We start from the raw sequence: 52354 nt of genomic DNA, 5'->3' as shown, positions 1-52354 counted from the left end.
TTCAATATGAGGACAAGAATTGGACCGATTCAATTAATTACAATAGAACAATTACACAACAAAAGAGAAAGAAAGAAGGTATTTGTTGGCAATAGATGGGTTTTTACTAAATAAAAATTATGATTTGTTAGTTATTTACGTCGGCCCCGCTAGCCTTTATTGGGACACCAACACAGCTTGTATGCGCTGCTAGACCTAGTTGGCTTCAATTCCCATTTTGTTTTGCCATTCTAGGTAGGCGCTCTGCTGACGCACGACGATGCAGATAGGTAAACCTCGTGCACATTCCTAGTGTAAAATCAATAGCCATCTATTGATTCGTTTGCCATTGGGATGCCCGGTTACAACGCGTCAGGTACGTCTATGCGGTCGTGATTCTCAAGTCCTTATACAGTTGTCGAGACCATGCATCTTCGCCAGGGCTGCCACATCACGATGCCGGACACAACCGATAGACTCGGGCGTTAGGCTGCCAATTAGAGTACTACCTCCGTTTCAGTTTACAAGTCTTACGCGTTTACCTAGGTTGCCAATTTTATCACCCTAATATAAACTATATAACACAAAAATTATACCGTTTGAAAATAGAACATCTGAAGTTTATATTGGTATATTTTTTGTAATATATGACTTGTATTAGGTTGGTCAAATTGACGGCCTAGGGGTACGCGCACGCCCTGTAAACTGAGAGAGAGATAGTAATAGTACTATTGAATTTATTATCCATCCGGAGTAGATCATCAAAGTTTGACCCAAAATATAAAAAGTATAAGACTACCAAAATATGATCCATATGCTATAGAAAGTAATAGTACTATTGAATTTGTGTTCAAAAGAGGATACCAACGGTGACATATAGTATATATATTTTATCAGTAAAATTTATGGTGAAACCTTGACCCTAGTAGAATTTTTTCGGGCCGAGATTAGTTTCTTTTAGCTTATGAATAACTATATTTTAAATGAAAATTTGGAGAACCACAGTAAACACACATAAGCTTTCAATATTTGACTTTGAATTATGGTTTTCATTTTGTTTTCAAAATACCTGGCTCCAAGGAGACAGTAGCCAAAAACTCGCAGTGACGTATAAACGTGTTTCCCTTTCTTATACAGCGACAAGTTGGCATCAGTTTTTTTTCCATTTATTTTATTTATGGGAACACACTTCACTTGATGAGGCCGAAACAACACGCGCTCACGGCTGAGAGCAGTGATTAGAGGTGAAAGTAATGCAGTGCCAATTGTTAAGAGCAACGGCAGCAGCGCAGTCAACTACTCCCTTCGTTCCTAAATATTTGTCTTTTTAGAGATTTCAACAAATGACTACATACGAAGCAAAAGGAGTGAATTTACACTATAAAATATGTCTATATACATCCGTATGTAGTAGTCCATTTAAAATCTTTAAAAAAATAAATATTTAGGAACGAAGGAAGTATACATTTGCGCTGACGTTCATACGATGTAGGCAAGTGCAATCACTATCATACTGATGGAATCATGGAAAGGTGAGGAAACTTCTCGTGGCTTCTTCCCGTCGCCGGACGCTAATACGCCACGAGCAGGAAGCCTTCCAGGAAAGACGTTCAGGTCGTTATCTACGCTAAGCCACAAAAAGGTTCTAATACTTTTACCACAAAAGAGGTGATCTACTAACTCGTTGACCATTTTATCTTGTACTCACTCTGTTCGGAATTAGTTATCGGAGAAATGAATGTACCCTAGACATATTTTATTTTCAGATACATTCATTTTTATTCATTTTTACGACAAGTAATCTCGAATGGAAGGAGTAAAATTTATTGGAATTATACATGGTCTAAGTAATATCACAACTTGTTTTAAACAACAGTACTCCCATTGCAAAAAATATGTCTACGGTCTACCTGAATTCAAACTTTCTGAAATGAATGATCTACAGAGATCTTGTCGTAATGCTCTTTGAAATTCAATTTTTCTGAAGTACACATTGTTCAAACCAGAAAGGCTAGGACACACAAGTTTGCGTCATCGCTTCCATGCTGATTGATCGCAATCAGCACCAAACTGCTCGGCCAAAAGAAAGCACCAAACTGCTGGAGCCTTGATGAGAACACGGCCAGATACGCTGTATCTTGTTCCCAAGGGATGCGCTTCTCTTCGGAGGAGCCGATGACGGAGATGGTGACGAGAGGAAACGGGAACGGGAAAATAGTCCGATCACACAATGTCGATACCGTAGGAAAAAGAACGCCCGGCGCGGGATGCCACCGCCCACCGGCACCTATAAATACAATCTTCATCCACATGTTGAGCCACACACATACATCGCTAAGCACTAAAATCTACTGTTTCTTGCTTCTGGACTCCAGAAGCAAAAACAGTAGATTTTAGCGATTCCTTTGGCATAGCATCCTATTGGCGCTACAAAATCTGCATCCAGTTCACACAAGATGGTAGCGAGCAAGATGATGGTGGCGAAGGAGGCGATCCCACTGCTGACGCCGCACAAGATGGGGCGGTTCGAGCTCTCACACCGGGTGGTGCTCGCGCCGCTCACGCGCTGCAGCTCCTATGCCAACGTGCCACAGCCGCACGCCGCGGCGTACTACTCGCAGCGGGCCACCAGGGGCGGCCTCCTCATCGCCGAGGCCACCGGCGTCTCCGCCACCGCGCAGGGGTACCCGGAGACACCCGGCATCTGGACGCAGCAGCAGGTCGACGCCGTCCACCGCAAGGGCGCTCTCTTCTTCTGTCAGCTTTGGCACGTCGGGAGGGTCTCCACCAACGGTACATTCCTTTCCTAAGAAATTCATGCTATTTTGTGTTGCTAAACTATATGATCCCCATGATCCAGTAATAGTCACTAATACTTAATCTCGCTCTCTGTTTATATATGGACAAAGAGTCTGGTATGGGCAGGCGCCGATCTCCAGCACTGACAAGCAGATAACGCCTGATGCCGAGTCTGGTATGGTCTACTCCAAACCCCGACAGCTTCAAACGGACGAGATACCACTGATCGTTGATGACTTCAGACGCGCTGCCAGAAACACAATCGAGGCGGGGTTCGATGGCGTGGAGATCCACGGGGCACACGGGTACCTATTGGAGCAGTTCATGAAAGACAACTCTAACGACCGCACCGACGAGTATGGTGGCAGCCTTGAGAACCGATGCCGCTTTGCATTGGAGGTAATCGATGCTATCGTCTATGAGATTGGTGCGGATCGTGTAGGCATCATGTTGTCTCCATTCGTGGACTACATGGACTGCTTCGACTCCGACCCACATACACTCGGGATGTACATGGTACAACAACTTAACAAGCATCAAGGATTTGTCTATTGCCATATGGTAGAGCCGCGGATGGCCATTGTGGATGGCCACAAGCAGATGCCCCACGGGCTCCTGCCCTTCAGGAAAGCATTCAAGGGCACTTTCATTGCCGCTGGAGGGTATGATCGGGAGGAAGGCAACAAAGTGGTGGCCGACGGCTATGCTGATCTCGTTGGTTACGGGAGGATCTTTCTGGCTAATCCAGATTTGCCTATGAGATTCGAGCTCGACTCACCATTGAACAAGTACGACCGCAACACTTTCTACACGCATGATCCTGTCATTGGCTACACAGATTATCCTTTCCTTGAAGGCTCGAATGCCGAGTAGTTGACCCACTCGACTTCAATAGTGATGTGCTTGATTTTATACAATATGTAATGATTTATTCAATGTGTGTATGCACGGGGCATGCGCATTGTATCATTTCCATAAATAATTTACTTTTATTCTCCCATGAAATGCCAATATGTCAAGATATTATTTTTCCCATCAATAGTGATATCACTGGCTTCAACAACCTGTAAGACAAGTTCTATTCCAATGATACCCAAAACAGCGGTGCGTCCTTACCGGTTGGTTTCGTTTTGATGAGGAGGGACTTCCCTATCCAGCCTATTCCAATAGCGGCTTCAGCAGCTGCAAGGGCTATAACAAAGTTTGCGAAAATATCTCTTCTTAATTGGCAACTATCAAATAGATCAGAAAATGTTATGAGATTTTCATTATTTGAATTCAGTATAAGTTCAAGACATATTAGAGTTTTAACTGTGTTTCGGCTTGTGATCAATCCATAGATACCAATCAAAAATAAATACACTAAAAAAAGTACATGCTCAAGCATCATTAACTATCTCCTTATCAATCTTGATTCATTTCAATATGAGGGCAAGAATTGAACCAATTCAATTAATTACAATGGAACAATTACACAATAAAAGAGAAAAGAAAGAAGGTATTTGTTGGCAGTAGATGTGTTTTACTAAATCAAAAATTGTGATTCGTTAGTGATTTATGTCTGCCCCGCTAGCCTTTATTGCGACACCAACACAGCTTGTACGCGCTGCTAGATCTAGTTGGCCTCGATTCCCTTTTTGTCCTGCCATTCCAGGTAGGCGCTCTGCTGAAGCACGATGATGCAGGTAGGTAAACCTTGCTCACATTCCTAGTTTGAAAACAATAGCCATCTATTGATTCGTTTGCCATTGGGATGCCCGGTTACAATGCGTCGGGTACACGATTCTCGAGTCCTTGTACAGTCGTCCAGACCATGCGTCTCTGTCTGGGCTGCCCACATCATGACGCCGGACACAACAGGTAGACTTGCCCGTGAGGCTGCCAATTAGAGTAGTAGTACTATTGAACCTATTATGCATCCCGAGTAGATCATCAAAGTTTGACCAAAAATATAGAAAGTATACGACTACCAAAATACGATTCATATGCTATAGAAAGTAATAGTACTATTGAATTTGTGTTCAAAAGAGAATACCAACTGTGACATACAATATATATTTTATCAGTAAAATTTATGGTGAAAGTTTGACCCTAGTAGATGTTTTTGGGCTAAGATTTGTTTCTTTCAGCTTACAAATAACTATATTTTAAAATGAAAATTTAGAGGACCATAGTGAACACATATAAGCTTTCAATATTTGTTTTGAAACTTTGAATTATGGTTTTCAAAATTTTTAAATACCGGGCTCCAAGGAGACGGTAGCCAAAAACTCGCAGTGATGTATAAACGTGTTTCTTTTTGTTCGACAAGTCTGCATCAAGTTTGTTTTTGTTCATTTATTTTAAAGAACAAACGCTGGCTGAGAGGAGTGGTTAGAGGAGTAGCATCTAGCATGCGGCAGCAGCGCAGTCAACTCCACGTTTCCGCTGACGTTCGCACGATGTAGACAAGTGCGACAACACTCAACTGATGGAATCATGAAAAGGTCAGGAAGCTTCTCCTGGCTTGTTCCCATCGCCAGACGCTAATGTGCCGCGAGCACCAAGCCTTCCAGGAAAGAAGTTCAGGTTGTTACCTATGCTAAGAGCATCTTTAGCCGTTGGGCCCTCAGGATGTCGAAAAAGCGCTGTTTAGGGTCGAATCGGCGTTTACTTTCAGCGTGGGGCGATTGCGTTTCCAGTCGTCGCTCCCAGGTCGCCTCCAAAATCGGCGCAAATTCGGCGATCTGATACGAATTTGGCACAAACTCGGCGATTTTTCATTCAAATTTGTACAAAAAATAAGAAAACAAACAAACTACGCCTAGCCCTACTACGCCGCGGCTGCCGCCCGCCTTCTACATGCCAAGGAGCCTGTAGAACTGGGTGTAGTCGCTGCCGCCGTCGTCGTTGTTGTCGTCGCCGCCCTGCGTCCCGCCGGAGCCGCCGCCGTCCCTACTGCACCCCTGACCAGGGTCGCCGACACGCGTCGGGTTGGACGGCCCAGGCGCGTCCTCCTCGTCGTTGTCGAGGACGACGACGCCGCGCTCCTCGCGTCCGCGGTGCCGTGCCTTGATCTCAGCGTAGGCCCGGCGCTGGCGCGCCACCTGCTCACGGACGTAGTCCGCCTTCACCCACTTGAGGGCGGTCTCGTCGGCGGCGGCCATTTCTGCGTGCTCCTTCTTGGGGAGCAACCCCGGCTCGGTCTTCGGCCGGACTAGGCGGAGGGAACGCGGGGAGGGGCGGTCGCCCTCGTTGATGACGAGGGCAGCGCTGCGGGTGCGGCGCCCAAGCGGCGTCTCCTGCGGCTCCGGCTTGATGGGCGGAGCGCTGGCGACCCGGAGGAGAGAGAACCGGAGCCCGACGATGAGGAGGTCACCGCCTCCATTAGCCGCGGCGTCCAGGAGCTGCCACGACGGCGAGAGAAGGACGGGCGCGCCTGGTACTCGAGACGCGGCGTGTTGCCGGTCTCGATGTGGTTGAGGACGACCTCGAGGGTGCGGCCGGGCACGCCCCACCATTCGTGCCGCCCGTCGGCGTTGAATCGGCCGCGGGGGATGGTGCCGTTGGCGGAGGCGGTCTGGTCTTTGCGGCGGCGGTCGAAGTACATCGTCCACAACGTGTGGCTGTCGATGGCGTACCTCGTCTCGTTTCGCTGCTCCTCCGACAGCGACGAACGGATGCAGGCGATCTCGGCCCGCCGTTCAACCCCGGTGGGCACCGGGGGTACCGGGACGCCGCCGACGCTCAACTTCCATGAGCCCGGCACCCGCATGTCTGGGGGTGTCGAATAGTCGGCCTCGTAGAGGAGGCGCGCCTCGTCCTCGTGGAGATGGCGGCGACCGAAGCCGTTCGCAGCCGCGGCGTCGCCGGGGTACCGCTCAGCCATTGCTCGTCGGCGGGGGAAGAGGGGGGAGAGTTGCTTCTGTGGTGAGACGAGGCGAGAGAGAAGGCGAGTTGTGGCGACTGTGGCATTCACCGGCGGGGAGGTCGGCATTTATAGCCGAAGCGGGGCGGTGAGAACCTCCATGCCGGGTGATGTGTGGCAGGAGCGGGCGGGACGCGCATTGCGGCGCCTTCACTGCGCCGCCTGTGAGGCATCAAGGCAGGCTGATCGGTGCGGCAGCGCGGCAGACTTGGCATTGATTCCCGCGGGAACCGAGGCGATGAGGACGACGAAGCGGCGTGTCGCTGACTCGGCGGGCCCATTCCCATTCACGCCAAAAATCGGTTTCCCTGGCGCCCCAGGCGACCCCTAGCGCGCCGGGTTCGGCCTGGGTCCAGCGGCGCGAGTTTCGGCCCAATCCAGTGAAAAATGGGCTCCTGGTACGCGACTGAGCCATTTTTTGGGTGCCGACGCTAAAAAATGATCTGGGTGCCTGTTGGGGGCGCGGCTGGAGATGCTCTAAGTTACAAAAGGGTTTAATTCTTCGGAAACACTAACGCCCACACGTGTGGGCGTTTGCATCCCGCCCACACGCGTGGATCCGCGTCCGTTTATGGGTGCACGAATCTTGGCATGTTTGTGGTGCCACGTAGGATCGGGCTGGTGTGTGGGCATTTACCCGGTCGCCCACACGTCTGTTTCACCACACGGAGGGGCCGGTGTGTTGGCGTTTAGCAGTTCGCCCACACACCAGTTTTCACTCACGCACAAGGGCTGGTGTGTGGGCGTTTGCCATCTCGCCCACACGCCCGTCTCCTCTCCCACACCCAAGCTGTCAGTTGCCATGCGTTTTGCAGTGTATATGGCAACTGCCCTAGTGTGCTTGCAAGCAGATGGCAACTCTCTTTTTTTTACCCGTACATATCAGTTGCCATATGTTTTGCAGGGTACACGGCAACTGCCCCTAGTGTGCTTGTAAGCATATGTCAACTCTCTCTTTTACCCGAACATGTTGTTTTGCCATGTCTCTTTGTAGCGCTACATGGAAACTGCTTAATGTTAGTAGGTGGCAACCTCTAAAGTTTTTAAATCATGGCAACTATAGTAAACCAGACCATACATGGCAACAGCTGCACTTGTCCAAAATGGCATCTGGCACTTCACCTGAGATGGCAACTGCAGTTGAGCAACCATGGCAACTGTAGTTGTCCGACATGGCAACTGTAGTTCAGCGACATGGCAACTGCAGGTAAACGGACATTGAAGAGGGTCCGGACCATGGCAACTGCAGGGACGCGTGGTGACTGCCACGCTGGGCGTGCGGGACCGTGAGGTTGGTGGCTGAGAGAGGTCGTGTGGGCGTTATGCATTTTGCCCACACGTAGACATGTGAAAGGAACCGCAAGGGAAAAAAAGAGGCGTGTGGGCGCTAGTTGTTTTGCCCACACGTAGGCGTGTGGGCTGGTCCTTTTAGGCACCACACAAAACGTGTGGGCAGACCCCTTAACGCCCACACGTGTGGCAGTTATCGTCGTCCTAATTCTTTTACCACAAAAGAGGTTATCTACTGAACTCGTTGACCACTATATCTTGGGAGTACATTTTTTTTGAGAATCACCGGGAGGGAGTTTTCCCACCTGAATATATTACTCAAAGTGGCCAGAATGCCAGAGTGGTGATCCAGTTTATAAGGAAAACCGGATCAAAAACCTTAACAAATTGACCCCGTTTATAAGGAAAACCGGGCCGAAAACCGTACAAGGCACAGCCTAGGTGGCGGATATAAGACCATCACCATGAGAGACACAAGTAGACGTGGGGTGTCGTCGAGAGATCACAATACCAGGACTTTGCAAACAGCCGAACGCATCGGCGGGCATACCGGCCTCGTGGCACAACTTAGGAGCATCCACAATCAACGAGTGTCATCCCAGACACGAACCTTGACTGGGGCTCCGTCACAGAAAAACGGAACGAATAGCAGTTTGAGAGGCATTTTGCGCCATCCTTGAGCAAAGATGAGTCGAGACAACACCAAGAGCACCAAGCTCGCCGCAACACAACGGTAACCATGAGAGGGTCTTGAGCAACCATTACCAACCTGAGCCGCACGAGAACACCACCACCGTAGACGAAGAGCTCCAATCAACCGAGACCATCCATGATGCCTCAAGGCTATTGGTGCAGCCGAAAGGCAACGAGCGACCGAGTCCACACCCGGACGAAGAGTCACACGCAGCCGAGACTACATCACAACAGCCGAAGAGTCACACCCCGAGTAAAATTTATTGGAATTACATGGTCTAATGTAATATCACAACTGGTTTTAACTTTAAACAACAGTACTCATTGTAAAAATATGTCTACCTGAGTTCAAACTTTCTCAAATGAATGATCTACAGAGATCTTGTCGTAATGCTCTGTGAAATTCAGTTTTTCTAAAGTACACATTGTACAACCAGAAAGGCTAGGACACACAAGTTTGCGTCATCGCTTCCATGCTGACCGATCGCAATCAGCACCAAACTGCTCGGCTCAAAAGAAAAGAAAAACACCAAAGTGCTGGAGCCTTGATGAGAACACGGCCAGATACACTGTATCTTGTTCCCACAGGATGCGCTCCTCTTCGGAGGAGAGGGTGACGAGAGGAAGAGGAAACGGGAACAGAGTCTGGTCAAACAATGTCGACACCGTAGGAAAAGACGCGCGGCGCGGGATGCCGCCGGCACCTATAACTATAAATACAATCTTCCTCCTCATGTTAAGCCACAGACATACAGAGCTTAGTTCAGAAACAAGAAACAGAGCAGGTTTTAGCGATTCCTTTGGAATAGCATCCTATTGGCGCTGCACTGCACAATCTGCATCCAGTTCACACAAGATGGTAGCGAGCAAGATGATGGTGGCGAAGGAGGCGATCCCACTGCTGACGCCGCACAAGATAGGGCGGTTCGAGCTCTCCCACCGGGTGGTGCTCGCGCCGCTCACGCGCTGCCGCTCCTACACCAACGTGCCGCAGCCGCACGCCGCGCTGTACTACTCGCAGCGGGCGACGGAGGGCGGCCTGCTCGTCGCGGAGGCCACTGGCGTCTCCGCCACCGCGCAGGGGTACCCGGAGACGCCCGGCGTCTGGACGCAGCAGCAGGTCGACGCCTGGAAGCCCATCGTCGACGCCGTCCACCGCAAGGGCGCTTTCTTCTTCTGTCAGCTTTCGCACGTCGGGAGGGTCTCCACGAATGGTACGTCCCTTTCCTAAGCAATTATAGGCATCGATGCTATTTTGTCTTGCTGAACTATATAATTCCCGTAATCGATTAATTGTTACAGTACTTATATCTTGCTCTCTGTTTATATTGAAACAAAACAGATTTCCAGCCAGATGGACAGGCGCCGATCTCCAGCACCGACAAACAGATAACACCCGATGCTGAGTCCGGCATGGTTTACTCCAAGCCCCGGCAGCTTCAAACAGAGGAGATACCATTGATCGTCGATGACTTCAGACGCGCTGCCCGGAATGCCATCGAGTCGGGGTTCGACGGTGTTGAGATCCACGGGGCACATGGGTACCTATTGGAGCAGTTCATGAAAGACAGCTCTAACGATCGCACCGACGAGTATGGTGGAAACCTCGAGAACCGGTGCCGTTTTGCAGTGGAGGTAATTGATGCTATTGTCCATGAGATTGGTGCCGATCGCGTAGGAATCAGGTTGTCTCCATTTGTGGATTACATGGATTGCTTCGACTCTGATCCACATGCACTCGGAATGTACATGGTGCAACAACTCAACAAACATCAAGGGTTTGTCTATTGCCATATGGTAGAGCCGCGGATGGCCATTGTGGATGGCCGCAGTCAGATACCCCATGGGCTCTTGCCCTTCAGGAAATCATTCAACGGCACTTTCATTGCCGCCGGAGGGTATGATCGAGAGGAAGGCAACAAAGTGGTGGCCGACGGCTATGCTGATCTCGTTGCTTATGGGAGGATCTTTTATCTTTCTGGCTAATCCAGATTTGCCTAAGAGATTCGAGCTCGACTCACCCTTGAACAAGTACGACCGCAACACTTTCTACACGCAAGATCCTGTCATTGGCTACACAGATTATCCTTTCCTTGAAGGATCGAATGGGGAGTAGTTCACCCAGTCGACTTGAATTAGTGATGTGTTTGATTTTATACAGTAGGTAATGATTTATTCAATGTGTGTATGCACGGGCATGCGCATTGTATCATTTCCATCAATAATTTACCTTTGTTCTCCCATGTAATGCCAATATGTCAAGATATTATTTTTTTCATCAACAGTGACATCACTGTCTTCAACAACCTGTAAGACAAATTATATTCCCACGGTACCCAAAAACGGTGGTGCGTCCTCACGGGTTGGTTTTGTTTTGATGAGGAGGGGACTTCCCTATCCGGCCTATTCCAATAGCGGCTTCAGCAGCCGCAAGGGCTATAACAAAGTTCGCAAAAATATCTCCTTTTAATTGGCAACTATCAAATAGATTAGAAAATGTTATGAGATTTTCATTAATTGAATTCAGTATAAGTTCAAGACATATTAGAGTTCTAACTATGTTTCGGCTTGTGATCAATCCATAGATACCAACCAAAAATAAATACACCCAAAAAAAGTATATGCTCAAACATCATTAACTAACTCCTTATCAATCTTGATTCATTTCAATATGAGGACAAGAATTGGACCGATTCAATTAATTACAATAGAACAATTACACAACAAAAGAGAAAGAAAGAAGGTATTTGTTGGCAATAGATGGGTTTTTACTAAATAAAAATTATGATTTGTTAGTTATTTACGTCGGCCCCGCTAGCCTTTATTGGGACACCAACACAGCTTGTATGCGCTGCTAGACCTAGTTGGCTTCAATTCCCATTTTGTTTTGCCATTCTAGGTAGGCGCTCTGCTGACGCACGACGATGCAGATAGGTAAACCTCGTGCACATTCCTAGTGTAAAATCAATAGCCATCTATTGATTCGTTTGCCATTGGGATGCCCGGTTACAACGCGTCAGGTACGTCTATGCGGTCGTGATTCTCAAGTCCTTATACAGTTGTCGAGACCATGCATCTTCGCCAGGGCTGCCACATCACGATGCCGGACACAACCGATAGACTCGGGCGTTAGGCTGCCAATTAGAGTACTACCTCCGTTTCAGTTTACAAGTCTTACGCGTTTACCTAGGTTGCCAATTTTATCACCCTAATATAAACTATATAACACAAAAATTATACCGTTTGAAAATAGAACATCTGAAGTTTATATTGGTATATTTTTTGTAATATATGACTTGTATTAGGTTGGTCAAATTGACGGCCTAGGGGTACGCGCACGCCCTGTAAACTGAGAGAGAGGTAGTAATAGTACTATTGAATTTATTATCCATCCGGAGTAGATCATCAAAGTTTGACCCAAAATATAAAAAGTATAAGACTACCAAAATATGATCCATATGCTATAGAAAGTAATAGTACTATTGAATTTGTGTTCAAAAGAGGATACCAACGGTGACATATAGTATATATATTTTATCAGTAAAATTTATGGTGAAACCTTGACCCTAGTAGAATTTTTTCGGGCCGAGATTAGTTTCTTTTAGCTTATGAATAACTATATTTTAAATGAAAATTTGGAGAATCACAGTAAACACACATAAGCTTTCAATATTTGACTTTGAATTATGGTTTTCATTTTGTTTTCAAAATACCTGGCTCCAAGGAGACAGTAGCCAAAAACTCGCAGTGACGTATAAACGTGTTTCCCTTTCTTATACAGCGACAAGTTGGCATCAGTTTTTTTTCCATTTATTTTATTTATGGGAACACACTTCACTTGATGAGGCCGAAACAACACGCGCTCACGGCTGAGAGCAGTGATTAGAGGTGAAAGTAATGCAGTGCCAATTGTTAAGAGCAACGGCAGCAGCGCAGTCAACTACTCCCTTCGTTCCTAAATATTTGTCTTTTTAGAGATTTCAACAAATGACTACATACGAAGCAAAAGGAGTGAATTTACACTATAAAATATGTCTATATACATCCGTATGTAGTAGTCCATTTAAAATCTTTAAAAAAATAAATATTTAGGAACGAAGGAAGTATACATTTGCGCTGACGTTCATACGATGTAGGCAAGTGCAATCACTATCATACTGATGGAATCATGGAAAGGTGAGGAAACTTCTCGTGGCTTCTTCCCGTCGCCGGACGCTAATACGCCACGAGCAGGAAGCCTTCCAGGAAAGACGTTCAGGTCGTTATCTACGCTAAGCCACAAAAAGGTTCTAATACTTTTACCACAAAAGAGGTGATCTACTAACTCGTTGACCATTTTATCTTGTACTCACTCTGTTCGGAATTAGTTATCGGAGAAATGAATGTACCCTAGACATATTTTATTTTCAGATACATTCATTTTTATTCATTTTTACGACAAGTAATCTCGAATGGAAGGAGTAAAATTTATTGGAATTATACATGGTCTAAGTAATATCACAACTTGTTTTAAACAACAGTACTCCCATTGCAAAAAATATGTCTACGGTCTACCTGAATTCAAACTTTCTGAAATGAATGATCTACAGAGATCTTGTCGTAATGCTCTTTGAAATTCAATTTTTCTGAAGTACACATTGTTCAAACCAGAAAGGCTAGGACACACAAGTTTGCGTCATCGCTTCCATGCTGATTGATCGCAATCAGCACCAAACTGCTCGGCCAAAAGAAAGCACCAAACTGCTGGAGCCTTGATGAGAACACGGCCAGATACGCTGTATCTTGTTCCCAAGGGATGCGCTTCTCTTCGGAGGAGCCGATGACGGAGATGGTGACGAGAGGAAACGGGAACGGGAAAATAGTCCGATCACACAATGTCGATACCGTAGGAAAAAGAACGCCCGGCGCGGGATGCCACCGCCCACCGGCACCTATAAATACAATCTTCATCCACATGTTGAGCCACACACATACAGCGCTAAGCACTAAAATCTACTGTTTCTTGCTTCTGGACTCCAGAAGCAAAAACAGTAGATTTTAGCGATTCCTTTGGCATAGCATCCTATTGGCGCTACAAAATCTGCATCCAGTTCACACAAGATGGTAGCGAGCAAGATGATGGTGGCGAAGGAGGTGATCCCACTGCTGACGCCGCACAAGATGGGGCGGTTCGAGCTCTCACACCGGGTGGTGCTCGCGCCGCTCACGCGCTGCAGCTCCTATGCCAACGTGCCACAGCCGCACGCCGCGGCGTACTACTCGCAGCGGGCCACCAGGGGCGGCCTCCTCATCGCCGAGGCCACCGGCGTCTCCGCCACCGCGCAGGGGTACCCGGAGACACCCGGCATCTGGACGCAGCAGCAGGTCGACGCCGTCCACCGCAAGGGCGCTCTCTTCTTCTGTCAGCTTTGGCACGTCGGGAGGGTCTCCACCAACGGTACATTCCTTTCCTAAGAAATTCATGCTATTTTGTGTTGCTAAACTATATGATCCCCATGATCCAGTAATAGTCACTAATACTTAATCTCGCTCTCTGTTTATATATGGACAAAGAGTCTGGTATGGGCAGGCGCCGATCTCCAGCACTGACAAGCAGATAACGCCTGATGCCGAGTCTGGTATGGTCTACTCCAAACCCCGACAGCTTCAAACGGACGAGATACCACTGATCGTTGATGACTTCAGACGCGCTGCCAGAAACACAATCGAGGCGGGGTTCGATGGCGTGGAGATCCACGGGGCACACGGGTACCTATTGGAGCAGTTCATGAAAGACAACTCTAACGACCGCACCGACGAGTATGGTGGCAGCCTTGAGAACCGATGCCGCTTTGCATTGGAGGTAATCGATGCTATCGTCTATGAGATTGGTGCGGATCGTGTAGGCATCATGTTGTCTCCATTCGTGGACTACATGGACTGCTTCGACTCCGACCCACATACACTCGGGATGTACATGGTACAACAACTTAACAAGCATCAAGGATTTGTCTATTGCCATATGGTAGAGCCGCGGATGGCCATTGTGGATGGCCACAAGCAGATGCCCCACGGGCTCCTGCCCTTCAGGAAAGCATTCAAGGGCACTTTCATTGCCGCTGGAGGGTATGATCGGGAGGAAGGCAACAAAGTGGTGGCCGACGGCTATGCTGATCTCGTTGGTTACGGGAGGATCTTTCTGGCTAATCCAGATTTGCCTATGAGATTCGAGCTCGACTCACCATTGAACAAGTACGACCGCAACACTTTCTACACGCATGATCCTGTCATTGGCTACACAGATTATCCTTTCCTTGAAGGCTCGAATGCCGAGTAGTTGACCCACTCGACTTCAATAGTGATGTGCTTGATTTTATACAATATGTAATGATTTATTCAATGTGTGTATGCACGGGGCATGCGCATTGTATCATTTCCATAAATAATTTACTTTTATTCTCCCATGAAATGCCAATATGTCAAGATATTATTTTTCCCATCAATAGTGATATCACTGGCTTCAACAACCTGTAAGACAAGTTCTATTCCAATGATACCCAAAACAGCGGTGCGTCCTTACCGGTTGGTTTCGTTTTGATGAGGAGGGACTTCCCTATCCAGCCTATTCCAATAGCGGCTTCAGCAGCTGCAAGGGCTATAACAAAGTTTGCGAAAATATCTCTTCTTAATTGGCAACTATCAAATAGATCAGAAAATGTTATGAGATTTTCATTATTTGAATTCAGTATAAGTTCAAGACATATTAGAGTTTTAACTGTGTTTCGGCTTGTGATCAATCCATAGATACCAATCAAAAATAAATACACTAAAAAAAGTACATGCTCAAGCATCATTAACTATCTCCTTATCAATCTTGATTCATTTCAATATGAGGGCAAGAATTGAACCAATTCAATTAATTACAATGGAACAATTACACAATAAAAGAGAAAAGAAAGAAGGTATTTGTTGGCAGTAGATGTGTTTTACTAAATCAAAAATTGTGATTCGTTAGTGATTTATGTCTGCCCCGCTAGCCTTTATTGCGACACCAACACAGCTTGTACGCGCTGCTAGATCTAGTTGGCCTCGATTCCCTTTTTGTCCTGCCATTCCAGGTAGGCGCTCTGCTGAAGCACGATGATGCAGGTAGGTAAACCTTGCTCACATTCCTAGTTTGAAAACAATAGCCATCTATTGATTCGTTTGCCATTGGGATGCCCGGTTACAATGCGTCGGGTACACGATTCTCGAGTCCTTGTACAGTCGTCCAGACCATGCGTCTCTGTCTGGGCTGCCCACATCATGACGCCGGACACAACAGGTAGACTTGCCCGTGAGGCTGCCAATTAGAGTAGTAGTACTATTGAACCTATTATGCATCCCGAGTAGATCATCAAAGTTTGACCAAAAATATAGAAAGTATACGACTACCAAAATACGATTCATATGCTATAGAAAGTAATAGTACTATTGAATTTGTGTTCAAAAGAGAATACCAACTGTGACATACAATATATATTTTATCAGTAAAATTTATGGTGAAAGTTTGACCCTAGTAGATGTTTTTGGGCTAAGATTTGTTTCTTTCAGCTTACAAATAACTATATTTTAAAATGAAAATTTAGAGGACCATAGTGAACACATATAAGCTTTCAATATTTGTTTTGAAACTTTGAATTATGGTTTTCAAAATTTTTAAATACCGGGCTCCAAGGAGACGGTAGCCAAAAACTCGCAGTGATGTATAAACGTGTTTCTTTTTGTTCGACAAGTCTGCATCAAGTTTGTTTTTGTTCATTTATTTTAAAGAACAAACGCTGGCTGAGAGGAGTGGTTAGAGGAGTAGCATCTAGCATGCGGCAGCAGCGCAGTCAACTCCACGTTTCCGCTGACGTTCGCACGATGTAGACAAGTGCGACAACACTCAACTGATGGAATCATGAAAAGGTCAGGAAGCTTCTCCTGGCTTGTTCCCATCGCCAGACGCTAATGTGCCGCGAGCACCAAGCCTTCCAGGAAAGAAGTTCAGGTTGTTACCTATGCTAAGAGCATCTTTAGCCGTTGGGCCCTCAGGATGTCGAAAAAGCGCTGTTTAGGGTCGAATCGGCGTTTACTTTCAGCGTGGGGCGATTGCGTTTCCAGTCGTCGCTCCCAGGTCGCCTCCAAAATCGGCGCAAATTCGGCGATCTGATACGAATTTGGCACAAACTCGGCGATTTTTCATTCAAATTTGTACAAAAAATAAGAAAACAAACAAACTACGCCTAGCCCTACTACGCCGCGGCTGCCGCCCGCCTTCTACATGCCAAGGAGCCTGTAGAACTGGGTGTAGTCGCTGCCGCCGTCGTCGTTGTTGTCGTCGCCGCCCTGCGTCCCGCCGGAGCCGCCGCCGTCCCTACTGCACCCCTGACCAGGGTCGCCGACACGCGTCGGGTTGGACGGCCCAGGCGCGTCCTCCTCGTCGTTGTCGAGGACGACGACGCCGCGCTCCTCGCGTCCGCGGTGCCGTGCCTTGATCTCAGCGTAGGCCCGGCGCTGGCGCGCCACCTGCTCACGGACGTAGTCCGCCTTCACCCACTTGAGGGCGGTCTCGTCGGCGGCGGCCATTTCTGCGTGCTCCTTCTTGGGGAGCAACCCCGGCTCGGTCTTCGGCCGGACTAGGCGGAGGGAACGCGGGGAGGGGCGGTCGCCCTCGTTGATGACGAGGGCAGCGCTGCGGGTGCGGCGCCCAAGCGGCGTCTCCTGCGGCTCCGGCTTGATGGGCGGAGCGCTGGCGACCCGGAGGAGAGAGAACCGGAGCCCGACGATGAGGAGGTCACCGCCTCCATTAGCCGCGGCGTCCAGGAGCTGCCACGACGGCGAGAGAAGGACGGGCGCGCCTGGTACTCGAGACGCGGCGTGTTGCCGGTCTCGATGTGGTTGAGGACGACCTCGAGGGTGCGGCCGGGCACGCCCCACCATTCGTGCCGCCCGTCGGCGTTGAATCGGCCGCGGGGGATGGTGCCGTTGGCGGAGGCGGTCTGGTCTTTGCGGCGGCGGTCGAAGTACATCGTCCACAACGTGTGGCTGTCGATGGCGTACCTCGTCTCGTTTCGCTGCTCCTCCGACAGCGACGAACGGATGCAGGCGATCTCGGCCCGCCGTTCAACCCCGGTGGGCACCGGGGGTACCGGGACGCCGCCGACGCTCAACTTCCATGAGCCCGGCACCCGCATGTCTGGGGGTGTCGAATAGTCGGCCTCGTAGAGGAGGCGCGCCTCGTCCTCGTGGAGATGGCGGCGACCGAAGCCGTTCGCAGCCGCGGCGTCGCCGGGGTACCGCTCAGCCATTGCTCGTCGGCGGGGGAAGAGGGGGGAGAGTTGCTTCTGTGGTGAGACGAGGCGAGAGAGAAGGCGAGTTGTGGCGACTGTGGCATTCACCGGCGGGGAGGTCGGCATTTATAGCCGAAGCGGGGCGGTGAGAACCTCCATGCCGGGTGATGTGTGGCAGGAGCGGGCGGGACGCGCATTGCGGCGCCTTCACTGCGCCGCCTGTGAGGCATCAAGGCAGGCTGATCGGTGCGGCAGCGCGGCAGACTTGGCATTGATTCCCGCGGGAACCGAGGCGATGAGGACGACGAAGCGGCGTGTCGCTGACTCGGCGGGCCCATTCCCATTCACGCCAAAAATCGGTTTCCCTGGCGCCCCAGGCGACCCCTAGCGCGCCGGGTTCGGCCTGGGTCCAGCGGCGCGAGTTTCGGCCCAATCCAGTGAAAAATGGGCTCCTGGTACGCGACTGAGCCATTTTTTGGGCGCCGACGCTAAAAAATGATCTGGGTGCCTGTTGGGGGCGCGGCTGGAGATGCTCTAAGTTACAAAAGGGTTTAATTCTTCGGAAACACTAACGCCCACACGTGTGGGCGTTTGCATCCCGCCCACACGCGTGGATCCGCGTCCGTTTATGGGTGCACGAATCTTGGCATGTTTGTGGTGCCACGTAGGATCGGGCTGGTGTGTGGGCATTTACCCGGTCGCCCACACGTCTGTTTCACCACACGGAGGGGCCGGTGTGTTGGCGTTTAGCAGTTCGCCCACACACCAGTTTTCACTCACGCACAAGGGCTGGTGTGTGGGCGTTTGCCATCTCGCCCACACGCCCGTCTCCTCTCCCACACCCAAGCTGTCAGTTGCCATGCGTTTTGCAGTGTATATGGCAACTGCCCTAGTGTGCTTGCAAGCAGATGGCAACTCTCTTTTTTTTACCCGTACATATCAGTTGCCATATGTTTTGCAGGGTACACGGCAACTGCCCCTAGTGTGCTTGTAAGCATATGTCAACTCTCTCTTTTACCCGAACATGTTGTTTTGCCATGTCTCTTTGTAGCGCTACATGGAAACTGCTTAATGTTAGTAGGTGGCAACCTCTAAAGTTTTTAAATCATGGCAACTATAGTAAACCAGACCATACATGGCAACAGCTGCACTTGTCCAAAATGGCATCTGGCACTTCACCTGAGATGGCAACTGCAGTTGAGCAACCATGGCAACTGTAGTTGTCCGACATGGCAACTGTAGTTCAGCGACATGGCAACTGCAGGTAAACGGACATTGAAGAGGGTCCGGACCATGGCAACTGCAGGGACGCGTGGTGACTGCCACGCTGGGCGTGCGGGACCGTGAGGTTGGTGGCTGAGAGAGGTCGTGTGGGCGTTATGCATTTTGCCCACACGTAGACATGTGAAAGGAACCGCAAGGGAAAAAAAGAGGCGTGTGGGCGCTAGTTGTTTTGCCCACACGTAGGCGTGTGGGCTGGTCCTTTTAGGCACCACACAAAACGTGTGGGCAGACCCCTTAACGCCCACACGTGTGGCAGTTATCGTCGTCCTAATTCTTTTACCACAAAAGAGGTTATCTACTGAACTCGTTGACCACTATATCTTGGGAGTACATTTTTTTTGAGAATCACCGGGAGGGAGTTTTCCCACCTGAATATATTACTCAAAGTGGCCAGAATGCCAGAGTGGTGATCCAGTTTATAAGGAAAACCGGATCAAAAACCTTAACAAATTGACCCCGTTTATAAGGAAAACCGGGCCGAAAACCGTACAAGGCACAGCCTAGGTGGCGGATATAAGACCATCACCATGAGAGACACAAGTAGACGTGGGGTGTCGTCGAGAGATCACAATACCAGGACTTTGCAAACAGCCGAACGCATCGGCGGGCATACCGGCCTCGTGGCACAACTTAGGAGCATCCACAATCAACGAGTGTCATCCCAGACACGAACCTTGACTGGGGCTCCGTCACAGAAAAACGGAACGAATAGCAGTTTGAGAGGCATTTTGCGCCATCCTTGAGCAAAGATGAGTCGAGACAACACCAAGAGCACCAAGCTCGCCGCAACACAACGGTAACCATGAGAGGGTCTTGAGCAACCATTACCAACCTGAGCCGCACGAGAACACCACCACCGTAGACGAAGAGCTCCAATCAACCGAGACCATCCATGATGCCTCAAGGCTATTGGTGCAGCCGAAAGGCAACGAGCGACCGAGTCCACACCCGGACGAAGAGTCACACGCAGCCGAGACTACATCACAACAGCCGAAGAGTCACACCCCGAGTAAAATTTATTGGAATTACATGGTCTAATGTAATATCACAACTGGTTTTAACTTTAAACAACAGTACTCATTGTAAAAATATGTCTACCTGAGTTCAAACTTTCTCAAATGAATGATCTACAGAGATCTTGTCGTAATGCTCTGTGAAATTCAGTTTTTCTAAAGTACACATTGTACAACCAGAAAGGCTAGGACACACAAGTTTGCGTCATCGCTTCCATGCTGACCAATCGCAATCAGCACCAAACTGCTCGGCTCAAAAGAAAAGAAAAACACCAAAGTGATGGAGCCTTGATGAGAACACGGCCAGATACACTGTATCTTGTTCCCACAGGATGCGCTCCTCTTCGGAGGAGAGGGTGACGAGAGGAAGAGGAAACGGGAACAGAGTCTGGTCAAACAATGTCGACACCGTAGGAAAAGACGCGCGGCGCGGGATGCCGCCGGCACCTATAACTATAAATACAATCTTCCTCCTCATGTTAAGCCACAGACATACAGAGCTTAGTTCAGAAACAAGAAACAGAGCAGGTTTTAGCGATTCCTTTGGAATAGCATCCTATTGGCGCTGCACTGCACAATCTGCATCCAGTTCACACAAGATGGTAGCGAGCAAGATGATGGTGGCGAAGGAGGCGATCCCACTGCTGACGCCGCACAAGATAGGGCGGTTCGAGCTCTCCCACCGGGTGGTGCTCGCGCCGCTCACGCGCTGCCGCTCCTACACCAACGTGCCGCAGCCGCACGCCGCGCTGTACTACTCGCAGCGGGCGACGGAGGGCGGCCTGCTCGTCGCGGAGGCCACTGGCGTCTCCGCCACCGCGCAGGGGTACCCGGAGACGCCCGGCGTCTGGACGCAGCAGCAGGTCGACGCCTGGAAGCCCATCGTCGACGCCGTCCACCGCAAGGGCGCTTTCTTCTTCTGTCAGCTTTCGCACGTCGGGAGGGTCTCCACGAATGGTACGTCCCTTTCCTAAGCAATTATAGGCATCGATGCTATTTTGTCTTGCTGAACTATATAATTCCCGTAATCGATTAATTGTTACAGTACTTATATCTTGCTCTCTGTTTATATTGAAACAAAACAGATTTCCAGCCAGATGGACAGGCGCCGATCTCCAGCACCGACAAACAGATAACACCCGATGCTGAGTCCGGCATGGTTTACTCCAAGCCCCGGCAGCTTCAAACAGAGGAGATACCATTGATCGTCGATGACTTCAGACGCGCTGCCCGGAATGCCATCGAGTCGGGGTTCGACGGTGTTGAGATCCACGGGGCACATGGGTACCTATTGGAGCAGTTCATGAAAGACAGCTCTAACGATCGCACCGACGAGTATGGTGGAAACCTCGAGAACCGGTGCCGTTTTGCAGTGGAGGTAATTGATGCTATTGTCCATGAGATTGGTGCCGATCGCGTAGGAATCAGGTTGTCTCCATTTGTGGATTACATGGATTGCTTCGACTCTGATCCACATGCACTCGGAATGTACATGGTGCAACAACTCAACAAACATCAAGGGTTTGTCTATTGCCATATGGTAGAGCCGCGGATGGCCATTGTGGATGGCCGCAGTCAGATACCCCATGGGCTCTTGCCCTTCAGGAAATCATTCAACGGCACTTTCATTGCCGCCGGAGGGTATGATCGAGAGGAAGGCAACAAAGTGGTGGCCGACGGCTATGCTGATCTCGTTGCTTATGGGAGGATCTTTTATCTTTCTGGCTAATCCAGATTTGCCTAAGAGATTCGAGCTCGACTCACCCTTGAACAAGTACGACCGCAACACTTTCTACACGCAAGATCCTGTCATTGGCTACACAGATTATCCTTTCCTTGAAGGATCGAATGGGGAGTAGTTCACCCAGTCGACTTGAATTAGTGATGTGTTTGATTTTATACAGTAGGTAATGATTTATTCAATGTGTGTATGCACGGGCATGCGCATTGTATCATTTCCATCAATAATTTACCTTTGTTCTCCCATGTAATGCCAATATGTCAAGATATTATTTTTTTCATCAACAGTGACATCACTGTCTTCAACAACCTGTAAGACAAATTATATTCCCACGGTACCCAAAAACGGTGGTGCGTCCTCACGGGTTGGTTTTGTTTTGATGAGGAGGGGACTTCCCTATCCGGCCTATTCCAATAGCGGCTTCAGCAGCCGCAAGGGCTATAACAAAGTTCGCAAAAATATCTCCTTTTAATTGGCAACTATCAAATAGATTAGAAAATGTTATGAGATTTTCATTAATTGAATTCAGTATAAGTTCAAGACATATTAGAGTTCTAACTATGTTTCGGCTTGTGATCAATCCATAGATACCAACCAAAAATAAATACACCCAAAAAAAGTATATGCTCAAACATCATTAACTAACTCCTTATCAATCTTGATTCATTTCAATATGAGGACAAGAATTGGACCGATTCAATTAATTACAATAGAACAATTACACAACAAAAGAGAAAGAAAGAAGGTATTTGTTGGCAATAGATGGGTTTTTACTAAATAAAAATTATGATTTGTTAGTTATTTACGTCGGCCCCGCTAGCCTTTATTGGGACACCAACACAGCTTGTATGCGCTGCTAGACCTAGTTGGCTTCAATTCCCATTTTGTTTTGCCATTCTAGGTAGGCGCTCTGCTGACGCACGACGATGCAGATAGGTAAACCTCGTGCACATTCCTAGTGTAAAATCAATAGCCATCTATTGATTCGTTTGCCATTGGGATGCCCGGTTACAACGCGTCAGGTACGTCTATGCGGTCGTGATTCTCAAGTCCTTATACAGTTGTCGAGACCATGCATCTTCGCCAGGGCTGCCACATCACGATGCCGGACACAACCGATAGACTCGGGCGTTAGGCTGCCAATTAGAGTACTACCTCCGTTTCAGTTTACAAGTCTTACGCGTTTACCTAGGTTGCCAATTTTATCACCCTAATATAAACTATATAACACAAAAATTATACCGTTTGAAAATAGAACATCTGAAGTTTATATTGGTATATTTTTTGTAATATATGACTTGTATTAGGTTGGTCAAATTGACGGCCTAGGGGTACGCGCACGCCCTGTAAACTGAGAGAGAGGTAGTAATAGTACTATTGAATTTATTATCCATCCGGAGTAGATCATCAAAGTTTGACCCAAAATATAAAAAGTATAAGACTACCAAAATATGATCCATATGCTATAGAAAGTAATAGTACTATTGAATTTGTGTTCAAAAGAGGATACCAACGGTGACATATAGTATATATATTTTATCAGTAAAATTTATGGTGAAACCTTGACCCTAGTAGAATTTTTTCGGGCCGAGATTAGTTTCTTTTAGCTTATGAATAACTATATTTTAAATGAAAATTTGGAGAATCACAGTAAACACACATAAGCTTTCAATATTTGACTTTGAATTATGGTTTTCATTTTGTTTTCAAAATACCTGGCTCCAAGGAGACAGTAGCCAAAAACTCGCAGTGACGTATAAACGTGTTTCCCTTTCTTATACAGCGACAAGTTGGCATCAGTTTTTTTTCCATTTATTTTATTTATGGGAACACACTTCACTTGATGAGGCCGAAACAACACGCGCTCACGGCTGAGAGCAGTGATTAGAGGTGAAAGTAATGCAGTGCCAATTGTTAAGAGCAACGGCAGCAGCGCAGTCAACTACTCCCTTCGTTCCTAAATATTTGTCTTTTTAGAGATTTCAACAAATGACTACATACGAAGCAAAAGGAGTGAATTTACACTATAAAATATGTCTATATACATCCGTATGTAGTAGTCCATTTAAAATCTTTAAAAAAATAAATATTTAGGAACGAAGGAAGTATACATTTGCGCTGACGTTCATACGATGTAGGCAAGTGCAATCACTATCATACTGATGGAATCATGGAAAGGTGAGGAAACTTCTCGTGGCTTCTTCCCGTCGCCGGACGCTAATACGCCACGAGCAGGAAGCCTTCCAGGAAAGACGTTCAGGTCGTTATCTACGCTAAGCCACAAAAAGGTTCTAATACTTTTACCACAAAAGAGGTGATCTACTAACTCGTTGACCATTTTATCTTGTACTCACTCTGTTCGGAATTAGTTATCGGAGAAATGAATGTACCCTAGACATATTTTATTTTCAGATACATTCATTTTTATTCATTTTTACGACAAGTAATCTCGAATGGAAGGAGTAAAATTTATTGGAATTATACATGGTCTAAGTAATATCACAACTTGTTTTAAACAACAGTACTCCCATTGCAAAAAATATGTCTACGGTCTACCTGAATTCAAACTTTCTGAAATGAATGATCTACAGAGATCTTGTCGTAATGCTCTTTGAAATTCAATTTTTCTGAAGTACACATTGTTCAAACCAGAAAGGCTAGGACACACAAGTTTGCGTCATCGCTTCCATGCTGATTGATCGCAATCAGCACCAAACTGCTCGGCCAAAAGAAAGCACCAAACTGCTGGAGCCTTGATGAGAACACGGCCAGATACGCTGTATCTTGTTCCCAAGGGATGCGCTTCTCTTCGGAGGAGCCGATGACGGAGATGGTGACGAGAGGAAACGGGAACGGGAAAATAGTCCGATCACACAATGTCGATACCGTAGGAAAAAGAACGCCCGGCGCGGGATGCCACCGCCCACCGGCACCTATAAATACAATCTTCATCCACATGTTGAGCCACACACATACAGCGCTAAGCACTAAAATCTACTGTTTCTTGCTTCTGGACTCCAGAAGCAAAAACAGTAGATTTTAGCGATTCCTTTGGCATAGCATCCTATTGGCGCTACAAAATCTGCATCCAGTTCACACAAGATGGTAGCGAGCAAGATGATGGTGGCGAAGGAGGTGATCCCACTGCTGACGCCGCACAAGATGGGGCGGTTCGAGCTCTCACACCGGGTGGTGCTCGCGCCGCTCACGCGCTGCAGCTCCTATGCCAACGTGCCACAGCCGCACGCCGCGGCGTACTACTCGCAGCGGGCCACCAGGGGCGGCCTCCTCATCGCCGAGGCCACCGGCGTCTCCGCCACCGCGCAGGGGTACCCGGAGACACCCGGCATCTGGACGCAGCAGCAGGTCGACGCCGTCCACCGCAAGGGCGCTCTCTTCTTCTGTCAGCTTTGGCACGTCGGGAGGGTCTCCACCAACGGTACATTCCTTTCCTAAGAAATTCATGCTATTTTGTGTTGCTAAACTATATGATCCCCATGATCCATTAATAGTCACTAATACTTAATCTCGCTCTCTGTTTATATATGGACAAAGAGTCTGGTATGGGCAGGCGCCGATCTCCAGCACTGACAAGCAGATAACGCCTGATGCCGAGTCTGGTATGGTCTACTCCAAACCCCGACAGCTTCAAACGGACGAGATACCACTGATCGTTGATGACTTCAGACGCGCTGCCAGAAACACAATCGAGGCGGGGTTCGATGGCGTGGAGATCCACGGGGCACACGGGTACCTATTGGAGCAGTTCATGAAAGACAACTCTAACGACCGCACCGACGAGTATGGTGGCAGCCTTGAGAACCGATGCCGCTTTGCAGTGGAGGTAATCGATGCTATCGTCTATGAGATTGGTGCGGATCGTGTAGGCATCATGTTGTCTCCATTCGTGGACTACATGGACTGCTTCGACTCCGACCCACATACACTCGGGATGTACATGGTACAACAACTTAACAAGCATCAAGGATTTGTCTATTGCCATATGGTAGAGCCGCGGATGGCCATTGTGGATGGCCACAAGCAGATGCCCCACAGGCTCCTGCCCTTCAGGAAAGCATTCAAGGGCACTTTCATTGCCGCTGGAGGGTATGATCGGGAGGAAGGCAACAAAGTGGTGGCCGACGGCTATGCTGATCTCGTTGGTTACGGGAGGATCTTTCTGGCTAATCCAGATTTGCCTATGAGATTCGAGCTCGACTCACCATTGAACAAGTACGACCGCAACACTTTCTACACGCATGATCCTGTCATTGGCTACACAGATTATCCTTTCCTTGAAGGCTCGAATGCCGAGTAGTTGACCCACTCGACTTCAATAGTGATGTGCTTGATTTTATACAATATGTAATGATTTATTCAATGTGTGTATGCACGGGGCATGCGCATTGTATCATTTCCACAAATAATTTACTTTTATTCTCCCATGAAATGCCAATATGTCAAGATATTATTTTTCCCATCAATAGTGATATCACTGGCTTCAACAACCTGTAAGACAAGTTCTATTTCAATGATACCCAAAACAGCGGTGCGTCCTTACCGGTTGGTTTCGTTTTGATGAGGAGGGACTTCCCTATCCAGCCTATTCCAATAGCGGCTTCAGCAGCTGCAAGGGCTATAACAAAGTTTGCGAAAATATCTCTTCTTAATTGGCAACTATCAAATAGATCAGAAAATGTTATGAGATTTTCATTATTTGAATTCAGTATAAGTTCAAGACATATTAGAGTTTTAACTGTGTTTCGGCTTGTGATCAATCCATAGATACCAATCAAAAATAAATACACTAAAAAAGTACATGCTCAAGCATCATTAACTATCTCCTTATCAATCTTGATTCATTTCAATATGAGGGCAAGAATTGAACCAATTCAATTAATTACAATGGAACAATTACACAATAAAAGAGAAAAGAAAGAAGGTATTTGTTGGCAGTAGATGTGTTTTACTAAATCAAAAATTGTGATTCGTTAGTGATTTATGTCTGCCCCGCTAGCCTTTATTGCGACACCAACACAGCTCGTACGCGCTGCTAGATCTAGTTGGCCTCGATTCCCTTTTTGTCCTGCCATTCCAGGTAGGCGCTCTGCTGAAGCACGATGATGCAGGTAGGTAAACCTTGCTCACATTCCTAGTTTGAAAACAATAGCCATCTATTGATTCGTTTGCCATTGGGATGCCCGGTTACAATGCGTCGGGTACACGATTCTTGAGTCCTTGTACAGTCGTCCAGACCATGCGTCTCTGTCTGGGCTGCCCACATCATGACGCCGGACACAACAGGTAGACTTGCTCGTGAGGCTGCCAATTAGAGTAGTAGTACTATTGAACCTATTATGCATCCCGAGTAGATCATCAAAGTTTGACCAAAAATATAGAAAGTATACGACTACCAAAATACGATTCATATGCTATAGAAAGTAATAGTACTATTGAATTTGTGTTCAAAAGAGAATACCAACTGTGACATACAATATATATTTTATCAGTAAAATTTATGGTCAAAGTTTGACCCTAGTAGATGTTTTTGGGCTGAGATTTGTTTCTTTCAGCTTACAAATAACTATATTTTAAAATGAAAATTTAGAGGACCATAGTGAACACATATAAGCTTTCAATATTTGTTTTGAAACTTTGAATTATGGTTTTCAAAATTTTTAAATACCGGGCTCCAAGGAGACGGTAGCCAAAAACTCGCAGTGATGTATAAACGTGTTTCTTTTTGTTCGACAAGTCTGCATCAGGTTTGTTTTTGTTCATTTATTTTAAAGAACAAACGCTGGCTGAGAGGAGTGGTTAGAGGAGTAGCATCTAGCATGCGGCGGCAGCGCAGTCAACTCCACGTTTCCGCTGACGTTCGCACGATGTAGACAAGTGCGACAACACTCAACTGATGGAATCATGAAAAGGTCAGGAAGCTTCTCCTGGCTTGTTCCCGTCGCCAGACGCTAATGTGCCGCGAGCACCAAGCCTTCCATGGGGCACGCGGGTACCTATTGGAGCAGTTCATGAAAGACAGCTCTAACGATCGCACCGACGGGTACGGTGGCAGCCTCGAGAACCGGTTCCGCTTTGCGGTGGAGGTAATTGATGCCATCGTTCATGAGATTGGTGCGGATTGTGTCGGAATCAGATTGTCTCCATTCATGGACTACATGGACTGTTTCGACTCTGATCCACATGCCCTCGGCATGTAGATGGTATAACAACTCAACACGCATCAAGGGTTTGCCTATTGCCATATGGTAGAGCCACGGATGGCCATTATTGATGGCCGCAGGCAGATACCCCATGGGCTCTTCCCCTTCAAGAAAGCATTCAACGGCACTTTCATTGTCGCTGGAGGGTATGATCGAGAGGAAGGCAACAAAGTGGTGGCCGACGGCTATGTTGATCTTGTTGCTTACGGGAGGATCTTTCTGGCTAATCCAGATTTGCCAAAGAGATTTGAGCTCGACTCACCATTGAACAAGTACGACCGCAACACTTTCTACACGCAAGATTCTGTCATTGGCTACACAGATTATCCTTTCCTTGAAGGCTCGAATGCCGAGTAGTTAACCCACTCGACTTGAATTAGTGATATGCTTGATTTTATGAAGTATGTAATGATTTATTCAATGTGTGTATGCACGGGGCATGCACATTGTATCATTTCCACCAATAATTTACTTTTGTTCTCCCATGTAATACCAATATGTCAAGATATTATTTTTTCCATCAACAGTGACATCACTGTCTTCAACAACCTGAAATATATATTCTATTCCCATGGTACCCAAAGCAGTGGTGCGTGCTTACCGGTTGGTTTCATTTGGATGAGAAGGGGACTTCCCTATCCGGCCTTTTCCGACAGTGGCTTCAGCAACTACAATGGCTATAACAAAATTTGTGAAAATATCTCTAAATTGACGAGTATCAAATAGATCAAAAAATGTTACGAGATCTATATTAATTGAATTAAGTATAAGTTCAAGACATATTAGAGTTCTAATCATGTTTCGGCTTGTGACAATCCATAGATACCAATAAAAAATAAATACTCTCAAAAGAAGTACATGCTCAAACATCATTAACAACTCCTTATCAAACTCAATTCATTTCAATATGAGGGCAATAATTGAACCGATTCAACTAATTACAACAGAACAATTACACAACAAAAGAGAAAAGAAATGAGGTATTTGTTAGCAGTAGATGGGTTTTACTAAATCAAAATTGTGATTCTTTAGCTATTTACGTTGCTGATCCTGTCCTGCTAGTGTTTATTGGGACACCAGCACAGCTCGTAGGCGCGGGTACATCTAGTTGGCCTCGACGATGTGTTGTGCTGACGCGCCATTCCAGGTATGCGTTGTGCCTGTTAGAGTTATATTCATAGTGGCCTTTGGCTTTTTGTATTCTGGCCTTTGGCCTCCCCTGTACATGTATATATGGTGGATTTTGCCTCCTGATAATATCAAGTTGCTTTTCCTAACATGGTATCAGAGCCCTAGGGTTTTTCTTTCGCACGCGCAACTCGTGCTCTTCCGATCCAATTTCTTGCATCGGCTGTCGCACCTTCTGCCTCTGGCCGATTGCTGTGGCTACTCTGCTCTGTTCTTTGTGTGTTCGTCCGCGCGAGCAGCACGCCATCGATCCAACTCCAGTTGGCTCATCCGCGTCCGCCGGCCTCCGGCTACGGGTTCCCGTTGCTGTCCTCGTCCTTCGTCCGCCGGTTCCCGCTGCCGTCTTCGTCCGCCGGGCGCCGGTTCCCGCTGCCGTTCTCGTCCGCCGACCACCGCCGGTTGTCCTTGTCCTCCGGCCGCCGGTTCCCGCTGTCGTCTTCGTCCGCCGACCACTGGTTCCTGCCGGCTCCCGTGCCAGATCGGCCGCTGGCCACTGGATCCATCTCACGCCCGCCTACGCTGAGTGCGGGGATGTGAATCGATCCAACTGCCTGGTTGTGTGCGTGGGTGCACGGCCCGTGAATCACGTTTCTTTTGGGCTGCTGGTGGGCAGCCAGTTGGCCTGCTTCATTCGGCTGCCTAGTTTCAGTTGGCCTGCTTCTTTCGGCAGCCTGGTTTGAGTTCTGTTGGTAAAAAAAGAGAGAGAGATAAAAAAGAGAGAAAAGAAAAGAGGAAAAAAAAGGCACAACGTTTCTGTCGGGCATGTCTCTCCCTCGCCGCCCGGTGTTTTCCGACGGTATTCCATACATTGATCCGGTCTTGCACATGCGCCTTCCCTCGGTGCTTGGTGCTCGCCCGTTTGGAGGTGATGTTTGTCGCTCTACTTCGACACCTTTTGCGACTTCCACCGGTGCTGCTGGCCGCTCTACATCAACTCCTTTGGCAGCTGCACCGCCTCTTCTAGCCACTTCTGTGCATGGCGCTGGTCGTTCTACATCGACTTTCTTGGTGTCTTCTGCTGGTGATGTTGGTCGTTCTTCAACGACTCTTCTCATGACTTCCGCATTGGGTGATTGTCGCCCTACGCCGACTCCCTTTACGGGTTCTGCACGCGGTGGTGACCGCTATGTGTCGACTCTCTAACGCCCCGAGACCGACGCTTCAGAAGACTTCCATATTTTTGTGATCTCCGCGTGTTTCTTTTGGCGCTTGCTCTTTTATTTTTGCATTGCATCATGTCATCATGCCATCATGTCATTAATTTTTAAAACTCAACTAAATAAATTGCATGGATCTTCGATCTATTTAAATCGAGGGAATTCACATGGTGATTTCTCTTTATAACATATCCTCCTAATATTAGGGAGCTATATTAAAAATATTCCATTAACTTTGGAATCACCATAACACACTTGCAATTTAATTCTCATGCCTTTTGCTTCATGTTTGTTCTCCAAACTTTCTCCATATTTCTTTCTCCATTTTTCGAGGCTCCTCCTAAAGTCTCAACATTTCTGGACACTCCTAAATCCTAGACTCCATTCAAACTCCTTTCGCGCAAGTTAAATAATTTTGGGTTTAACTTCGCCTATTTTGCTGGAACCACTTTTGTTGGGTTGGAAACATTCCATAAAGCCCTACAAAAATATCCCACCATTGTATTCTTCTCCATGGCCTCCTCTCTTGATTCTTTTTTGTCTCTCTCTATTTTTCTGTTAGGAGAATATCAAGAGAGAGGGGAGCAGTGTTGGAAATCGTAGCATAATTTAAAATTTTCCTACGCTCACCAAGATGCATCTATGGAGTCTACTAGCAACGAGGGGAAAGGAGTGCATCTACATACCCTTGTAGATCGCGAGCGGAAGCTTTCCAATGAACGTGGATGACGGAGTCGTACTCGCCGTGATCCAAATCACCGATGACCGAGTGCCGAACGGACGGCACCTCCGCGTTCAACACACGTACGGTGCAGCGACGTCTCCTCCTTCTTGATCCAGCAAGGGGGAAGGAGAGGTTGATGGAGATCCAGCAGCACGACGGCGTGGTGGTGGATGTAGCGGGTCTCCGGATCTGCAACATTCAGGTCCGTATGTACTTTACAAATATCTATGTCTCCATTTTGAACACTTTCACGAATGGAGTTGAAGCGACACTTGATATGCCTGGTCTTCCTGTGAAACCTGGGCTCCTTCGCAAGGGCAATAGCTCCAGTGTTGTCACAGAAGAGAGTCATCGGGCCCGACGCATTGGGAATCACCCCTAGGTCGGTAATGAACTCCTTCATCCAGACTGCTTCCTGTGCAGCCTCCGAGGCTGCCATGTACTCCGCTTCACATGTAGATCCCGCCACGACGCTTTGCTTGCAACTGCACCAGCTTACTGCTCCTCCATTCAAAATATACACGTATCCGGTTTGTGACTTCGAGTCATCCAGATCTGTGTCGAAGCTAGCGTCGACGTAACCCTTTACGACGAGCTCTTCGTCACCTCCATAAACGAGAAACATATCCTTAGTCCTCTTCAGGTACTTCAGGATATTCTTGACCGCTGTCCAGTGTTCCATGCCGGGATTACTTTGGTACCTTCCTACCAAACTTACGGCAAGGTTTACATCAGGTCTGGTACACAACATGGCATACATAATAGACCCTATGGCCGAGGCATAGGGGATGACACTCATCTTTTCTATATCTTCTGCCGTGGTCGGGCATTGAGCCTTGCTCAATTGCACTCCTTGCAATACAGGCAAGAACCCCTTCTTGGACTGATCCATATTGAACTTCTTCAATATCTTGTCAAGGTATGTACTCTGTGAAAGACCAATGAGGCGTCTTGATCTATCTCTATAGATCTTGATGCCTAATATATAAGCAGCTTCTCCAAGGTCCTTCATTGAAAAACACTTATTCAAATAGGCCTTTATACTTTCCAAGAATTCTATATCATTTCCCATCAATAGTATGTCATCCACATATAATATGAGAAATGCTACAGAGCTCCCACTCACTTTCTTGTAAACACAGGCTTCTCCATAAGTCTGTGTAAACCCAAACGCTTTGATCATCTCATCAAAGCGAATGTTCCAACTCCGAGATGCTTGCACCAGCCCATAGATTGAGCGCTGCAGCTTGCATACTTTGTTAGCATTCTTAGGATCGACAAAACCTTCCGGCTGCATCATATACAACTCTTCCTTAAGGAAGCCGTTAAGGAATGCCGTTTTGACGTCCATCTGCCATATCTCATAATCATAGTATGCGGCAATTGCTAACATGATTCGGACGGACTTCAGCTTCGCTACGGGTGAGAAAGTCTCATCGTAGTCAACCCCTTGAACTTGTCGATAACCCTTAGCGACAATTCGAGCTTTGTAGATGGTCACATTACCATCTGCGTCCGTCTTCTTCTTAAAGATCCATTTGTTTTCTATGGCTCGCCGCTCATCGGGCAAGTCAGTCAAAGTCCATACTTTGTTTTCATACATGGATTCTATCTCGGATTTCATGGCTTCTAGCCATTTGTCGGAATCCGGGCCCGCCATCGCTTCTTCATAGTTCGAAGGTTCACCGTTGTCTAACAACATGATTTCCAGGACAGGGTTGCCGTACCACTCTGGTGCGGAACGTGTCCTTGTGGACCTACGAAGTTCAGTAACTTGATCCGAAGCTTCATGATCATCATCATTAACTTCCTCCCCAGTCGGTGTAGGCACCACAGGAACATTTTCCCGCGCTGCGCTACTTTCCGGTTCGGAAGGGGTGACTATCACCTCATCAAGTTCCACTTTCCTCCCACTCAATTCTTTCGAGAGAAACTCCTTCTCCAGAAAGGACCCGTTCTTGGCAACGAAGATCTTGCCTTCGGATCTGAGGTAGAAGTTATACCCAATGGTTTCCTGAGGGTATCCTATGAAGACGCATTTTTCCGATTTGGGTTCGAGCTTTTCAGGTTGAAGTTTCTTGACATAAGCATCGCATCCCCAAACTTTTAGAAACGACAGCTTAGGTTTCTTCCCAAACCATAATTCATACGGTGTCGTCTCAACAGATTTCGACGGAGCCCTATTTAAAGTGAATGCGGCAGTCTCTAAAGCATAACCCCAAAATGAGAGCGGTAAATCGGTAAGAGACATCATAGATCGCACCATATCCAATAGAGTGCGATTACGACGTTCGGACACACCACTTCTCTGAGGTGTTCCAGGCGGCGTGAGTTGTGAAACTATTCCACATTTCCTTAAGTGTGCACCAAACTCGTGACTTAAATATTCTCCACCACGATCTGATCGTAAGAATTTTATTTTTCTGTCACGTTGATTCTCAACCTCACTCTGAAATTCCCTGAACTTTTCAAAGGTTTCAGACTTGTGTTTCATTAGGTAGACATACCCATATCTACTTAAGTCATCAGTGAGAGTGAGAACATAACGATATCCTCCGCGAGCCTCAACACTCATTGACCGCACACATCGGTATGTATGATTTCCAATAAGTTGGTTGCTCGCTCCATTGTTCCGGAGAACGGAGTCTTGGTCATCTTACCCATGAGGCATGGTTCGCACGCGTCAAATGATTCGTAATCAAGAGACTCCAAAAGTCCATCTGCATGGAGCTTCTTCACGCGCTTGACACCAACGTGACCAAGGCGGCAGTGCCACAAGTATGTGGGACTATCGTTATCAACTTTGCATCTTTTGGTATTCACACTATGAACATGTGTAACATCACGTTCGAGATTGATCAAAAATAAACCATTGACCAGCGGGGCATGACCATAAAACATATCTCTCAAATAAATAGAACAACCATTATTCTCGGATTTAAATGAGTAGCCATCTCGAATTAAACGAGATCCAGATACAATGTTCATGCTCAAAGCTGGCACTAAATAACAATTATTGAGGTTTAAAACTAACCCCGTAGGGAGATGCAGAGGTAGCGTGCCGACGGCGATCACATCGACCTTGGAACCATTCCCGACGCGCATCGTCACCTCGTCCTTCGCCAGTCTCCGTTTATTCCGTAGTTCCTGTTTTGAGTTACAAATATGAGCAACCGCACCGGTATCAAATACCCAGGAGCTACTACGAGTACTGGTAAGGTACACATCAATTACTTGTATATCACATATACCTTGGGTGTTGCCGGCCTTCTTCTTGTCCGCTAAATATTTGGGGCAGTTCCGCTTCCAGTGACCACTTCCCTTGCAATAAAAGCACTCAGTCCCGGGCTTGGGTCCATTCTTTGACTTCTTCCCAGTAACTGGCTTACCGGGCGCGGCAACTCCCTTGCCGTCCTTCTTGAAGTTCTTCTTACCCTTGCCCTTCTTGAACTTAGTGGTTTTATTCACCATCAACACTTGATGTTCTTTTCTGATCTCCCCTTCCGCTGATTTCAGCATTGAATATACCTCGGGAATGGTCTTTTCCATCCCCTGCATATTGTAGTTCATCACAAAGCTCTTGCAGCTTGGTGGAAGCGACTGGAGGATTCTGTCAATGACCGCGTCATCCGGGAGATTAACTCCCAGCTGAGACAAGCGGTTGTGCAACCCAGACATTCTGAGTATGTGCTCACTAACAGAACTGTTCTCCTCCATTTTACAGCTGAAGAACTTGTCGGAGACATCATATCTCTCGACCCGGGCATGAGCTTGAAAAACCAGTTTCAGCTCCTCGAACATCTCATATGCTCCATGTTTCTCAAAACGCTTTTGGAGACCCGGTTCTAAGCTGTAAAGCATGCCGCACTGAACGAGGGAGTAATCATCAGCACGTGATTGCCAAGCATTCATAACGTCTTGGTTCTGTGGGATTGGTGCATCACCTAGCGGTGCTTCTAAGACATAATCTTTCTTGGCTACTATGAGGATGAGCCTCAGGTTTCGGACCCAGTCCGTATAGTTGCTGCCATCATCTTTCAGCTTGGTTTTCTCTAGGAACGCGTTGAAATTGAGGACAACGTTGGCCATTTGATCTACAAGACATAGTGTAAAGATTTTAGACTAAGTTCATGATAATTGAGTTCATCTAATCAAATTATTTAATGAACTCCCACTCAGATAGACATCCCTCTCGTCATCTAAGTGAAACATGATCCGAGTTTAACTAGGCCGTGTCCGATCATCACGTGAGACGAACTAGTCAAGATCGGTGAACATCTCCATGTTGATCGTATCTTCTATACGACTCATGCTCGACCTTTCGGTCCTCCGTGTTCCGAGGCCATGTCTGTACATGCTAGGCTCGTCAAGTCAACCTAAGTGTATTGCGTGTGTTCCGAGGCCATGTCTGTACATGCTAGGCTCGTCAACACCCGTTGTATTCGAACGTTAGAATCTATCACACCCGATCATCACGTGGTGCTTCGAAACAACGAACCTTCGCAACGGTGCACAGTTAGGGTGAACACTTTCTTGAAATTATTATAAGGGATCATCTTACTTACTACCGTCATTCTAAGCAAATAAGATGCAAAACATGATAAACATCACATGCAATCAAATAGTGACATGATATGGCCAATATCATCATGCTCCTTTGATCTCCATCTTCAGGGCACCATGATCATCTTCGTCACCGGCATGACACCATGATCTCCATCATCATGATCTCCATCATTGTTTCTTCATGAAGTCGTCACGCCAACGATTACTTCTACTTCTATGGCTAACGCATTTAGCAACAAAGTAAAGTAATTTACATGGCGTTATTCAATGACACGCAGGTCACGCAAAATAATAAAGACAACTCCTATGGCTCCTGCCGGTTGTCATACTCATCGACATGCAAGTCGTGATTCCTATTACAAGAATATGATCAATCTCATACATCACATATATCATTCATCACATCTTCTGGCCATATCACATCACATAGCACTTGCTGCAAAAACAAGTTAGACGTCCTCTAATTGTTGTTGCAAGTTTTTACGTGGTTTGTAGGTTTCTAGCAAGAACGTTTCTTACCTACGTATGACCACAACGTGATTTGCCAATTTCTATTTACCCTTCATAAGGACCCTTTTCATCGAATCCGTTCCGACTAAAGTAGGAGAGACAGACACCCGCTAGCCACCTTATGCAACTAGTGCATGTCAGTCGATGGAACCTGTCTCACGTAAGCGTACGTGTAAGGTCGGTCCGGGCCGCTTCATCCTACAATGCCGCCGAAACAAGAAAAGACTAGTAGCGGCAAGAAGAATTGGCAAACTCAACGCCCACAACTGCTTTGTGTTCTACTCGTGCATAGTAGCTACGCATAGACCTGGCTCATGATGCCACTGTTGGAAATCGTAGCATAATTTAAAATTTTCCTACGCTCACCAAGATGCATCTATGGAGTCTACTAGCAACGAGGGGAAAGGAGTGCATCTACATACCCTTGTAGATCGCGAGCGGAAGCGTTCCAATGAACGTGGATGACGGAGTCGTACTCGCCGTGATCCAAATCACCGATGACCGAGTGCCGAACGGACGGCACCTCCGCGTTCAACACACGTACGGTGCAGCGACGTCTCCTCCTTCTTGATCCAGCAAGGGGGAAGGAGAGGTTGATGGAGATCCAGCAGCACGACGGCGTGGTGGTGGATGTAGCGGGTCTCCACAGGGCTACATCGAGCTTCTGCGAGAGAGAGAGAGGTGTTGCAGGGGAGGAGGGAGGCGCCCAAGGCTGTAGGTGTCTGCCCTCCCTCCCCCCTTTATATAGGCCCCCTGGGGGGGGGGGGGGGCGCCAGCCCAGGGAGATGGGATCTCCAAGGGGGGGCGGCGGCCAAAGGGGGGAAAGGGTTGCCTTGCCCCCCAAGGCAAGGGGGAAGCTCCCCCTAGGGTTCCCAACCCTAGGCGCATGGGGGGAGGCCCAAGGGGGGCGCCCCAGCCCACTAAGGGCTGGTTCCCTTCCACTTTCAGCCCACGGGGCCCTCCGGGATAGGTGGCCCCACCCGGTGGACCCCCGGGACCCTTCCGGTGGTCCCGGTACAATACCGGTAACCCCCAAAACTTTCCCGGTGGCCGAAACTTGACTTCCTATATATAATTCTTCACCTCCGGACCATTCCGGAACCTCTCGTGACGTCCGGGATCTCATCCGGGACTCCGAACAACTTTCGGGTTTCCGCATACATATATCTCTACAACCCTAGCGTCACCGAACCTTAAGTGTGTAGACCCTACGTGTTCGGGAGACATGCAGACATGACCGAGACGCCTCTCCGGTCAATAACCAACAGCGGGATCTGGATACCCATGTTGGCTCCCACATGTTCCACGATGATCTCATCGGATGAACCACGGTGTCGAGGATTCAATCAATCCGTATGCAATTCCCTTTGTCAATCGGTATGTTACTTGCCCGAGATTCGATCGTCGGTATCCCAATACCTTGTTCAATCTCGTTACCGGCAAGTCTCTTTACTCGTACCGCAATGCATGATCCCGTGACTAACGCCTTAGTCACATTGAGCTCATTATGATGATGCATTACTGAGTGGGCCCAGAGATACCTCTCCGTCACACGGAGTGACAAATCCCAGTCTCGATCCGTGCCAACCCAACAGACACTTTCGGAGATACCCGTAATGCACCTTTATAGTCACCCAGTTACGTTGTGACGTTTGGCACACCCAAAGCACTCCTACGGTATCCGGGAGTTGCACGATCTCATGGTCTAAGGAAAAGATACTTGACATTGGAAAAGCTCTAGCAAACGAAACTACACGATCTTTTATGCTATGCTTAGGATTGGGTCTTGTCCATCACATCATTCTCCTAATGATGTGATCCCGTTATCAATGACATCCAATGTCCATAGTCAGGAAACCATGACTATCTGTTGATCAACGAGCTAGTCAACTAGAGGCTTACTAGGGACACGTTGTGGTCTATGTATTCACACATGTATTACGATTTCCGGACAATACAATTATAGCATGAATAATAGACTATTATCATGAACAAAGAAATATAATAATAACCATTTATTATTGCCTCTAGGGCATATTTCCAACAAGCAGTGCATAGCCGAAGCCCGCTTAAGGCCACCTGCGGCCTGACCTAGCCAGCCCAAGAGGCCTGCCCGGTCTCCTCTTATCCACCCTCTCGCTCGACCCCCTCTCCCTCGTTCCCCTGCTAGCGCCGCCACTCACACGCTCGCATCGAGCCAGGGAGAGGAGCTCCCTGCGCCCCTCTCCCTCGCGTCCTCGCCGTGGTCCTGCACGCTGCCCGGTGCCCCGCCGCCGAAAATCGCGAGGCCGCAGCCTCCTCCTCGTCTAGAGACGCAGCGCCATCCCCACCTCCAGCCGCGCCCGTCCTGGAGCTCGCCCGCCGTCCAGTCCCGTCGCCATGCCTGACTTGCTTCGGCCATGGCCACGTCGCCCCGCGCCTCTGCCTCCGCGCCACTCGTCGGAGCCCCGCGAGTTCGTCCCCGCCGCGCCAAGCCCTCTCCATCGACCTCCGCGACCAGCGCCTCCACTACCTCCCCGTCGCTGCGCCTGCCTCCTCTCATCGCGCCGTCCCCGTCCTCTTTCCGGCAGGATCCGCTCCGTCGTCGTGGTTCCCGGCACCCCGGACCTCCCCTGCTTCGCCAAGTTCGCCGCGCCGCCCTGGGTCTCCGTCGGGGTCGACCTCCTGCCCCGCCGGTCTACCTCCCCACGCCGGCAGCAAGCCTCGCTGCCGCCGCTTTTCACCAAGTCCCAGCTGCTCCCCTGCGTCGCCGGGAGCTCCTCCAACTGTTGCCCCGTATACCGCGTTGCTGCTGCCACTGGATCACCGAGACCGATCCTCCGAGGAACCCCGTGTTCAACTACACAATGAGCGGCAAGTACCACTACGACGGTGTTCGACTACGTGGATTCACCAAGTATTTCTTCGGATACACCAAGTTTGACTACACTGCGAGACCCGTACCCGGACCGTCAATCTTCTCCGAGAATTTTGCCAAGTACCACGACATCCGGAGCCCCGGATACACCAAGACCGTCCCGGATAACGTCAAGTACCTCTACCGACGACCCCGAACATCTATGAAAACGTGTACCACTACCGTCGCCGAAGACCCGCATAACAGAACCGTCAAGTTCAACTACCTTCGTGTACCACTACTTCCCTCGACGATTTTGAACCACTCCGAAAATGCACGCTTCGAAGGTATAACCGCCGAGAACGACGCCCGTGAACGAATGTGTGTGTGTTGTATGAGATGCTCGTGTTTGCACCGTTTCCGAGAGAGGTCTTTGCACGTTCCTCGATTGCCATGCCGCCGTACCGTGGGAACCCGGAATCCGGGAGCACCCCACCATTCTCTTGCGTGTTTCACACATCCGCACAATTCTCCTTGCGCCGGTATCTCCGTGAGCTACCGGAACCGATATGTTGCCGTGGCACCATTTTCGGATTCGTTGCCGTGGCACCCCTTCCTTCCGCCATGGTGACCAAATGCTTCATAACATGCTCTTGTCCACGTTTTATAAAAATTGTTTAAAACTTGCATTGTCATCCGCATCATGATAACAACATTTAAAATGTTTACAACTGATGTTTGCATTAAAATTGCTAAATGACATGAGGATTTTCCGGAAATATTGTTTGTTCTTCCGGCCTCATTTAAATTGCCTAGATAGTTAGTTTAATTATGCTTCACCCCTTGCCATGGTTAACAACATTTAATATTGTTGGTTACTTAAACAAGAGTGAACTAAATAATTAAATGTGGTGTTTCGTCAATATGCAACTCGTTGCATATCGAGCTCGACTTAACTTGTAGTATTGTTTGTTGCACTTTGCCATGCCATGCATATTTAAACCGGGCATGCATCATATTCGTTTGTGCATCATGCCATGTGTATGTGTTGGTTGTTTACCATGTTGTTTGTTTCTTTCCGGGTTGCTTCTCTCGTTAGCTTCGGTTTCTTTCCGGAGTTGTGAGGATTCGTTCGACTCCGTCCGTTTGTCTTCTTCATGGACTCGTTCTTCTTCCTTGCGGGATCTCAGGCAAGATGACCATACCCTCGAAATCACTTCTATCTTTGCTTGCTAGTTGTTCGCTCTATTGCTATGCCGCGTTACCTATTCACTTGCTTTTCAAGCCTCCCAAATTGCCATGAACCTCTAACCTTTGTCACCTTCCTAGCAAACCGTTGTTTGGCTATGTTACCGCTTTGCTCAGCCCCTCTTATAGCGTTGCTAGCTGCAAGTGAAGATGAAGATTGCTCCATGTTGGTTTATGTTTATGTTGGGATATCACAATATCTCTTATATTATTAATGCATCTATATACTTGGTAAAGGGTGGAAGGCTCGGCCTTATGCCTGGTGTTTTGTTCCACTCTTGCCGCCCTAGTTTCCATCATACCGGTGTTATGTTCCTTGATTTTGCGTTCCTTACGCGGTTGGGTGATTTATGGGACCCCCTTGACAGTTCGCTTTGAATAAAACTCCTCCAGCAAGGCCCAACCTTGGTTTTACCATTTGCTACCACCTATCCCGTTTTCCCTTGGGTTCTGCAGACTCAAGGGTCATCTTATTTTAACCCCCCCGGGCCAGTGCTCCTTCGAGTGTTGGTCCGAACTGAGTAGACTGCGGGGCCCCCTCATGGAAACTCGAGGTCTGGTTTTACTCGTAGGATGTCTCATCCAGTGTGCCCTAAGAACGAGATATGTGCAGCTCCTATCGGGATTTGTCGGCACATCGGGCGGCTTTGCTGGTCTTGTTTTACCATTGTCGAAATGTCTTGTAAACCGGGATTCCGAGACTGATCGGGTCTTTCCGGGAGAAGGTTTATCCTTCATTGACCGTGAGAGCTTATGATGGGCTAAGTTGGGACACCCCTGCAGGGTTTTATCTTTCGAAAGCCGTGCCCGCGGTTATATGGCAGATGGGAATTTGTTAATATCCGGTTGTAGAGAACTTGATACTTGACCTTAATTAAAACGCATCAACCGCGTGTGTAGCCGTGATGGTCTCTTCTCGGCGGAGTCCGGGAAGTGAACACGGTTTCTGGGTTATGTTTGACGTAAGTAGGAGTTCAGGATCACTTCTTGATCATTGCTAGCTTCACGACCGTTCCGTTGCTTCTCTTCTCGCTCTCCTTTGCGTATGTTGGCCACCATATATGCTAGTGCTTGCTGCAGCTCCACCTCACTACACCATCCTTTCCTATAAGCTTAAATAGTCTTGATCTCGCGGGTGTGAGATTGCTGAGTCCTCGTGACTCACAGATACTTCCAAAACAGTTGCAGGTGCCGATGATACCAGTGCAGATGACGCAACTGAGCTCAAGTGGGAGCTCGATGAAGATCTTGTCCGTTGTGTTGTTTCTTTCCTTGTTGATCAGTAGTGGAGCCCAGTTGGGACGATCAGGGATCTAGCAGTTGGGTTGTCTTCTTTTCTTTTGGTTCCGTAGTCGGACCTATGTGTGTACTCTGAATGATGTATGATTTATTTATGTATTGTGTGAAGTGGCGATTGTAAGCCAACTCTTTATCCCATTCTTGTTCATTACACAGGGTTGTGTGAAGATGACCCTTCTTGCGACAAAACCACAATGCGGTTATGCCTCTAAGTCGTGCCTCGACACGTGGGAGATATAGCCGCATCGTGGGCGTTACAGACTCGTTTTATGTCGACTCACCACACGGCCTCCAAGGGTGATGGCGACTGCTCATCGCCGGCAAGGGTTTCTACCTCAACCTCTTCTGACGTGTCGTTGTTTGTGCGTGAGATTGCACAGCTGCGATGCCTGCTTGATGCTTGGGATTCTTCACCGACAGTTTCTGTAGGTTCTGTGGCTGACTCTTCTGACAATGAGAAACCACCTTCTACCCATTCAGGTACATCCCCATGGATTCTTGATACTGGAGCATCTTTTCATATGACTTATGATTCTTCCACTTTGACCTCCGCTCGACCTGTCGAGTCTCCTATTCGTGTTCTTACAACGGATGGCACTCCCCTCCATGTAGCTAGTCGAGGCACTCTTAGCACTTCTTCATTTCATGTTCCCTCTGTAGCTCATGTTCCTCGACTTACCATGCAGCTCATATCTGGTGGTCAGATTGTTGACTCTAGTTGTAGGGTCATTCTCGACTTTGATTCGTGTTCTGTTCAGGATCGTCGCACGGGCGCTCTACTTGGTGCTGGCCCTCGACATTCTGATGGTCTTTGGGAGCTTGACTGGCTTCGTCTTCCCTCCGCTGCCACCGCCGCCAGTCTCACAACTCCTGCTGCTTTATCTACCAGCTCTTTTCAGCAGTGGCATCATCATCTTGGGCATCTATGTGGTTCTCGTCTCTCGTCTTTGGTTCATCGCGGTGTTCTAGGATCTGTCTCTGGTTATGCTTCGTTGGATTGTCTAGGTTGCAGGCTTGGCAAACAGATTCAGCTACCCTATCCTCACAGTGAGTCAGTGTCCGAGCGCCCTTTTGATCTCGTTCACTCTGACGTTTGGGGTCCGGCTCCCTTCATTTCAAAAGGGGGCCACCTATACTATATTATGTTTATAGACGATTTTTCTCGGTACACTTGGATATATTTCTTGTCTTCTCGTAGTGAGGTCTTATATATATACAAAAAATTTGCTGCATGGTTCATACGCAGTTTTCCACTCCTATTCGAGTTTTTTGCGCAGATTCAGCTGGTGAGTATATCTCCCATGCGTTGCAAGGATCCCTTGCCGAGAAGGGTACTCTTGCTCAGTTCTCTTGTCCTGGTGCTCATGCTCAAAATGGTGTGGCTGAGCGCAAGCATCGTCACCTTCTTGAGACGGCGCGTGCGATGATGATCGCCGCCTCTCTTCCGCCCCACTTCTGGGCTGAGGCCGTTACCACTTCCACCTATCTCATCAACATTCAATCATCTGCTGCTCTACAGGGCGGTATTCCTCTTGAGCGTCTTTCTGGTCGTTCTCCTGATTATTCGGCACTTCGTTTGTTTGGTTGTGTTTGCTATGTTTTGCTTGCCCCTCGTGAACGCACCAAACTAACCGCTCAGTCTGTTGAGTGTGTCTTTCTAGGATATAGTGATGAGCATAAGGGCTATCGGTGTTGGGATCCTGTCAGTCGTCGAATGCGTATTTCCCGGGATGTTACCTTTGATGAGTCTCGTCCCTTCTACCCGCGTCCATCCTCCTCGGCCTTTTCCACGGAGGACATCTCTTTTCTTACGTTTCCAGATACACCTTCCTCCGTGCCAAGTATTCCTATTCTTCGTCCCGCTGTTGCGGATCCGACGTCATCCTCTCCTATGGTTTGTTCTCCTCCCTCATCACATGACTCTCCACCTTCAACACCGATACCTTCCTCTTCTCCACCTTCATCACCGATACCTTCCTCTTCTCCACCTTCATCACTGATACATTCCCTGTCTCCACCTCCAGTGATTCCACCTCTCCCCTCCTTTCCTTTCCATTATACTCGGCGTCAACGTGTTGTGGACGAGTCTACTGACGTGCCCTCTGCTTCTGATGTGTCCTCTTCCTTCTCACGGCCGACTTATGGTCTTCGTTCTCGTCCTTGTCCGCCCCCTGATCGATATTCTCCTTCTCACTATGGTATTTCAACCGTTGTTGAGCCGACTTCTTATTGAGATGCTATTGTTCATCCTAAATGGCAATTTGCCATGGCAGAGGAGATTGCTGCCCTTGAGCGCACCGGCACGTGGGATCTGGTTTCTCTTCCTCCCCATGTTCGTCCCATCACTTGTAAGTGGGTCTATAAGATTAAGATCGCTCCGATGGTTCTCTTGAGCGTTATAAAGCTCGTCTTGTGGCTCGTGGCTTTCAGCAGGAGCATGGTCGTGATTACGATGAGACTTTTGCTCCTGTGGCCCATATGACCACTGTTCGCACACTCCTCGCAGTGGCCTCTGTTCGCCACTGGTCCGTATCTCAGCTTGATGTTAAGAATACCTTTCTTAATTGTGAGTTGTGTGAGGAAGTTTATATGCAGCCTCCACCTGGGTATTCAGTTCCTGATGGCATGGTTTGTCGTCTTCGTCGCTCTCTCTATGGCCTTAAGCAAGCCCCCCGCGCTTGGTTTGAGCGTTTTGCCTCGGTGGTCACTTCAGCTGGTTTTTCGCCCAGTGCTCATGATCCAGCGTTGTTTGTCCACCTTTCTGCTCGTGGTCGCACTCTTCTTCTTCTATATGTTGATGACATGATCATAACCGGTGATGATCTTGAGTACATTGCCTTTGTCAAGGCCCGTCTCAGTGAGCCGTTTTCTATGTCTGATCTTGGTCCTCTTCGTTACTTTCTTGGGATTGAGATTTCGTCCACCTCTGATGGCTTTTTTATTTCCCAAGAAAAGTATATCCAGGATCTTCTTGCACGTGTGGCTCTTAGTGATGAACGCACTGTTGAGACTCCTATGGAGCTTAATGTTCACCTTCGTGCTTCTGACGGTGAGCCCTTGTCTGATCCGACTCGTTATCGTCATCTTGTTGGGAGTCTTGTCTATCTCGCTGTCACTCGTCCGGATATCTCCTATCCTGTCCATATCCTCAGTCAGTTTGTTTCTTCTCCCACTTCAGTTCACTATAGTCACCTTCTTCATGTTCTACGATATCTTCGTGGCACGATCTCTCACCGTCTCTTATTTCCTCGTTCCAGCTCGTTACAGCTGCAGGCCTATTCGGATGCTACCTGGGCTAGTGATCCTTCGGATCGTCGTTCACTTTCTGCTTACTGTGTCTTTCTTGGTGGTTCCCTCATTGCCTGGAAGATGAAGAAACAGACTGCAGTTTCTCGTTCGAGTGCAGAGGCTGAGTTGCGAGCTATGGCTCTTCTCACGGCTGAGATGACTTGGTTACGCTGGTTACTTGAGGATTTTGGTGTCACTGTTACTACACCTACTACACTCCTGTCAGACAGTATAGGTGCTATCAGTAATGCACGGGACCCAGTGAAGCATGAGCTTACCAAGCATATTGGTGTTGATGCTTTCTTTGTGCATGCTAGTGTGCAGGACCATGTTATTGCTCTTCAGTATGTGCCTTCTGAGTTACAGCTGGCGGACTTCTTCACGAAGGCCCAGACTAGAGCGCAACATGGATTTTACCTCTCCAAACTCAGTGTTGTGGATCCACCATGAGTTTGAGGGGGGGGGGGTGTTAGAGTTATATTCATAGTGGCCTTTGGCCTTTTGTATTCTAGCCTTTGGCCTCCCCTGTACATGTACATATGGTGGCTTTTGCCTCCTGATAATATCAAGTTGCTTTTCCTAATAGTGCCGACGCACGACGATGCAGGCAGTTAAACCTTGTGCATATTCCTAGTGTAAAAAATAGCCATCTATTGATATGTTTGCCACCGGGACGCCCGCTAACAACACGTCAGGTACGTCCATGAAGGAAATATGCCCTAGAGGCAATAATAAAGTTGTTATTTATATTTCCTTATATCATGATAAATGTTTATTATTCATGCTACAATTGTATTAACCGGAAACTTAGTACATGTGTGAATACATAGACAAATAGAGTGTCACTAGTATGCCTCTACTTGACTAGCTCGTTGAATCAAAGATGGTTAAGTTTCCTAGCCATAGACATGAGTTGTCATTTGATTAACGGGATCACATCATTAGGGAATAATGTGATTGACTTGACCCATTCCATTAGCCTAGAACTTGATCATTTAGTTTATCTGCTATTGCTTTCTTCATGACTTATACATGTACCTATTACTATGAGATTATGCAACTCCCGAATACCGGAGGAACACTTAGTGTGCTACCAAATGTCACAACGTAACTGAGTGATTATAAAGGTGCCCTACAGGTGTCTCCGATGGTGTTTGTTGAGTTGGCATAGACCGAGATTAGGATTTGTCACTCCGATTGTCGGAGAGGTATCTCTGGGCCCTCTCGGTAATGCACATCACTATAAGCCTTGCAAGCAATGTGACAAATGAGTTAGTTGCGAGATGATGCATTACGGAACGAGTAAAGAGACTTGCCAATAACGAGATTGAACTAGGTATTGAGATACCGACGATCGAATCTCGGGCAAGTAACATACCGATGACAAAGGGAACAACGTATGTTGTTATGCTGTTTGACCGATAAAGATCTTCATAGAATATGTGGGAGCCAATATGAACATCCAGGTTCCGCTATTGGTTATTGATCGGAAACGTGTCTCGATCATCTCTACATAGTTCTCGAACCCGTAGGGTCCGCATGCTTAACATTCGGTGACGATCGGTATTATGAGTTTATGTGTTTTGATGTACCGAAGGTAGTTCAGAGTCCCGGATATGATCATGGACATGACGAGGAGTCTCGAAATGGTCGAGACATAAAGATCGATATATTGGATGACTATGTTTGGACATTGGAATGGTTCCGGGTGAGTTCGGGCATTTACCGGAGTACCGGGAGGTTACCGGAACCCCCCGGGAAGTATATGGGCCTTATTGGGCCATAGTGGGAGAGAGGAGAAGGGATCCTAGGAGCCCCCCCCCAAGCCCAATCCAAATTGGGTGGGGGGCCGGCCCCCCTTTTCTTCCTCCTTCCTCCCCCTTCCTTCCTCTCCTAGTCCAACTAGGGAAGGGAGGGGGAATCCTACTCCCGATGGGAGTAGGACTCCTCCAGGGCGCGCCATAGAGAGCCGGCCCTCCCCCTCTTCTACTCCTTCATATACGGGGGAGGGGGGCACCCCATAGACACACAAGTTGACATTGTCTTAGCCGTATGCGGTGCCCCCCTCCACCATAATCCACCACGGTCATACCGTTGTAGTGCTTAGGCGAAGCCCTGCGCCGGTAACTTCATCATCATCGTCATCACGCCGTCGTGCTGAGGAAGCTCTCCCTCGACACTCAGTTGGATCGAGAGTTCGTGGGACGTCACCGAGCTGAACGTGTGCAGATCACGGAGGTGTTGTACTTTCGGTACTAGGATCGGTCGGATCGTGAAGACGTATGACTACATCAACCTCGTTGTCATAACGCTTCTGCTTTCGGTCTACGAGGGTACGTAGACAACACTCTCCCCTCTCGTTGTTATGCATCACCTAGATGGATCTTGCGTGTGCGTAAGATTTTTTTTGAAATTACTGCGTTCCCCAACAGTGGTATCAAAGCCAGGTCTATGCGTAGATGTTATATGCACGAGTAGAACACAAAGAGTTGTGGGTTATAATAGTCATACTGCTTACTAGCATGTCATACTTTGATTCAGCGGTATTGTTGGATGAACCGGCCCGGACCGACATTACGCGTACGCTTACGCGAGACTGGTTCTACCGACGTGCTTCTCACACAAGTGGCTGGCAGGTGTCAGTTTCTCCAACTTTAGTTGAATCAAGTGTGGCTACGCCCGGTCCTTGTTGAAGATTAAAACAGCACACTTGACGAAAAATCGTTTTGGTTTTGATGCGTAGGTAAGAACGGTTCTTGCTCAGCCCATAGCAGCCATGTAAAAACTTGCAACAACAAAGTAGAGGACGTCTAACTTGTTTTTGCAGGGCATGTTTTGATGTGATATGGTCAAGACATGATGCTAAATTTTATTGTATGAGATGATCATGTTTTGTAACAGAGTTATCGGCAACTGGCAGGAGCCATATGGTTGTCGCTTTATTGTATGAAATGCAATCGCCATGTAATTGCTTTAGTTTATCACTAAGCGGTAGCGATAGTCGTAGAAGCAATAGTTGGCGAGACGACAATGATGTTTCGATGGAGATCAAGGTGTCAAGCCGGTGACGATGGTGATCATGACGGTGCTCTGGAGATCGAGATCAAAGGCACAAGATGATGATGGCCATATCATATCACTTATATTGATTGCATGTGATGTTTATCCTTTATGCATCTTATTTTGCTTAGTTCAGCGGTAGCATTATAAGATGATCTCTCACTAAATTTCAAGGTACAGGTGTTCTCCCTAAGTATGCACCGTTGCGAAAGTTCGTCATGCCGAGACACCACGTGATGATCGGGTGTGATAAGCTCTACGTTCACATACAACGGGTGCAAGCCAGTTTTGCACACGCAGAATACTTGGGTTAAACTTGACGAGCCTAGCATATGCAGATATGGCCTCGGAACACTGAGACCGAAAGGTCGAGCGTGAATCATATAGTAGATATGATCAACATAGTGATGTTCACCATTGAAAACTACTCCATCTTACGTGATGATCGGACATGGTTTAGTTGATTTGGATCACGTGATCATGTAGATGATTAGAGGGATGTCTATCTAAGTGGGAGTTCTTAAGTAATATGATTAATTGAACTTTAATTTATCATGAACTTAGTACCTGATAGTATTTTGCATGTCTATGTTGTTGTAGATAGATGGCCCGTGCTGTTGTTCCATTGAATTTTAATGCATTCCTAGAGAAAGCTAAGTTGAAAGATGATGGTAGCAACTACACTGACTGGGTCCGTAACTTGAGGATTATCCTCATTGCTGCACAGAAGAATTACGTCCTGAAAGCACCGCTAGGTGCCAAACCCGCTGCAGGAGCAAAGCTGATGTTATGAACGTCTGGCAAAGCAAAGCTGATGACTACTCGATAGTTCAGTGTGCCATGCTTTACGGCTTAGAATCGGGACTTCAATGACGTTTTGAACGTCATGGAGCATATGAGATGTTCCAGGAGTTGAAGTTAATATTTCAAGCAAATACCCGGATTGAGAGATATGAAGTCTCCAATAAATTCTACAGCTACAAAACGGAGGAGAATAGTTCTGTTAGTGAGCATATACTCAAAATGTTTGGGTATAAAATTCACTTGATTCAACTGGGAGTTAATCTTCCTGATGATAGTGTCATTGACAGAATTCTTCAATCACTGCCACTAAGCTACAAGAGCTTCTTGATGAACTATAATATGCAAGGGATGGATAAGACAATTCCCGAGCTCTTCGCAATGCTAAAGGATGTGGAGGTAGAAATCAAGAAAGAGCAACAAGTTTTGATGGTCAACAAGAGCACCAGTTTCAAGAAAAAGGGTAAAGGGAAGAAGGGGAACTTCAAGAAGAACGGCAAGCAAGTTGCTGCTCAAGTGAAGAAACCCAAGTCTGGACCTAAGCCTGAGACTGAGTGCTTCTACTGCAAAGGGACTGGTCACTTGAAGCGGAACTGCCCCAAGTATTTGGCGGATAAGAAGGATGGCAAGGTGAACAAAGGTATATGTGATATACATGTTATTGATGTGTACCTTACTAATGCTCGCAGTAGTGCCTGGGTATTTGATACTAGTTCTGTTGCTAATATTTGCCACTCGGAACAGGGACTACGGATTAAGCGAAGATTGGCTAAGGACGAGGTGACGATGCGCGTGGAAAATGGTTCCAAAGTCGATGTGATCGCCGTTGGCACGCTACCTCTACATCTACCTTCGGGATTAGTTTTAGACCTGAATAATTGTTATTTGGTGCCAGCGTAAAGCATGAAAATTATATCTAGATCTTGTTTGATGCGAAACGGTTATTCATTTAAATCATAAAATAATGGCTGTTCTATTTATATGAGTAATATCTTTTATGGTCATGCACCCTTGAAGAGTGGTCTATTTTTGTTGAATCTCGATAGTACTGACACACATATTCATAATATTGAAGCCAAAAGATGCAGAGTAGATAATGATAGTGCAACTTATTTGTGGCACTGCCGTTTAGGTCATATTGGCGTAAAGCGCATGGAGAAACTCCATTCTGATGGACTTTTGAAATCACTTGATTATGAATCACTTGGTACTTGCGAACCATGCCTCATGGACAAGATGACTAAAACTCCGTTCTCTGGAACAATGGAGCGAGCAACAGATTTGTTGGAAATCATACATACTGATGTATGTGGTCTGATGAATATTGAGGCTCGTGGCGGATATCGTTATTTTCTCACCTTCACAGATGATTTGAGCAGATATGGGTATATCTACTTAATGAAACATAAGTCTGAAACATTTGAAAAGTTCAAAGAATTTCAGAGTGAAGTGGAAAATCATCGTAACAAGAAAATAAAGTTTCTACGATCTGATCATGGAGGAGAATATTTGAGTTACGAGTTTGGTCTTCATTTGAAACAATGCGGAATAGTTTCACAACTCACACCACCCGGAACACCGCAGCGTAATGGTGTGTCCGAACGTCGTAATCGTACTTTACTAGATATGGTGCGATCTATGATGTCTCTTACTGATTTACCGCTATCGTTTTGGGGTTATGCTTTAGAGACGGATGCATTCACGTTAAATAGGGCACCATCTAAATCCGTTGAGACGACACCTTATGGACTGTGGTTTGGAAAGAAACACAAGTTGTCGTTTCTTAAAGTTTGGGGCTGCGATGCTTATGTGAAAAATCTTCAACCTGATAAGCTCGAACCCAAATCGAAGAAATGTGTCTTCGTAGGATACCCAAAGGAGACTGTTCGGTACACCTTCTATCACAAATCCGAAGGCAAGACATTCGTTGCTAAGAATGGATCCTTTCTAGAGAAGGAGTTTCTCTCGAAAGAAGTGAGTGGGAGGAAAGTAGAACTTGATGAGGTAACTGTACCTGCTCCCTTATTGGAAAATAGTTCATCATAGAAATCAGTTCCTGTGACTCCTACACCAATTAGTGAGGAAGCTAATGATGATGATCATATAACTTCAGATCAAGTTACTACTGAACCTCGTAGGTCAACCAGAGTAAGATCCGCACCAGAGTGGTACGGTAATCCTATTCTGGAGGTCATGTTACTTGACCATGACGAACCTACGAACTATGAGGAAGCGATGATGAGCCCAAATTCCGCAAAATGGTTTGAGGCCATGAAATCTGAGATGGGATCCATGTATGAGAACAAAGTGTGGACTTTGGTTGACTTGCCCGTTGATCGACAAGCCATCAAGAATAAATGGATCTTCAAGAAGAAGACTGACGCTGACGGTAATGTTACTGTCTACAAAGCTCGACTTGTCGCGAAAGGTTTTCGACAAGTTCAAGGAGTTGACTACGATGAGACTTTCTCACCCATAGTGATGCTTAAGTCCGTCCGAATCATGTTAGCAACTGCTGCATTTATGATTATGAAATTTGGCAAATGGATGTAAAGGCTACATTCCTGAATGGATTTCTGGAAGAAGAGTTGTATATGATGCAACCTGAAGGTTTTATCAATCCAAAGGATGCTAACAAAGTGTGCAAGCTCCAGCGATCCATTTATGGACTGGTGCAAGCATCTCGGAGTTGGAATAAACGTTTTGATAGTGTGATCAAAGCATATGGTTTTATACAGACTTTCGGAGAAGCTTGTATTTACAAGAAAGTGAGTGGGAGCTCTGTAGCATTTCTAATATTATATGTGGATGACATATTGTTGATTGGAAATTATAGAATTTCTGGATAGTATAAAAGGATATTTGAACAAGAGTTTTTCAATGAAAGACCTCGGTGAAGCTGCTTATATATTGGGCATCAAGATCTATAGAGATAGATCAAGACGCTTTATTGGACTTTCACAAAGCACATACCTTGATAAAGTTTTGAAGAAGTTCAAAATGGATCAAGCAAAGAAAGGGTTCTTGCCTGTGTTACAAGATGTGAAGTTGAGTCAGACTCAATGCCCGACCACTGTAGAATATACAGAGAAAATGAAAGTGATTCCCTATGCTTCAGCCATAGGTTCTATCATGTATGCAATGCTGTGTACCAGACCTGATGTGTGCCTTGCTATTAGTTTAGCAGGGAGGTACCAAAGTAATCCATGAGTGGATCACTGGACAGCGGTCAAGAACATCCTGAAATACCTGAAAGGGACTAAGGATATGTTTCTCGTTTATGGAGGTGACAAAGAGCTCGTCGTAAATGGTTATGTCGATGCAAGCTTTGACACTGATCCGATGACTCTAAGTCACAAACCGGATACGTGTTTATATTGAACGGTGGAGCTGTCAGTTGGTGCAGTTGTAAGGAAAGCGCCGTGGTGGGATCTACGTGTGAAGCGGAGTACATAGC

At 47.3% G+C, this 52354-nt stretch overlaps 1 protein-coding gene and 5 pseudogenes across 1 annotated transcript; all 6 read left to right on the top strand.

The window, feature by feature from the left end:
- Positions 1 to 598: 598 nt before the first annotated feature.
- On the top strand, positions 599 to 3783 carry LOC141027755 (12-oxophytodienoate reductase 1-like; annotated as a pseudogene).
- A 5662-nt stretch (positions 3784 to 9445) lies between these two features.
- On the top strand, positions 9446 to 10969 carry LOC141026411 (12-oxophytodienoate reductase 1-like; annotated as a pseudogene).
- A 2692-nt stretch (positions 10970 to 13661) lies between these two features.
- On the top strand, positions 13662 to 15116 carry LOC141026410 (12-oxophytodienoate reductase 1-like). The gene is made up of 2 exons (XM_073502904.1): positions 13662 to 14105; positions 14224 to 15116. Exons 1-2 carry the CDS (start codon positions 13769 to 13771, stop codon positions 14982 to 14984), a joined length of 1098 nt encoding a protein of 365 aa, XP_073359005.1. The 5' UTR covers positions 13662 to 13768; the 3' UTR covers positions 14985 to 15116.
- Positions 15117 to 20770: 5654 nt separating this feature from the next.
- Positions 20771 to 22302, top strand: LOC120970856 (12-oxophytodienoate reductase 1-like; annotated as a pseudogene).
- A 2692-nt stretch (positions 22303 to 24994) lies between these two features.
- On the top strand, positions 24995 to 26449 carry LOC123495054 (12-oxophytodienoate reductase 1-like; annotated as a pseudogene).
- A 1295-nt stretch (positions 26450 to 27744) lies between these two features.
- LOC109742130 (putative 12-oxophytodienoate reductase 6) lies at positions 27745 to 28651 on the top strand (annotated as a pseudogene).
- Positions 28652 to 52354: the final 23703 nt, after the last annotated feature.

This window comes from Aegilops tauschii, chromosome 7 (assembly GCF_002575655.3).
Source record: "Aegilops tauschii subsp. strangulata cultivar AL8/78 chromosome 7, Aet v6.0, whole genome shotgun sequence".
Classification (NCBI taxonomy): Eukaryota; Viridiplantae; Streptophyta; class Magnoliopsida; order Poales; family Poaceae; genus Aegilops; species Aegilops tauschii.
This window is presented reverse-complemented; position numbering and strand designations above follow the sequence as displayed.

Bases quoted from the DNA above. Each gene is read 5' to 3' on its own strand.
- LOC141026410 (XM_073502904.1), top strand. From the start codon at position 13,769: ATGGTAGCGAGCAAGATGATGGTGGCGAAGGAGGTGATCCCACTGCTG. The intron at 14,106-14,223 runs GTACATTCCTTT...ATGGACAAAGAG, and splicing joins CGGGAGGGTCTCCACCAACG to TCTGGTATGGGCAGGCGCCG.